Genomic DNA, 58,455 nt, shown 5'->3' with positions numbered 1-58,455 from the left:
TGAGCACATCTCTAGATTGTCTATAGAACTTGAAAGTATCGAGATAGTAAAATATACCATTAATGAGTGTAGTCATAGTGCTTCTATCAAAAATAGAAGACTGCTGTTCTGTAGTTGTTCACCACTTTTAGTTTACTAATTTACATTACGTCTACCATTGCCTTCCTTGCAACAAAGAGATGAGACAGGCAGACAGGCCTGGCTATTTCCACTTGCAGAGGCAACTGACCCAGAGAGATCACATGGCATGTAGGAGCTCCCAACTCCTAATCCTAGGTTCTTCCTGAAATAACAGGTGTTTCAGCAATACTTTATCCAATCCTGGCTTATGTTTTTAAGTGTTAAAAATCCACCCTTTGAACGAATAAAACTTCCCTCCACTCCTAGCTGTACAGTTAATTTTCACCAATAAAGACCAATGTAGCTTCTTCCCAGGGTCTCTTGCCGCTCTCTGCTCTCTGTCCCAGTCCCTAAGCTGGTCTCCACCAGAAGGGACATTACAGCCCAGAGCTTCTGAGGTTCCCCAAAACACCACTGTCCCAGGACTAGCTGTCACCTCTGGCCTTCAGGCCCCATCTTGGGTAAAATGACACCGATATGTTCATGTCATAGGTACTCAACTGATCTGGAAGCTGTCTAACGGAATTGCTCACCGCATACCCAAAGAAGGTGCAGCTGCCCTGATAGAAGGGGATTGGCCAGCTGCCCCAGGTTTTTGTGAATCAGACTTCAGTTCTGTGGTTTCTATCCCACAGAAGCCTCCTGGGATGTGAGGAAGAGTGATCCTTAAAGAGTCAGAGCCAAAGCCAGAAAGTTTGTGCTACTACTTACTGTTCACAGTAGCAGCTATTCAAATACGTGACATGTGAAAGGCAATTACAGTTCCATCCTGACCACCACTGAAGAATAAGCTTTGTATAATTTCACTCTCCCCTAATAAGAAGATAGCAGCGTTGATTCATAATTAGGAAATAAAGTTGCACAGTAGTCAACAGTTTAGAAGATTATATGATTGACCTTCTTAGGACAGCACAAATAGCTGGACTGAGTTCTTAGATTGCATTATTCATCTGTCAGGTTTGGAAACTATTATGGGTATCAGTCGAAGGCATAAAACATTAAATGCTGGGTTTTAACCAAGAAAAGTATTTTATCTCACTTGTCATTTTAACTGGCTGAATACAGAATATAATGTTTAAAAATAGAATATTCAGAAATACTGAAAATTATGTTATTTTATACATCAGTTTATGATCATAAGATATACAGAGAACTACTGGGGAGAACATTCCTTAACCATCCAGCCAGTCTTTACTGAGTCTTTACAAAACATAGTAATGTGTCCAGGACCAAACGTTAATACGGGGCTTTCAAAACTTATTTAACAAAACAAAATCAAAGGGAGACAGACTGAAAATGAGATGACAACTTATTCAGGCTGTAAGCAGTGCAGATGCCCAGAAAGGGTCCTTAACCTGCCCTAATGGGTGACGTGGCCATTTCCACGTGACACTGCAGCCAAAAATAATAAAATATAAGGGTGCCCTTTCTGCCACCTCTCCCTCTCCTTTTGTCCCCAAATCCCAACACACACGGCACAGTCACGTAAAGAAAAGAAAGCCCCTTTTATGACGTTTCCCTCAGTGTTACTTTGAAGCTTCAAAGCGTGAAGCATACAAAGTTTCAGGCCACCTGGCACTTCCCAGAAATGGGTTCGGCAACCACGGGGTCTCTGCTGGGGCCTTGGAACTGCAGTCCGTTCTGTGTAGCTCATTTTGGAGCTCTGGTCAGTGAGCCAGGAAAGGTCTCTCTCTCACGCACACACAGCCATACCTTGAAGATGAATTTGGCCTAAACACACACAAAGCTCTAGCAAAAAAGAAAGAAAAGTCTAAATCTGCTCTGAAAATAAACAGGCTGCTAAATCTCTGAAAGCCTGTCTTAAATACCAGGTAAACAGAAATAGTTATTACTGCTGTCCTATTTTATATCATGTTCTAAGCCTCTAAATAGGTTTCTAGTGTTTTATATCTCAAGTTATGGCTTCAAATGGATCCAAGCCCTGAATTACTGTGAATCTATGTATCGTAAACACCATGTTGTAGTCTTTTAAAAAATGTCTTGTGTGTTTCAAACTTCAATGTAGATGCATTTAATAAAAAATGCTAATTCATTAAAAAATATAACTGACTTCATTAAAAAATTAACAGTTTTAATAGCATGTTTGTCATTATTTGTTCTCTAAAAATGGATAATAAGTGTATTTTCCTTCTTCTGGGAGGAGGGTTCATGAAAATTGGACATTAAGCAGAGGTTTCTGAATCGGTAATACTGAGAATCCATGATTTAGACTAAAAATTTAAAACAGGGTCAAATGACACCCATTAATCTGTTTGACACCAGGCAAACAGAAATAAACTCAATTTAAATTTAATACTGTCACCAAAAGTAAAAGCTAGAAAATAACAGAAATATTGGGTTGGCCAAAAAGTCTGTTTAATTTTCTGTAAAATAAAAGACATTTTTAATTTTCATCAGTAAATTGATTTGATATTTTGAGTATGTCAACTATCTCCCACTATTGGCTTCTAGTGGGTAGAGGCCAGGGTGCTGCTAAACATCTTCCAGTGTATAGGACAGCCCCACAGCGAAGAATTAGTTGTCCAAAATGCCAACGGTACCAAGCAACTTCACAAACCACTTCTGACACATTTGATCAGTCATAGCACCTTCTCCATACACTTGTCTTTTTGCTTTTCTGTTGTGTTTTTGCCTTTCTTGAAATGATAAAGCATGATATGCTGAAAACATTGCATATTTCTTTCCATCTTCAATATTAAAATGGCTGCATAAAAATTCACCAATTTGGATAAGATTTTTAAAAATGCACACTGGTATGACAGCTGTCACAATACGGTCTAACAAAATTGTTTCAAATGGAGTTTTAAAGACAGTGCTACTAAAGCCATCATATGACAAGAAAATAAACAAAGTTTTTGGGCAACCCAATATGATTTTGGCTGAAGGTCACCTAGAACGCACTGCTGCACAGTGTTTGGAACCTGGGCAGGCAGCTGTCCCCCGCCAAGGCGCACAGGGGTGCGCAGCCGCCCGCCAATGGGGCAGCCTCAGGATGAATTCATGAGGTCACACATGGGCCCAGATTTTCTCAGTAAAGAGGCAGAGAAAATAACACTAAATGAAGGGACAATGCTAGAGAGTCTAATGAGCCTGAACAGCACTGTGTGGAATAAATCCATCTGTAAACCGGGAATCTGCCTCAGACGTGCATCATGAACGTGGACTGAGCTTTACGGTAACACGTCTGGAACTGCCTCAGGACGTGGAAGACCTTCAGTGTCACTTCCTGTCCTCGTGGGCTGTCCCCTACCAACGCCAACTCATTAGTTATTTTAAGTGCTTTAGTTATAATATTTTAAGATTATAACTAAGGAAAGGATTCTAATCTAAGAATTCTGACAGTCACTTAGACTCAGGTGATGGATCTACGCCAGGTGTCAATGCTTCTTTTCATTTACCAGACACCCAGGTAGAGAAGAGAAACAAGCAGGCATTTCCCTCAGCCCTTCTGGGCTTTACTCTGGGCCCATGTCTGGCTTCACCTGACCTCTCCTGTTTATGACAATGAGTATTGAACTTCACTCTGCAGCAATTCCTCCAGCACTGAAATATAAATTTTTGCAGGAAAACGAAGAGCAGCTTTTGACCAACTAGTTAGGAAAAAAACCAAAACAACTAGTTGAAGAAAACCTGATCTAAATCACCACCAATATTATGGAACGTTTAAACGTTATATTCTATACTCATTTCTTAGTCATGTCGCATCCTAGCTAAATGACACAATAGTACTCGTGACACATGAATTAGGCTCTGTGAAATTCCGCAGCCAGTTCCTTAAGCAACTGTTGTTAAATGGAGAATGGGGGCAGGGGGAGAGTGGGTGACAATGTCAGAATATTGTCTTTAGTTTGTTACAACTGGACTATTCTTTAGACCCTGTAGCTGAAGCTAGGAACCTGAGCTTGAATCAGAGCATGAAACCAAAACCAACGCAAAAATGAGCACTCGGTTGTCAACTCGCTGCAGTCTGAAGAGCATGATCCAGTCAACCCTCCTATGTGCTAAGACAATTACCTATTCCATAGGCTCCTACGTCATAAAAGGCTTTCTCTTTTAAAGTGGTTTCTTATAATTTCCCACCGATCTGTTCTCTTTAAAAGTTTACCTATTTCTTACGTGTCAATCTCAAGTACACTTCCTGTGTAAAGGCCTTCTAACTACGTAATGTCACTTTATCATTCCCTTGGCTGCCATGTTATCTCATCACTGTGCTTTTCCTGTTCTGCCTTGTGCACAAGTCTGTGCCCACACCGTACAGACTGGAAGGCAGAAACACGGTTATACCACTTCAATTCTTTCCAAAAAAAAAAGATGGGTAGTAAATAATTGTTATTCATCTTTGTAAACTCACTTCTGTGTACCTAGCACAATGAAGGGCCTAAGTACGTGTTAATTGATTTAAGTAACTTGTTCAGACCATGTGAAAGAAATTCCTTGTTTTTACCACGAGCAACGGAGTGCACGTGCACACCATGAGTTACAGGTGAGAACCAGGTGCGGCGTTTTCAGAGTAAATAATCTGTTTCTGTTGAGCACGTATCTCATCTCCATTCTCCCCTTGCCTCCTTCCCTGCTGTCTCACAGTTAGTTTACACAACAGAAGGAATTATGTTCCCTCACTTTACAACAGACATGGATGTACACCCGTGCACTTCAGCAGGTTAAATGTCAGGCCTGGGGAACGTGTGGCTGCGATGACACTGTGGGGGGACCCGCTGTGGAACCCACACCATTCAATGCTGGTTTCAGGGACCCTGCCACTCTATCACATTACCTCCCTTGCAGGTTTCATAACATAAGCTAATTAAAAAAAAAACTGCCTAATTATGGAACAATTGATTTTACAAACTCATTCTTAGAAAGGACTGTCTTAAAGGGGAGGGGCTGCAATGGCCACCCCCAAGCACAGGTGTTGGGGTGAAGGCTGGTTCGGCAGGAGCAAGTGAAAAGCCCGGACCAAACATCCCACTCTCAGACATCTACCCCAAAGGAGTGGTCAACAGAACACACAAATGCCTATATAGAGATTTTCACGAAAGTAAAAAAAAATTGGAAAATAAATGTCTGACAATAAGATTTATCATAATGTCTGTATCCTGGAATATTATGGAACTTTAATGACTACAATAGATGGCCTCTAAAATGGCCTCCATGGTCCCTGCCTCCTGGGGCTCCCATCCCTTGTGTAATCCTGTCTCCTAAGTGTGGGGCTAAGACGGAAGACAGCAAAAGTGGTGGGGGGCCACTTCCGAGGCTAGGTTTTAAAGAGATCGTGCCTTTGTCTTGCACCCCTCCTCTCACCTGGTCGACACCGACTGCTGTGCTGTGAGCAGCCTCTCGGAAGCGCCTGTGAAGGGAGGAGCCCAGGGGGTCTCTGCACAACCTCCTGTCACAGCCTCAAATGACAGGCACTCGGCTAAGCTGTACCGAGATTCTTCATTCACAGAACCTCTGAGATTAATGTGTTTGTTATGTTAATACCAAGTTTTAGGATAGCTCATACCACAAAAACAAATAACTTAAAATATATTTAGACCCTGGCTGGGTAGCTCAGCCGGTTAGAGCAGCATTGCCACACCGCAAGGCTGTGGGTTCCATCCCTGGTCGCAGTGAATGGATAAGGGAGTGCAGCAAGCAAATCAGTGTTTCCCTCTCCTCTCCCTCTCCTCTCTCCCTCCCTTCTTCTCTTGCTCTAAAATCAATTAAAAAATTTTAGTAACATGAGGAAATGCTCATATGTTAACTTTAAGTTACTGGTCAAATGGTTGATATACCCATACTAAAGAAAACAAAAACTCAAGCTTTTAGTAATGAAAATATACATTTTTAAAAGCCAAACTGGTCATTTGATGCAATACACAGCTGCCTCAAACCCAAGTTTAATGCTAATATGAGACTCAACCGTTTCGTGAGGAAGAGAGAACAGCACTGGACCCACACAGAAGTTTAGGTGACAAAGCTCAGTAAGTACGTGAGAGCAGTCAGCAAGACTCCAGTTCACCCGAACTGAAGACGAAGAGAAGCTGTCAGGCTGAGTAAGCTGCGAGGGTCACACCAATGCAGGATTCTGATGGTCAGAATCAGGATCGGGTCTGCAAGGGGACATGGACGGTGCCCTCCGCGTCACTGGCTCCAAAAGGCCAGGGCTTCCTAGTGAACTAGAACCCTAGAAAGCTGAGCCACCCCGCTCCCTCCCCTGAATCAGCATCTGCCGTCTGTGATTTACAGATCCACTGTGAGGACAGTGTTTCTGTAGCAGTGTAGGGTGCTTGACTGTAATCCTAATGCTGTACGTACAGGAAGAAGGGAAAAGTTGTTTTAGAGTTTAGGATTTGGTAAAGTGATTTTTCATCAAGCCCTTTGTCATTTTTCTGAGTGTGGACTTGTAGTTCATGCAAGATCCTGACCAAGGTTCTTATTTTAAAAATGATACCTTGAAATCATAAAGTACTGAAGCTTAAAAGGCTCCACTAAACAAAATGACTTTATAATAAAATACCACTGCACAAAATCTTTTTCTCACAGGATATTCTCTGAACTTCACTGAGTCTATGGAGAGAAATATGTGCAACAAACTTGTGTTATTTAGATCTCATGAAAGTTAGAAAAAAACAATAGATTCTATATAAAGAGCTCTTCAAATGGCTTTTGACTAAACAAGGGTAGGAAAAGGTAATTAGCAATGTGACCACAGGCCTTCCTCAAGCCAGAAAACTGTTGCAAGTAGTTTCAAACTCAAGGTTGGTTGGTCCAGAATACCTAAATCATAGTCATTTTCAGTGATCAAATTATCTTAAGTGGCATTTTTCTGAGTCGCTAAACTTCACCTTGAGTGTCATTAAGGAACTTGAAGGGGGTCAGAGTTTGCCACTCCGAAATATGCCTTCCCCTTTTTTGTCCAAAACCAGGGCATAAATTTCCCTTTGTAAAGATCTCTCCCTTTCCACACCAGGAGGAGAACTAGTCTGGAGATAACTCTCACTTCTTGAGACAAACCTTACTAACAACCCCATTGATTACACGTTTCCTAATCACCTTCCCATAACGAGCCCCCCAGGAGCCCCACCCTTTTTCTTAGCCTCTTCCACACTTAATCACCATTTGTTAAGATGGTATAAACGTCTCCAATTCTAACTGTCTCCTTGAATCACATTTCTTTGTGAACTCCCATACAGAAATAGGTCATTATTTTTTCCTGTTAATCTATTATTGAATCCAAAAGGATAGAAGGGTTTTTTCTATTCCCTGCAAATTCAAGGTAAGTCTTTATGTTATTTAGTACTTCTTCAAATACTTTAGCACAAGTAGGAGACATAAATAATAAATTACAAGAGTGTTCTGTGCTACGCACTGAATTAAATTCCAGGCAGTAGTACATAAAACTTTGAATACTTCAAAGAATCAGTTTTCTTATGTGGAGACATGAGAAAGCAGTGCCCAAATCCACTTAGACTCCAGGTCAAAGGAACAGGAATGCAGAAAATTTTGCTATTTAAAATTCAGTAATTATTTCATGATACATTCACGACACTCCTGAGGAGTCATGGAGTTCCTATTCCCGACGGCAGACGGTGTAGCCTTTCCTGGGGTGAGGGGAGCAGAGGTACACTTAATTTAAACATTTTTTAACAGCTGTGTTTTTTTACCTATTAGATTTCTCACTAATCCAAAGAAATTTCCTCTCCCATCAAGCTCCAATTCTTATCCTGCTCACCCAGGTCCGTTTTCTCCTCCCAGCCTCCCCTGATGTTGGAACAAGACCACCACCTCCCTCTTTCCTCCACAGGCAGCCTTTCCCCCCTTTCCTGCCGAAACCGCAGCTGCATCCTCCTCCTCCAGGCTGGGGGAAGCCCATCTCCTTCCTGCAGACTTCCTGGGACGCCTCCAAACCTTACTCCAAATCCTCTCCTTGAACGGATGTCCAGCCCACTTAATTTATAAATGCCGTCTCCCCAGACAGCATCCGAGGTTAACCAAATGAGGTTAAATATTCCTCAAGGGCAACAGTCATTTCTCCTTTTATTTTGCACAGAAGAGTTCTCTACACGGAGGCACTTAAAGAATGCTAATTAAGGTTGGGCTATTTATCAAATATCTGCACGCTTCACAGTGTTAGATGTTGGGAACGAAACTAAAACATACGGTTCTACCTCTCTCAGGGCACTTAAAGCAAAGGCCACACACTCGGAGCCATGTTCGGACCAGTGTTCTGTTTCACCAGTGCAGGGCTCAAACTGTTCTGAACTGGGCTGGCTCTGAGCTGGGCATCCACCCCGGTTGGCAGGGCTCTGTCACGCCCTTGTGTCCGGCACACTCATCTGGCTTCACTCACTCGTTACCCTCAGCCCCATGGGAAACATCTTTAATTTCACAACTCTTAATTCATAAGAGATAAACTAATTCTTAAAGTACAGGCTCTTCCCATATTAGATACTCACTGGAGTTCTTTATTACTCCCCAAACTTTCAATATCATCATGCCCTGGTTGGTTGTATTTCTTCACCACTAACTTGCTGTATGCTGTTCGTAGTACATCTTACTACGGAAAACAGACTCCAGTTTTTTTTAAAAATCCCCAAATGCTAGGGCAGATGGTATATTAATTAATCAGAGAATGAAAACAGAACTGCTCAGCGACTGTTTTGCTTTCCCAAGAACAAAGGATCTTTAAGCCAAAAGGACAGAAGCGACCTCATTCAGAGAGAACCAAGACAGAAACAGAAGAGGTCGCTTTAAAAGAATTCCTGTCGTTGAACTCTGGTGAATTATAGTCCAAAAAACCCCATAGATGTGAGCACAGAAATATTCTGACAACCTTCAGAAAAACACAGTACAGGAGGTGGTATCAAGAGGTTGGAAACTCGAACACACATTTTTCCCCAAAAATTTTACAACTGAAACCAACACAAAGCAACACAGGCCCTGGCCAGTGTGGCTCAGTTGGTTGGAGCGTCCTAGACCGACAGGTTGCAGGTTCAATGCCCAGTCAGGGTGCATGTGAGAAGGCCACCGATCTCTCTCTCTCTCTTCCCTTCCTCTTTCTCCGAAAACAAGGAAAACGTGTGAGGATCCTTGGGTGTGGATTACAAAAGTAATAATGAAGGTGAACTATAGTTGAAAACATAAAATAAAAATTTTAAGAAACTCTGGATCAATAAAAATTAGTTACCTTTCTTTGAAAAAAAATCAAAACTGAAGGACACAGTTGGAACTCCTAGGCGTTACAGGTCAATTAGTTTAATATGAATCTCTGGCAAAATTCAAGATTTAATCAGTAAACAGGGAACATTTGGGGGAAAAATATGGGAATTAGCAGTTCACTCGGAAATAATCGTACTGAGCTAATGTCATTTACTTTTGTGATGGATCAGAGAGTACTCAGGATATTTTAGCAAGGCATTTGATGAAAATTTTTCTCGTGATGTCCCTATGAAGAAGACTGATTTATGGGCTAGAATCATCTGATAAATAAGCATAGTGCTGAGTTCAGCTGATTCATTAATTTGCCTCAGTGGGGGGTGGGGGTGGGCTGGGGTAAAAGACAGAAAACTGTACTTGAACAACAATTAAATAAATTATTTTTAAAAAATTTACCTCAGTGTTATCTACTGAGCTAAGTGGATTCCCAACCAATACTGCACTTGGCACTTTCAGCACTGACTTCTGACAAGCACCCTGAAAGGTACATGATACTATATCCTCATTTCATTAACATGGTTGAGAGGGTTTTCAAGGTCATGAAGCTAGTAGGTAGGGCCAGGGCCAGGCTCCGAAAGTCCAGGACCATTTCTACTGTGCCTCAGGCTTCCATATGTGCCTCCATAGCAAAGGGACCTGCCCCACATATTATCAATGACTGGAATGTCTGGTCAACAAATGCACGAAATGTGCAGGTGGCACAAGACCAAAGGGCAGAAGTAACGTGATGAATGCCACATGATGAATGCTATAATCAAGATTAAAGCGTATTTAACAAACTGGAAATTGGAGGCTTAGAGTAATACAAGAGGGAAAAAATGTTCGCATTCAAGAAATTTTAATTGTCTAAGTATTAGAATGATTGCATTTGAGGACAGAAACTCATTGCATTCTGCACCGTTCAGGTTAGAATGAATTACTGAATTCAATTTGGGACTAAGGATCTTTAGCACAGAGAGAGAGATCTTCAGTAACGAAGGAAACAAAACTGATTACTATTTAGTGAAGATAACCAACATTTTCTGACTTCTAGGTAACTATACTAAGTACCTTATGAAGATAACCCATTTCGTCCTCACAACAACCGGATGGGTAGACAGTATAGTATCGTTCCTACCGCACAGATGAGAAGCTGAGAAGCTGAGGCTCGGGGATCTGAAAGGCTGTCAAGTAAAGGAGGCAAAACTTGTTTTGTACCACTTTAGACCTTTGGTTTCTTAACTGTTTTTTGTTTTGTTTTGGTCATGGGCTCCTTTTAGATGACAGCGTTGGAACTCTGCTGAAAAAAAAATCTGCATATACTTTCACAGGTGGGGACAAAGAGGAGACTGGCAAACACGGAACTATTGAGAATCAGGGCCAAGGAAGTAACGGTCAGTTCTGAGTAAACAAGGATTTCTGAACAATAACAGAAAGGAGGGGCACCTCAAAATGCAGTGAGCTCCCTGGTGCTGGAGTTTCCATCAAAATGTGGTTAGTCTGTCAGGAGTTCTATAGAGGATATATTAAAACGGACTGGAGATTGGTCTATCATTTTAAAATATGTTTTTGCTATAAGATTGTGGGCTTTAATAAGTAATTTTTGTTGGACGGCAAAACAAGGAAGTTAAAACTGAAGTTATTCTTGTTCCAGACTGTTCTGCTGAATACGTCAAGCAGAATACCGAAACAATGTTATTCCTCAGCTGTATCAAGTACTTGGAAACAACCTCATCTAAAAAAAAAGGGTACACTCAAATATTGATCTTGTTGAAACTTATACTTTATCATAATAAAAAGATTACTTATTCCTCTGAGTTCTTAATTTAAAATTTCCCTAAGATGAATAACCTACGCACCAGATCCTAAAGAGAAAGACAGAGTTTCTGATGAGAACATTTCCTAGTTTGTAATTTATGTTAACTTACATCCATGAAGGATGGGGAGGGGTAACAGAAGGGAACTCCAATTGTTCTGCTTTGCTTCAGATCCCTTTGCCAACGGCTGAGGGATTTTACCTGTCTATTCCGATACATTTCCCATTTGCATCATAATTCCCCTCCAGATTCAGCCTCCCACAGCTCTAAAGAGTGCAAGAATTAATACTTTGCTCATCATATGCTATTCGGGGCACAAGCCTGACAGTTTGGCATACAAATTAAATGTTCATAAGCAAGTCTTTACCTGAAAAATCTTCCTTCAGTCCTCAGGTACACGGGAGGAAAGATGGTGAGAATTCAACTCACAACGCCTTTCACCTGGGAGCTCGGACGGACGTGGGAGGGCGGGGGCTAACTCTTCCCAATTCAGGGAGGGAGGCGCGAGGCGAGATCTCGGGCGGCCGGCGGCCAGGGTCTGGTCGGTTCCAGCCGGCAGTGACTCACAGGTGTCTGACATTGAAAAACCCACCACACAGCTGACCAGCTGAGACCGACCACACGCGCACCGGCGGCGCCCCTTCCAGATGTTCACTTACCCACACGTGACCCGGGCAGCCGCGCGCCGGCCGCACGGCGGGACAGCTGGACAGCTGCGGGGCGGAGAGGGCGCCTCGGGGTCTCCCCGCCCCAGGCGGACCCCGAGCCCCCGGCGCCCGCGCGGCCCCGGGCAGCGCTGCGTCAGGGCGGGTGGGAACCCGGGGCAGTCCCGCAGCCAGGGCAGCGGCGCCGCCTCCTCGCCGCGCCCCGCTCAGCCAGGGGGCAGCAGTTGGAGGACGGGGCGTCCTTCGGCCGCGCTCCCGGCCCCTCCTCCAGCCGTCGTCGCCGCCACCGCGCCCGCCGCGCGCGCGGCCCGCACCCGGCCAGCTGGGTCCCGCAGGGGGCACTCGGGGGCGGGCGGGGGACGCGCCGAGCTCCCGGGCGAGCCCAGTGCGGGCCACGTGCAGTCGCTTCCGCCTGCGGCGGGCGGGAGACGAGCGGGGCGGGGCGGCGAGACTGGGCGGTGCGCCCCCGCCCTGACGCCCACCCCCAAACACTCTCCAGGGCGCTGCCGCCACCCAGCAGAAATTGCTCCCCCATAAAGTTGAAATAAGACATAAGCGAGCTAGTTACTTCACTGCCCCGGCCTCAAGCCTCTCGTCTGAGCCGCCTGCGCCTCCACCTCTCCCGGGCGCTGCCCAGTGGAAAGGAGGGGCCGCGCCCGAGGCCCTGCGCCGGCCAGAGCGGGAAACAGGTGAGCACAGCGCACCGCGCAAGTGCACTCGCGGCAGCTCAGGAACCTGGCGCTTGGGTCCGGACTTATCAGCCAAACCTGCTTTGACATCAAACCCCACATTTTGCTGGGCTAGGCCAGGGACTCTGCCAGTCCGAACTAGCTCGCGGCGTGAGTATGCAATACAAAAGTGCTTCAAGTACTTAAACACTTAGGGGGACACATCCATTTTGTACTTCTATATCCAGAAATAGTCAACATTTTCAGGATTGTTTCTCCTTAAAACAAACCACCTCTAAATGCCGTTTTCTCACTCCCTGAGGTCACTACCTCAAAACATAAGCATTACTCAGTTGTACTTTTCTGCACTTCCCAGGTGATGTCTGCACCTGCCAGCGTGATTCCTCGTAAAAGCAAGCAAGCAAGCAAACAAAAAACTCCTCCAAAACCACCATTGTATGTTAGTTTGTTCTACAATGGATTAGTCTTGAAAAATCATGCGTGAAGGGGCCTTAGTGATAGACAACTTCACCTGACTCCTTCACAGATGGGGACCCTGTGGCCCACGGTCCAGTAGCAAAACTAACTGTGAAGAAGAAAGACTGGAATCTACGAAGCTCACAATCTGTAGGCTAACATGAGACTCACCTCTCTAAAGGTATAACATAGTGAAGAATATACCTAGATTACAGAGGAGTCAAAACACATAACTGACACAAAATTTAGCCCAGGATCTTAGCTTTTAAATGCACTAGAGATTTTTCTTCACTACAATGAATTTATTAACTAAGGTAACTCATACAAGCATGACAGGCCAGAAATGAGATATTATTCTTCATGGAAATATGATTAAATTGGGGTGGGTACATTCTGACCATCATAGAATGTGACTATACCTACACTGATTTCTCTGGTAATTATCATTTTAATGTACACAAATTGGTTGTGCTGAGGTAAAACACATTTAGGCATATCATGCTAAATAATTATGACAAATGCAAGGTTCCACCTTTTCCCCTAATTCTTACTTACAGTAAGTCCTTTGCTCCTCCCTCTCCCTTCTGAAGCTCGATGGTTTTTAGATTTTATTTATTTATCTTTAGAGGGGAAGGGAAGGAGAGAGGGAGAGAAACATCAATGTATGGTTGCCTTTCATGCATCCCCTGCTGGGAACTGGCCTGCAGGGAACCGGCCTGCAACCCCATTATGTGCCCTGACTGGGAATTGAACCGCGATTGAATCTCGATGGTTTCACCAACCTAGTACCAGAATAATCCCCAAAAGACCTCTGGGTTCCACCCTGAGTGATCAGTGTCAGTCCCTGATGTACTCAGGACAAGAAAGGAGAAACGTAGAAATGAGCCCTTTTTATTTCCCAGTTACCAGAGCAGAAGTGGATGAGGAGTCTCTGCCTCCACCAGGAAAGAAATAACTTACGTACGTATACATTCCAGTATTGTTTCACTCAAAGATACTATATCATCTTTATCGAATGGTAGTCCTCCTCCAGCCCTTTAGCTTCAGTTCGTTTAGGAGCTGATGGGGGAGGGAAGCCTAAACATAGTGTCAAGTTGTTCTGCTGGGACCCTTTACTGGGGACACTGCTTCCATCAGATCCAGGCCAGGCCCTCCCTCCATCATTCCGGGGCTGGCCAAGATGGAGAGAACCCTGGAGCAGTCTTCTCTCCTGTCTGAGGGGCCTCTGCCTGGCCCTGGCCTTACGATCAGCATCCGGACTGAGTCTGAGGTGGTCCTTGTGGCCCGGCTGCAGGTCAGGCCAGGCCTCCCTATGTCTCCTGGGCAGCCCTAGGACTTGGCTCTCTTGGGCCTTATACCTGCTTTGGCCTCAGAAGAATTTGATCCTTCAAGAGCCTTTGAGAGGACACCTGCCTCCAGCCTTAGGACTTTGAGAGGTGAGCTAGGCCTTAAACTCTGTGAGGACTGCAGGCCAGAGGGGAGATGGCAGCCTCTGCTGGTGGGCTCAGGATGGTTGGCTTTCTTCATGGCCACCCAGACTGGGACTGGGAGCCCGGGTCCAACCTTTCTGCTCTCCTGTTGTCCTCTTGCCCTGGCTGGGACGGGATGGGAAGGAAGCTGAAACCCACAGCTTCTCCAACTGGTGGTGGCAGAGAACAACTGTAAGATTTTTAAAGTGTGCTGAATACAACTTTTAAACCAGAATGCGGTGAGGGTGAGGGTGAGTGTGAAGGTGAGTGTGTCTGGGCTATAGTAAGTGTTCAGTGGGTTTTCTTTTTTTTTTAAGATGGAAAATAGTGAAAAAATGTAAGAAACTTAGGGGGAAACATTAATATGTTTATCCTGTGTGAAATTAGAGGTCCAGAAACAGGAGAGAACAGGGCATAAGCTATATTTTAGTAGGTAATGGTGAAGAAATTTCCAAGTGATGAAAAACATCAAGCCACAGATTCCAGTTCTTCTGTGAGTACCAAGCAAGACAAATTCTAATAAAATAACATCTAAGTACCTTATAGTAAAACTACTGAAAACCAAAGACAATTAGAAAGTCTCAGAGCAACAGAGGAGAAAGAGACCCATCATCTTCAAAATACAGCAATCGATTGCTAGCTGACTTTCCACAGGATTGATGAAACCTCAAAGACGATAGGATGACAACTTTGAGGCACTGAAGTATATAACCCGTCAACATGTCAGCATTTTTTCATGAGCCTGGGTAGGCAAATGTTTCTTAAACATGACACAAATGCATATCCACAAGAAAAATATTGATGAATGATATTATATGAAAATAACTTTTTTCATTAAATGATAGTGTTAAGAATTAAAATGCATAACTTATCACAGGTAAAGTTATTTGCAACAAAATTATCTTATACATGACTTATGTATAAAATAAAAAGAACTCCTGCAAGAAAAGGACAAATAACCCAGTTTTTAAAAATGGGCTAAAAACTTCACAAAGGAATATAGGGAACAGTTCTTTGTGGTGTGGGAATGTAGTCCAGCTCCCACTCAGGAAGGCCAGTGGGGAGCAAGGTCTGCCACACAGGAGCTACCTCCATGGATAGGTTCTCTAGTGGGGAATCAGGCCTGCATTGTACCTAGGCTGCTATGAGACTTTCTTTTGCTAAAACTCCCTCACCATGAATTGAGGCAGAGAGTGCTTACTGTAACTTCCTAAAGTCTGTGCTAAGCCTCCCCAGTACCGAGTGTAACCAGTTCAACTACTTTTCTTCTTGATCTGTAACATCCTTCTCTTTGAAGTAATTAGCAACATTCTTTGTTATCTGTAAAAGGTAATCTCCTACATTGAACATATGCATAGTAAATGAGGACCATTCTGGATGTAATGTATCCAGAAAAACAATAAAAGCATGTTCAGGCAGCATCCAGGGCCCTCTCTCTCTCTTAGAAAATGGCCATGCTGTCCCTTTTTCTCCACAGGACTTCTGTTGTCTGTATGTATTTGTTCACTGTGGCCATAACACATGGGTCCTACTGGCCAGGATCCACATCAAAGGAGGATATCTAAATGGCTAATAAATATATGAAAAGGTACTCAACTTTATTAGTCACTGCAGAAGTACAAAATAAGACCACAATAAGATGCCACTGCATACCCAATAGAAACACTGAAACACCAAATGTTGGTTAGGATGATGAACTGGAACTCTTATATACTGCAAATGAGAGAGAAAATTGGTATACAACCACTTTGGAAAATGCTTGGCATTATAACCTAAAGCTAAATATATGCACCAAGAGACAAGAATATTCATAGCATCATTATTTATGCTAGCTCCCAAACTGCAAATGTTCATGAGGATTAGAGCCAAATCTGGCAATTAGAGTGTACTAAATGAATATCAGTTCTATTATTATGATTTTTTTTAGCCTATGAAAGTCTTTCCATATTTTGTAGATTAAAAACCTGCCCAGCTGAGTATCAGTAACATTAATTCAGAAATATCTAATTAAATAGAATAACTGAAAATACCTAAGCAAGATAATGCTTTTTTCTTTCTTACCTCAAGGATTGTTAAAAGCTTATGGTGAAGAGTGTGGTGGTGGCCAGAGGGAAGGAGGGGCAAGAGCGGGGGTTGGGGGCAGGTGGGCAGGTGGGCAAAGGGGAAGGGAATGAGGACATCTGTAATAGTGTGAACAATAATGTAAAAAAAAAAGTATGGTAGATTTAATCACTGTCTTTTAAAAAAAAATCTCTCAAATACCAGATTCTAACAATAGACATTCATTAGATTCACCTTTATCTTTAAGAGGTGTACACTCAATTCCACTGAAATAAAGCATCTGCTTCCTTCTGAATTGCAGAGCTAAGGTTTTCAAATAAAATCTTGCCAGGACACAAAGCAAGGTTTTGATTTATTATTTTGCTACAAATCACCAATTAACCTATTTTGTCTCACAGATAAAAGCTGAAAAAATAATCTGAAGTTACCAGGTTCACTCCAGTGCCAGCACAGCTCTCATTCAGACATTGTGAACACAGCTCTGAGCTTCTGCGTGGGTCTTAGGGTCTTGCTTTTCCAAAGCCTCTCATGCCCCCTTTCTAAGTTATGGCTGAAAAAATTTAATGAATACAATCCTAATCCCTAAAAGCATTGATTCAAAAATTGGGAGTGCAAAATGCAAACTGGAATTTAGTATAATGTTATGGTTAAAATTTTTATTTTTTCTTAAAATGGGAAAACAAGAATCCGTTCAGAAAGAACCTAGTTATAATCTCATGCATTGATTTAGGAACTCTTCCCCTATCTCCCCATTACTATATATATATATATGCATAACCATAAATATGGTTTGTATTTATGTATCATCACCGAAGTGGTGGAAATAATTGGGGACACTTCATTGAAGTGTCCGCAATTCCCAGCTGAGTGCTTGGCACTTAGTAGGAACTGAAGACATGTCAGATGGATGAGCACTAAAGGAAGTTGTAAATATATTACGGAGAACTGGATTCCAGGCCAGGATTATAGGGCAAGACTCAATTTTTGCACAACTTTATAGCTCCTGGATGACTTACTAAAAATCACATTTCTAAAACTGTGAAATCAAAAAACATACCAGCAGGATGATGTTTACCTCCAGATGACCCAGTAGTCTGTTTCAACCCTGAAATGGTCTTACTTGTGTTTATTAAAATGCATTATTCTGCTTATTTTAAAAAGGTTTTCACTGTATAAGAACTTTTATTTTTTTTCTTTCTAGGGGATAAAATATAAATTTATTCTCAACTATCTAGACAAATATATAACAACTCAAAATTATAAATTTATAATCATTGTTTTCCAGATGAGAAATATCTTCATTAAAATGTCTCTTAAAAATTGCTCCCATGTGCCCAATATCTCAAGTAACCATACTCCAAAAGAATTCTCTGATAAATCTATCAGAATTTACATTTGGATTGTTTTTGTTATCAATAAACCTTAAACAAGGGTATTGAATAGTCAGCTTTGTTTTGTCCTGGACTTTTGTAAAATGGAGATATTATCATTCTAATTTTACTGATGGAGGAAACAAAATGCGTACATGAAGCCTTACCTCAATCCTCATAAACGTCCTGGTAGAGATTGCAGTAGAAATTGTTTCTTTAAGATGCTGCCTTTGTGGCTCTATAAGCAATTCTACTTTCTTTTCCAAAGCTTCTTTTCACAGAGTTTTAACCACAACTTTCTCTTCTGTATAAGTTCCAGATTTAGGCCTTGTTTTTTTTTTCAAAAAATTTTCACTCCATTTTTCTTTCCCTAGGGTGGTTGAGGAAAAGAATATTCTGCTTAAACAAAAAGTTATCATAAAACCAATATAAGCATAACCAATTCACCAGATTTTAAAAATTTATTATATTAGAATAATATACTCATATTTACTTATTTACTCATATCACTACTTAAATTAAAAAAAAAAAAAACTTCTCCGTCTTCTACAGCCTATCCTAATTGATCTCCACTCCACTGGGGGGCAGGCACAAGCAAGTGAGGGTGGGAGTGGGGGAAGTAAACAGGTGTGCTCCGTTAGCCATCTCAGTCCAGAGGATTCTCTGGGTTTAGCTCTCATGTCTTCTGCACCAGAACGGAGCATCCTAGGTAGTAGTGAGTTTTAGGAAACTGCATTCATATGGCTGTCAACCACAAGCCAGGTGAGATATCTATGCAATAAAGACCTTGGTTTTGGAATAATTGATCTGAAATAATTTTTTTTTCTAGCAGTGATTGCAAAGTAGAAACAATTGTCTTCTAATGTCACTCCTGGTTCCTGGTAATAAATTCATCATCTAATTATAGGTCTTTTATTTTTGGTAGCTGAGAGGAAAAATAAAGTAAGTTGTTTATTCAAAAGTCAGTCCAGAGCACATCCCTATTTTAATGTACTGGCAAATACTTTCTTATGCAGAAAAAGAATACATACACTGCTCAGTCCCTACTTCTGCATGAATATTTATAATGGTGCTGGGGGCTCCAGATGGAGCTGTTGACTTTCATCTTATTAGCTGATTCCTGGCCCAGGAGTCAAAGGCCCATGAAAGAGCGACAAAAAAACAACCAATAATCTGTTTCATAGTGAGTCTAACAGATCTCTCCACAAGATAACATGACAGTAGTAAAAGAAGAAAAAATGGAATGGCTACGTCTATGGTCCACTTGCTAGTTCTTTAGAGGGTGGGCCTGAGAAGCCCAGATGTGTCGTTCATGGAAAGTAAGTCTAATATAATTTTAGATGGAATGTCTATTAAGTAAAAAGTTTGTCACTTGGACAGAGTAAGGAAATTGCTTGTAAAGACTGGTACACACTACAGTCTGGGTTGGATCCTATTGAACATCCATGCAGGGCTGACAAAGGTAAACAAAATGATTAGTTGATATGTCACCATAGGAAATGTTATTGATTATTCCCGGTGTAAAGTCTTCCTTCCTGCACAGTAGTAAATTCCACTAAATTTAGTGGAAGCCTCTTCTCTGGAGCAGCTGAAATTCAGCTTCCCCTCCACAGCTGGTTCCCTGCTGCTGCAGCAGCCGACAGCACTGGCTGCTGTGGGCGTCTGGCTCTTCCCTCAACGACATTAGCAAGAATGAATGAAGCAAGGCTTGAGTCCTAATTTAGAATTATCCTGAACTACAAGGAGCAGCATCAGAAAATTAGCCTTCCTATAAATAAAAAGTGATCTGAGAACTCTGAGTTGACCATTGCCGATCCATTAAATTGTTTTCTCTCCTTGTATTTACCTTCACTTTTCACCACATATGTATATACATATACACACACACTTTAAAAAAAGTCTTCCCTCAAGGATATGTTTATTGCTTTCAGAGAGATGGGGCAAGATGTGGGGAGAAAGACAGAGAGACAGAGAGAAACATCGATGTCACAAACACCAATCGGTTGCCTCCCATAAGAGCTCCAACCAGGGATCAGACCTGCAAACTTTCTGGTGTATGGGATGATGCCCCAACCAGCTGAGCCACCTGGCAAGGGCTTTACCATGTATATTTTTAAGAAAAAAGTTTAATTTAACTATAATAATCAAGATAAATGAATTAAAGCCCTGGATTTGTCCCTAAATAGTTGGGAAGCTTTAATAAATTTTAAGTCTCTTAGAATATTTTTAAGTCTCTTTAAAAATTTTAGTCTCTTAAGTCTTTGCTCATCTATAAATCAAAGGTTTTTCCAATGAATCATCTAAGAGCAACTAAAAGTTACATGGAAGCATAAAATATGTCAGTATTTTACTAACTTAGTTTCACTTAAGACTATAAGTGATTGACTAGAAGTTAAATTAATTCTATGAGTTCTTTTAAGATTAAGCAGAATAAAAAAGTTACTATGTCTTTCAAAAATAAAACCTTTTAATATTTTGATATATTTCCTTTCAATCTTTCATATACTTTATAGTAAATGTCTATCCTCATGTTTCATATATGGTGGTTACTATACATTTACTGTTCCATATCATAATTCTTATTTTATGTAGCAGTAAATAGAATTGACTTTTTGAATAATTATTGACTATATAATTACAGAATTTAACTGAATGAAACCATGGCTTCATTTAAGTAAACCATGTGGACAATGATATATTTCTTTCTGACTTAAAGCAAGTGTGACTAGACTTTTATGTAATGCAAATGGACATGTGGCATTATTAGGAAAATTTTACTGTTATATTTAAAATGAAAAGTTACTAATCCATGGGATTAATACTTTATTTGTCTTGGAATCTCTCAAATATTTGTCATTCCTCATGCTGAAATCCTTTTGTGACTAGTATTTACTATTTATCTTTAATTTTGCAAAGTCCATTCCTCTTTTTAAAAATAGCAAATAAAGAGAACTAATTACAGAAAACATTTGTCTTAATGTCACCTAGTCAGTGTGGATCAAACACAAAAGTCTAGCCATACTTGCATTAAATGAGAAAGAAAGATATCCTAAATTTCCAATTTGTTTCCCATTCCATAAGTCAGACAGGTTCATATTTTGTAAACATCGCGGGAGAAAACAAATTTCAAAGTGTACTCATTCGGTGCAGGATATGGTAAAGTGTGCAACTTCCATAAGGACTGAAAATAAAAGGCCAAGAAATGAATCCTTTGGGCTTGGCATTCGGATGTGGGGGATCCCCAAAGAAGAACATGAACTAATACACCTACAGCAATGACTTTAAAAAACAAAACACCTTCTTCTAGAACTAGTGCTATCAGGCAAGCAGAGAAAACCGGACAGGAGTAAGAGTGTGGGGATAACGACACTGTGCAAAGGCAGTTCATCAACCCACCCCGAGGCCTCTGAATATGCCGCTGTTTGCAGAGCACCTTAATTTAAGAGACAGAAACCAAAACAATCAAGGGAACCTCAGATTGAAAGTCATGTCAAAACTAAATCCATGAAAAGGTCAACTGGCTCCTGATTGTCTGTCTTAAAAAGTCCACATCTGTATCTCAAAAATGCACCTCCACTCTCAGTGGAAATGCCTGGATCTCAACTCTAAACTCACGCATGACTTTTAGCCTGGCACTGGCAAATTCTAACAAATACCTTAATGTTCTCAGATAAAGACAGCGGTTTGAAAAGTTAAAAAGAACAGGAATTTTGAAGGGGCCAACAATGGCTCTCAAGAATGGATGATTGCAGCTGGAACCTCTTCTTCGCATTTTTCACTTCACTAGCGTCCTTGAGATTTTTCTCTCCCCGAATGCCAAACATCTAGTTTTGTGAGTCATTGAATTCAGCCTTTTTTCTTAAAGGATCTGTCTGTCCGGGGTATTGAATGTTATTGGCAAGCTCTACTACTTTGTGTCAATTGGATAGAAGAATGTGGTTACAAAGCAGTCATCAGGCAAGGACCTTAGGGACAAGAGAACTTGGAACACCAAGCTTCACAAAACAAAGGGAGTTGAAAGAATGAGTCCCCCTCACTGCCGGATAATGACAGGACTGCAACACTCTAGCAGCTCTGCTTCACAAATTGAAATAGGTCATGTTCTGAATTCCATGGAAAAAAAAACAATAACAAAGATCTCCAGAAACTGAGTTCAAATAGGTTAGATTGTGACTAAAGAGGAAATATTTTATGCACAAGATAATACCATTGCTGTTAGTTACTTACATAGAAAGTGAGAATGCCAGTGCACAACAGTGCTCAGCACCTACAACACCCGGGAACCTCCTAGGAGATCTTGCCTTTCAGCCCCACCACCATCACCAGGCCCCTGTACACAAACACGGACCCGAGACGGGTCAGACAGACTGGGACCCTCTGGCAGTCGCAGCACCACCAGAGTTTGTACCAAATTGGGTGGAGGTCAACCACAAAGCATAACTCTCACATCCAGGGAAAAAGGCAAGTGCTTAATCCCAGCTGAGACCGCCTGCCTGCACTAGCTTCCTCTGCCCTGCCTTCTCTGTGTTCTCAGCCCTGGTGAATCCCACTATTATCTCAACCCCTTTCACGGCAGCCTTTGGAATCTTAATCCCTTCAGGCCCTAAGGGGGACCTGGCCCTCCCCTGAGGCTAGCCCTTCTCCTGCAGCCCTGTCTTCAAAATGGGTATGATTCTCCCTCCCATTCCTGCCTCCAAACATTGTGGCATTTCCCCTGTTTCTTTAGGCTCCTGCCTTATGATCACAGTTGCTATTGGAGCAGATAAGCACAGTTAAGAATATCAAGGTTAAACACTGTAAGATACTACTAAAATTATGTTGGAATTAAGGGAAATCCTAAAGATGTGATTGCAAACTAATTGAATTGCTCATATATATTGCAAATACCTACTTCACCCCCCAAAGGACCATTATCTAGTCTCATAGAGGGATCTTTAAAGAGTATGTAATTTTCATGCTATTTAAACTGTCCCAGATTTTAGAAAAGTGAAAGTTCCAGATTATTTTATAAATTATAGCACTGATATTAAAATCTAATAGATTAAAAAGATGATCTATTTTACTTATTAATATCAATTCCAAAGGACAATAAAATGTTAATAAACAGCACATTCATAGAATAATGTGTCATAATCAAGTGGGCTCCTTCCCCCACTTGTGTAAGAATATATGTAGTTCGATAGCACAAAATTTACTCATATGTTAGCGTATTAATAAAAATTGTGTTTACAAAGTCATTGAAAAGGAAGTTGATAAAAAATCAACTCTACTTTGTTGATTATTTGCTGATGAGAGTTGATGAGAACTTCCTTTGTATGACTATATACCCTTTATCTCAGTCCTAAGCCTGGCATATTTCCTGTGGGAGAAATACCAGAGATGTCCTGCCTGGAACCAGGGACTGCAGAGGTGACAGTCACCACCACATCTTCATACTGTCTAGCTGACTGCCCAATATCACCAAAACCAGAAAAAGTAAAGGCATAAAAACTGAACAAAATAAAGTATCTCTGTACGTGCAAATGGTAAGATCGTATACCTGGAAAATCTAAAAGACAGGAAAGGGAAAAAATTCAGGTTTCTCATTTAGTGTGGGGAGGGAGCGTGAGCACAGTACGGTGGAGCCTCAGGTCAGACCCAGCTGGAGGTGGGCCTGGCTGTGCAGGAGCTCGGGGCGTGGCAGGCTAAGGAACAGCTGGCGCAGACTGCAGCTGGGCATGAGGAGGACGTGCACTCAGTCAACTACAAGTCCTGGCCCAGAAGAGCATCAGGAGATCCAGGAGCTGGACAAAGGATGACCAGAGTCTGCGCGAGTACCAGGAGGCATGTACTTGCCTGCCGTGGGGCCCAGGCTGCCAACATGAACGTCCGCAACATCAGTGTTACCTGCCTGACTCTGGTGTGTAGCAGGGCCCCGGGCCCCCTGGAGCTGGACCTGACAGGTGACCTTCAAGGTAGGCCTTCAAGAAGCAGTTCTTTGTGCTGAAGAAGGGTGTAGACTATGGATAAAGATCTCTTTCTCAGTGACCCAAGAGACTGTATCTAGCCAGAAGTACATCAAACACATACTAGAAATGCATCAAAATTGACAAGACTGACTAGCTGGTAGGGAGCTACCATCCCAGGCCAAGGAGTTCGAGTTCCTCACCCCCACGGAGGAGGCACCCATGGGTATGCTGGCTTGTGGCAGCCACAAGTTCACAGACCACAAAACTGACCTGTTCTGGGAGTGGAACCTCACCATCAAAAAGGATGGGAAGAGCTGAGCCTGGTCCAGGAGGCTGACAGGACTGACACATGGAGAGATGTGCGTGCCCGACTCTAACTCACCCCCACCCTGTGCCCCCCCCCCCATACCAAAGTGCTGCCAGGGCCCCTGCCCATGCTGCCATCATTCCCCTGCCTGCCCCCTGCCTGCCTCCTGCCAGCCTACAGGCCCCAGCCTCCTGGATAGTCCAGTGCCGTTGCTGCTTCCGCCTAGGCTGTCGGGGTGGAGGCAGGCTTCCCTGACCCCGGATCCCTCCAGGGTCCCCCACTTGTCCTCACCCAACCGGATTCACCGGAGGCTCTGGCATTCCCAAGGGAGGGGGGCATTCAGGCACCCCTGGGCCTTTTCTGTTGTTCTGCCTGCCCCTCCAGGGTGCAGGGTGGGGGTGCGGTGTATGATGCAGGGCCTTGTGGGGGCAGGTGATCCTCCAGCTTTCACTCCTCCCTGATCAGTTTATCCATTGCTGCCTGTGATTGTCTAACCATGATGCCTTAACATGTGGAATAGATGCTGTGGGTGTCCTCACTAACCTCTGACTTGTGTCTGTGAGAGCATGTGGTCTCCCCCAGTCCCCGCTTCCCCACCCACAGTCACTGTGGCTGGGGAGGTGTGGGACATGCCTGCAAGGGCCTGCCCCTTTCCCCATCCTCCTCCAGCCAGGGCTGTGGGGGCAGCTCCACGGGCTTGGGGAAAGCCAAACTGCCAAAACTCAAGTCGCTTCCAGTCCCATCTGAGAGGCTTGGTGTCCTTAGGCCTTTGCTTTCTCTGTCCCAGTGGGCAGCACACAAACCAGAGCCCATGGTCCCAAAAGAGAGCCCTTGGCAGACAAAGCCGGAGGCTGAGCTTTACTTGTCCTACTTGGGTCCGCTGGCCTGGAGTGGCCTGCCTGGCCTGTCAGTATTTATTGCCTCTATGTGTGCCGTCCTCTGGGCCCACTGGCCTGCCGCCTCTGCCCCCAGGATCTGAGCCACCATCCCTGGCAGGCCCTCCCTGGGTCCAGCCAGGACAATTGTGGGATAAAGCATGTGCAGTTGGAGCTGTCCCCTGTGCCTCCCCTCCAGGGTCCGGCCCTGGCTGGGACACACAGGAACCTGTCCCTGCTTCTCCTCTTCTGACCTGGAAGTAAACTCCCCCAGAGGAGAACAAAAGAATTCAGCGAGGTTGTAGGATATGAAATCATCAATATACAAAAATTAATTATTATACAGACATATACAAACAGTGATAGAAACAATAGGACAAGTAGACCACATTTAATAACCAAAGCAAAATACTTAAGACAAAAAGAAATATCCAGATTCTAAAAGGAGAATCTTTCTAATATTCACAAAGGCTCTAAAAGTTAACTTGGGAGGACATGGAGAAAAGGAAACCCTTGTGCACTGCTGATAGGACTGGTACAGCCACTATGGAAAACAGTACTGAGCTTCCCCAAAAACTTAAAAATAAAACTGCCATATGATCTAACAATTCCACTCTTGGGTATATATCTGAAGAAAATAAAAACACTAACTGGAAAAGGTATCTGCACCCCTATGTTCACTGCAGCATTATTTATAATAGTCAAGACACAGGAAACAACCTAAGTGTCACTGAAGGATGAAAGGACAAAGAAGTTGTGGTTTACACAGACACACACACAGTGGAAGACTATTCAGCCATAAAAATGGAAACCATGCCATTTGCAACAACATGGATGGACCTTGAGGGCACTGTGCTGAGGAAAGGAAGTCAGGCAGAGAAAGACAGATATCATATAATGTCACCTACATGTGAAGTCTAAAACAAACAGAACTGGAAGCAGAGATAGACAGAGGGGATTGGTAGTTGCCAGAGGCAAGAGGTGGAGGATGAGCAAAACAGATGAAGGGGGTCAAATGATACAGACTTCCAGGGACAGAAAAAGTAAGTCCAGAGGATCTTACACATAGCATGGTGACTGTAGTGAATGGTTTGCAGGTTGCTAAGAGAGTAGATCTTAAATGTTCTCATCACGGGAAATAAAAAGTGTGTTGAAATAACTACGAAATATATAAATAACTATGTGTGGTGATTAACTGTTAACTAGACTTATTATTTTGATTATTTTGCAACATATAGCTGACCCTGGAACAACACAGGCATTAGGGTTTTCGTGGAGACCAGGACCAATAAAATGGCATTGGCTCAATCAAGATGGCATAAAGGAAAACAAAGTGGAGTCACTCATGCCAGTCAGCCATGACACTTTAGTTCAAGAGGGAAACTACTTATATCATGCCAGACACATCCAGCAAGGGGATATATCTTCCCACGTGGTCATAACAGATATGTCTGACAAGGAGACACACCCAAGATGTCTGCACATGTGATCAGAACAGCCTCATCTGCAGAGCAGCACCACCTATAAATTGGCTCCTGGGGAAAGTCCCTATTGCCATCAGGGGTGCCAAGACCTTTATCAAAAGGGTGGAAGACATCACTTTCAAGGTATAACTGAGGCAGGCTCCAGACCACTGCTGACACACCCCACCCCACACACCACAGTGATGCTCCACACCACGTGCTCCATGCTGATCTCCCTTGGCATTGGCTGCTGGAGACTTAGCCCTGCTGGACTGAGGACTTCATCTGCCCTGCTGCCCTCCTGACTCCAGAGACCCTTCCTTGCAAGATGCTGACAACTCCCTTGCCCACCGTGCTGTCTCCTGGACCTGCAGACCTAGACTCTGGGACTCGGGTTTGTTTATCCTCACTGATTGCTGTGTGTGTGTTATATTTCTCTTATATTGTTAGAGTGTGAGTGGAATATTAATGTATGTTGACGTTCTACTCTGAGTGAACCTGCATTTCAATAAAAGCTGAGTGTATAGCATAGTTACCGTGTGTGACTCTTGTCTATTCCTTGGTGCTGGGCTACTCAGCAGCTAGCTGAGCAGTTGCCCAGCTGACTTACAGGAAGGACTATGTCACAAACACACTTGTGACAGTGCCCACCACTCATGCAGTAGAAAATCTGAGTATAACTGTGGTAGGTCCTCCACATACACATATTTCCAATTATGGATAAAAAATATAGTATGCATTGAAGCTAATATAATACTGAATATCAACTGTAATTTAAAATTTTTTAATAATTTTTAAAGCACATCAGTTGCTGCCCCCCCCCACAGTAGACTTTACATATGTCAAATCATTATGCTATATACCTGGAACTAATATAATTTCATATGTCAAGTGTTTCTCAATAAAAGTAAGTATGTTTTAAAAGTTAGCTTGGATAAATATATAGGTACATTGTGTTCTTTGCTAGGAAGACTAAATATCATCAAGCAGTATGTTATATTTATAAATTATCAAGGAACAACCATAATAAGAATACAGATTGGAATTAGGTAAGCCAATTGTAAAGTTCACATGAAAATAATAAGTATAAAGGAACAGTCTGGAAAATTCTGATGAAGAGCAATAAGTTACTATCCTTCTCAGATATTTAAATGTGCTATAAATGCATCAATAATTAAAAGTATAGAATTGGCTCATGAAAAGATAGGCTAATGAAACACAATAGAAAGTCCAGAGATAAACCTGAATGAAGACATAGGGGAACTTTGTGTACAATGAAGATTGCATTTCAAATCAAATGGTTAAGAGAGAGTTTTTAATAAATAGTGCTTGGAAAACTGGGTAGCAAGTTAGAAAAAAAATGAAGCAGATTCTGTACTCAGGCTATATATCAGAAAAAGCAAACAGGTCCAACTGGACCAACTCTCTGACATCTAAGTTATACCTCCAACTGAACCTTTGTCACAGCACCCTGTATCTTCCTCCTCGTCAGATTTTGTAATTATGTGCACATATTCACTTGTTTAAAGACCTTCTTCCCTCATGAGACTGCAAGCTTTATGATGGAAGAAATTGGTTGTTCAGTACTTAGAAAAATACCTGGCACTTAAAATCAGTAAAGATTTTTTAAAAGAATGAATATATTTACTCTTCATAACCCTGCAAAATGATATTCTTACCCTCTTCATTCAGATATGGGAAACAAGGCTCAGAAAGGTTAGGTGATCTGTCCAGTCTCCTAAAATACAGGTCCAAATCCAAATCCTATGACCTTATATGCTCTAACGTCTCCAAACGAAGAAGGGGCTTCTCATGAAAGATCTGGAAGTGGCATAGGCAGCTGAAGTGGATGACTATCCATCCCTGGGCTCTGGTTTATGAGGTCATGGTTATGAACAAAGAGCAGGCTCTGTCTGAGGGGCTGAAGATGAAGCACAGTATTTGGGTTTTAACTAAAATGAAGATGTGGTGGAATGTTAAGGGAATAGGTGAAGGGAAGTGGGTTTGCAAAAGAAGAGGATCCCCTGCAACTGAGCTAAGGGACTGAACAGCAGTAGGAACATGAGTAAGGCAAGGGGGTGGGACTTCCAGGCAGCCAAGAGGATAAAAGAACGAATGAATGGATGGCTTAGTGAATGCAAGTGAATACTTTTAGCAGTATTTGAGGACTCTGGAAGCAAGCAGCTTGGACAGAATTAGAGGGGCTGAACTAGTCAGAAGTATCAGGAAATACTCAACCAGTATGAGGCTGTGGTATTTACTACATTCCTTTAAGTTTTCTGAGCATTTTTTGTCTCCCTGGAAAGACTTCTATTCTACGATATGGCCTGTCTGCCCTTGATCAAGTTGTGGTATAACCCCTTCCACTCCCCCTCACCCCTACCCTCCCAGTTTCTCTGGAAACTCCTGCTTCACTGCTATAAGCTAAATTATATCCTGCTGCAAGGGTCAGAGGCAAGAAAGTAAACTATGGTCAGTGGTGGAGGTAGAGGTAGTGACCACACAGAAAGGCCAGGGGTGGATTTCTCAGAGAGTTAAAGTTCAAAGTTTAAAGGGTTATGTTTAGTACTACATCTTATGTTTTCCTAAGATGTGGGTGTAAATCTGGGCACAATCCTAGATGGGGCCTAAAAAGAATGGGCGTGAATGGTTTTTAAAAATATTAAAGCTCTTGACCTCACACATATTCTCTTAGAGTTAAAAATCTGTATACTTATATTCAGAGATGGATAGAAAAGTAATAATGTTAGGTTTATTGTGTCAATTACTAAAAAGCAAAATGTTTAGCATTAGGAGTTGCTAAGAAAAAGTATACCTTAAAACTGGAATCCAAATAATCCCAAAACAGATATCCTAGGACGTGTGTAGAGAGAGGCCGATGGCTCCTGAGAGGCACCCCCAGCTGGCTCCCAGCCACCCTTCGCCTGGAAACAGTTGCTAGGCAGTCCTAGATTTGCTCACAAATGCACTTTCCCCCAGTGATCAGTATTATGATAACACACATGCCAGCTCCCAATCAAGTTTTCTGCTCCTGTTTCATTAAGGGCAGGAGACTCTGGTAAACGTCGCTGATGGTCGTGAATAGTCTTATGGACACTGAACTGTGCAAGGCCATTTCTGGAACAAAATGATGAGGATCTTTGCCGCCTAGGTCTAGAAGTATTTAGAGAAGTCTGAAAGCTACATATTTCATGTGTTCTTTAAAAAAATCTTTACTGTAGTTTTCCCATTACCATTTAGCCCTTTCATACCTCCTCCTACCAGCCATTACCACACTGTTTGAAGCCAGTGTGGAGTCCAGGGACCAGAATAATGAAATGATGGATCTGAGCCACACTGTCAAGTTTTGTTGATTCCCCCCAAAAAACAATACTGCAATTTATTTCACTTAAATTCACCTTTAAAATACTTAGTAGACAGATTCTGAGAATTTGAAATATATAAAGAAAACAAAAACATCATTCTAGAATTATAAGGTTTTACTTTGGTTTTGCATGGATGCTGGTAATGTGCTCAGGAACACAAGAATAAAAGGTGAAAGTGCCCTGGCTGGTGTGGCTCAATGGATTGAGCACCAGCCTGCGAGCCAAAGGGTTGCTGGTTTGATTCCCAGTCAGGGCACACACCTGGGTCCAGTCAGGCCCCCAGTAGGGGGCATGTGAGAGGCAATCAAACACTGATGTTTCTCTCCCTCTCTTTCTCCCTCCTTTCAGCCTCTGCTAAAATAAATAAAAAATCTTAAAAAAAAGGTAAAAGTATGACTGGCCCTCTTCTGAATGAAGCTCTTTCTACTGCATCTGCCAAATCATTTACTTGATGTATTGCCATTATTTGCACTCGGCATTTTCAAAAGCAAACACATCTTCTCCTCAAAGCAGCCATGCCTCCAATATTCCCATTTTTTTGCTAAAAGCACCATTGCATTTCTAGTCCATCAGTCTTAAAATCTGGAGCCATAACTGTCTCTTTCACATATATGGTCCATGTCTAATAAGCAAATATTGCCACTCATTCCTTTTGCTCTCTGCTACTGATGCTTCTGTCTATATTAATGTTTTTATCATTGTATCTTCATTACTGCATCAGTTTATTCTATTTGCCAGATGCTAAATTTATTTTTTTAGTTTGGAATTGGAGGATCTAATTTTAGCCCCTCTTAGTTCCTTAGCTACCTCTACCTTATGCTCTACCATTCCCCTGCCTTCCTCAAAATACTTGGCACTGACTAGACATGACTCCTTGCTGTCCTCTGTCCCTCTCCAAATATTTACTCCTGCCTATGTGTCTGTGTCACCTGGAGTGCCCTTAATGCTTTTGTCTCTAATTTCCAAATTCCATTATCCCTGAAAAATAGTCTAAGTTCCCACTTTCTCCATGGAACTTACCTCAATTCTTCAAACTCACATTAATGGAATGCCCTTGTTAGTATCTTTCAAAAGTCAGTCAGTTGGGCCCTGGTTGGGTAGCTCAGCTGGTTAGAGTGTCACCCAAATATGCTGAGATTGCAGGTTCAATCCCTGGTTACGGTACATACAAGAATCAGCCAATGAATGCATAAATAAATGGGACAGCAGGTCGATAGTTCTCTCTCTGTCTCAAAATCAATTAAAAAGTCAGTTGGCATTTCCATATGTTCTAGAATGTTAATCAAGAATCTTAGCTCATAATGAGTTAATGCTTGTCTCTGTACCAAACACTAATCTAAATTCATGATTAAATTCAAGTTTTTACAACTTCATGAAATAGATTGCAATCCCTATTTTCAGATGAGGAAATTGGGGCATGGAGAAGCTATAATCTGTCCAGGGTCACAGAAGTGGCAAAATGGAAATTAAACTCAGACACACTGGTTCCAGAAGCCATGCCCTAAGTTACTAACCCTTATTATGGAATCACTCTAGTTTTAAAATTCCTACTCATTACCTAGGTCAACCTCAGCATTGGACTGAAGAGAAACCAAAAAGGAGAGAGACCCAGTAACCTGCCCAAAGTTACCTAAAGTGGTGCTTCCCAAAATTTACAGGGGTCTTTTACAATGCAGATTCTAGTTTAGCAGGTAAAGGTATTTGATGACTGAGAGTTTACATTCTAAGTAAGTTCACACATGATACTGATTTACTGGTTCATGTGACTACCCCACGTTGAGTAGCAAGAACAAAGAGACATGATAGGTGAAACTAGGACTCAGTTCTGACTTATTTCATCCTGTTGTTGTACCAATAACAACATATTTCATCATAATGTTATACCAAACATTATGATAACAGGTAAAGCAGGAGAACGTGTGACAGAGAATTTGCTGAGAAAAAAAATTTACCTCATTTTGAATCACCTTTCTGAAGAGCATGAGTGGCAAATAAACATTATAGTGCTTTTCTCCCACATGTATTCTTAATTTGTAGTAGTATATAAGCTACATTCAGACAGCTCTAAGACTTACCACTCTTCTTAGATCTGAACAAATATTGAGCTTGCCCAAGACTTACCTATAAATTCATTATACACTTGTCTACATCCCACTGATTTATTGCTTTAGGCAGTGATTTGGGGACGTGGGGTTGAAGGAGGAACCAACTTCCCGAGACCCCAGAAAGTGGGAGTCAGGACTCTACTCACGGTGTCTGAGTGCTCATTCCACTTTTTCCTCCAAGTGAGCCTGTTGCTGAGTTAGGCTACAGAACCAGAGTCCAGATGTCCATTTTTTCCCCCAGTAAGTGCATATACTCTTAAGTTCTTTCCACCTAGTAATGTGTGCCCCTGATATAAAAACCTACATGACACAATTAAGCATTCCAGATCTGGAAAGGCCTACCTTGGGTGGCTAGTGTTAAAAGTTATACTCTTATATTCCTCTTTTAAGGGCTCTGGTGGCCGAGAGAAGCACCCAGAGATATGTGGCCAGCTGGCTTTCACTAAGTCTGTATGTCATTGGACAAACACATCAGAAACCTGAGGAAAGTGAGCGTGTATATTCTCTTTCTAGCCATCTACTTAAACCTATGCATATTTTTTTAAAGGAGCATGATAGTCTTTTAATGTTATTTACTTATGTCTATCATTTTAGTAAAAACCATGCGCTTTCCTGCCTTTTCTTACCAGTCCTATCCTCCCCAGGTCTGCGATTTTGTAGTCCTAAATATGTTTATTTTTTCTGCCCTGACCTAAAGCCCTAATTCTGTAACTTACTCTAGTGTGACCTTAAACAATTCTGCATCCAGGAATGTTTATTATGAATTTTAACTAATATTAATCACCAAATGAAGATTTTTCTTCTGTTAGAGAAGCATATAAACTACAATACATTGCTTATATTTCTTTTAGATATATTTAGAATGCCAGATAAAATACTTATTTGAGACCCCCAAAATAAACCTTGTGGGTTTCTCTCATATACGAAAATTAAGGCTTTACTTAAGGATTAAGCTTTTTAAGGATAGTGTAAAAATGCTTTCAGATCACTACAGTATTTTATACATATTTGTATAACATGATTTTCTTAAAAAAAATTAACTATATAATTATACTTTCCAGTATACAATATACCCTCATTTTCAACACATTACTTTTGGAGTAATGAATAAACTTTAATTACTAAAGATACTATTGTTTTCAAAAAATTTTTGAGGATCTTCAAAAATGTTTAATGTTATAAATTTCTCATAGCTTTGTGTAAGCAATCTGTTGAAAATCTGTGGCTCTCAGACCTGCCATGCTGTTTCATTAATTTGCCTCTTCCTTCCAAAATATAATTTAGCAAATGGGGAGAAGGGATTTATTTTGTTTCTCACAGTATTATACTCCTTAATTTATGAAATGGTATTTCGCCCATGAACTTCTATTTTAGTAGAAATTGCCTTAAAAGTGCCACGTCAGCCACCATGATCTTTGTGACAGATTTCCCAACATGCATCCCAGACAAGTGACAGGAGAAGAGAAAGCTCTCAGACAACTCACCATCCCAGCACCGATTTCTGCACTGATGACAGACTGACTGATTTCTTGGCCCAGACCATTTCAATCAAGTCTAAATTGTACTTTGTAGAAAACTGTTTTAGAGAGCGCAAGAAAATCCAAAACAATTTCATTAGGGTGACACTGAAGATAAAAAATCGTCTGAATTATGTAGACGCTAACATTTTACGGACAGAAATGGGCTTCCTATAGTCAACTTCCTGCTGTGAGTCTTGCAATGAGGAGCTATCTGCATTTGACTATGGATTCACTGAATCCAAAATTTGGGAGCATGTAAATTGGAAAGACTTAAGACATTTTCTGAAAATGGACTTGAATTAAATGGTGAATGAATATAAAGGCCAGTGGTATTATCTTTTGATAATCCTAATGAAAGTACAAGACCGATTCTACTTCTTATAGGATAACCAGAGTTCGTACCCAAATACCAAGCTTTGCCAGAGAAAAAAGATTTGAGAGGAGCAAAAAAAAGTCACAGGTAAAGTTTTGTAGGTAAAATAAAACTATATAAAAGAAAAGTTAATAAAGTGAATTAAAAACTAGAGTGGGAAGGAGCAAGGATGATTTGACAACTAAATCAAGAAGCAATGATTAGCCCTGGCCGGGTAGCTCAGTTGGTACCCCCCACACAGTACACCAAGGTTGCAGGTTTGACCCCTGGTCAGGGCACGTACAAGAGTCAACCAATGAGTGCATAAATAAGAGGAACAATGAGTCAGTGTTTCTTTCCCAATCTCTCTCTCCCTTCCTCTTTCTCTTTCTCAAAAGAAAAAAAAAACAATTAAATTTTTAAGTATATGCTTAAAAAGAATTATTGAGAAATGAGAATAATTGATATGACACAAATAGACTTTAAAATGATATTAGGATATACAATAATTAAAAGATTCAAGTTCTTATACAGAAATATTTCTTGGATAGTCTATATTTTATGTAAGGTAAGTGATCTTCTTAATGAGGACAAAGCCTGATTATTACTGTTCAGTAAATTTTTCCATATTAATACAATGTTATATGAAAGAGTAATCAATGCAATGAGCAAAGTTCTAAGAAATAAAAGATATACCAAACTTCAAAAAGCTGAACACTATTTTTGAGTCAGAGTAATGAGTATGATATTTAGAATCATGTTACATGAAAAATTTACTTGAATTAAAGAACAGTATGATTTGAATCACTTCAGTCAAAGAAATAAAAGCAAGTAAAAGTCCACCATAAGGTGGAACTGGTTAAACAAGTAAATCAAAGAAATTAGCCAACCAGTGTGAAAAATAGAAGCTACAGTGGTCTTGTCAAGGTCTTATCATCTTTAAAGAGACAAACTAAGAGAAATGAGCATAATACAAACAGCTTCATGGATTCGATTACAGTCACTGCACTTTTAGTCCACCTACAATATGACTGGAAGACCGGTCTTCACAAGAAGGGGACAAGCACACAGCTAATGTGTATTCACTCCCACTTTGAATTAAAATGCAGTATTACCAATGGCCTAGAATCAATGCAGCCACTTTTTTTCAGTAACAAACTCGCCACTAGGTTGCAGTCTTAGCTCAATTGCTTCTTTAAGAACACTTGTTCACAAGCAATTAATCAGTTTAATAGTTAAAAACATATTATGGTATTTCTCCCTTGTGACAAAAGTTGACACAAACTACATTCAGTTTATCAATCAGTTAGGTCGCTGCCTAAATTTCACAGCAGATATATTGTTTTTTAATAGTAATAAAAGTCACAAGCTGTTAAAAAGTTCTTACTCATCAGCAGGCAATGTCTTGAGAGCTTTCTTCTAGTACAAAGCACATGATCACACAGACAAAAAAATCAAATCAATCAACCAATCAATCATTCCTTGGGTATTTTAAGCTTCCAGTTTCAATACAGGACCAGCCATTAAATAACAAGCTCACACCTGTTTCTTTGTTTCCAGTGCCTTTCTTGCGTCCTAACCCCACACAGGAAGCGGTTTCACTGTGCTGACTTTTTCTTTTTGAAGTTCAGTTTTCTGTAATCATTGTAGACATTTTTCACTAGTAGTTTCCCAAATGAGCTCCATATGATATTCATTCTGTAATCCTTAAGGACACATTTTTGAAGGAACTTGACACTTTTTAAAGGGAAAAACCTAGAGATAAACAAAAATAAAATAAGGAAATGAACCAACAGGGTCTTATTTGTAATGCATTTGAACCCTTTTCTAATGGAAGTGCCAACAAATGTATCTCCCTTATGTGAATGGCTGCTAAGTTTTATGGATGTCTGGGAGGCAGAGAGAGAACTATTACAAAATTTTCTAGCGGAAATGCTGAGATATTTCATTTGGAATATATTTAAAAAATAACTTCCAACAATAATAAAACACCTACTTATGATTTTAAAATATGACATACATAAAACCATAGCAACTCCCCCAAATTCCTAACAGATAAGGCAACTGGTAGTAAGCACACAGACAACGTTCACTTGGGGCCTCACGCATGTCGCACCTTGCAGTCGGTGCTTGTCAGCCACTGTTTCATTCAATTCACTAGAAAACTCCATAGAGTGAACTCGTTTTCATTACACAGGCAGTCCTCTGCAATGACAGCGTGGGCCACAGACATGATGGTGCAAGCCCAAACTGTGCGAAGAGATATTAATAATCAATGGGAGAAGCTATAATTATCCCATGACCTTTAAAAAGTTTTCTCACCTGGCGGGTGTAGCTCAGTGGACTGAGTGCAGGTCTGCGAATCATAGGATCGCAGTTCGATTCCCAGTCAGGGCACATGCCTGGGTTGCAGGCCAGTTAGTTTCCAGCAGGGGACGCACTAGAGGCACCCATACATTGATGTTTCTCTCCCTCTCTCCTTCCCCTCTAAAGATAAATAAAATAAAAAAAAAGTTTTCTTAAAACTTTAAAATTTCTCCTGTTGATTTTAAATGTATAAAGAAATTTATAAGTCTACAAAACTATAAAATTAGGACACTGTAATTTAAAACAAGAGACACATACAAAACCAAAATGTTTTATTTATTTGTAGAAAACACTTACCAAGAGGTTTCAATAGTTCCAGGTTCCCTCTTCCTGTCACATAACTCGCAATATAGATCAAGCATCTTTTCTATTCTTTGGCAAATTATCATACTATTCTCAGTCCGAATGGGCTTATATTTTATCCTTTATGCTTTGAATGTCATGAAATATCTTTGAGACTTCCTTTAGTAAGAAATGCTTTGCCAGCATCACTTTCTCTGGGTCATCTTCCTTCTTTTCGACACAACTACTTCCCTCTTTGGTGTCGATAAGGAGCTGTCACTGAGCCAAGAGACTTTGTCCAGGCCAAAAAGGACCAGTAGCCTCCTTCAGCTCCTAGGCAGATAGGGAAAAGTGCCCAGCAGGCAAAGAGGCAGCGAAGGCAGAGCACTGAGGACCCACGCCTGCCTTGCCTCCACGCCTTCAGATCATATAAGCCACATAACTCTCTCCTCAGACAGCTGGCCTTCTGGGAGGAGGGAAGAGAATTAGATACGAGGTTTGGTTTTTATGCAAAAGAACCTGAGCATGACCTAAGAGTACTATTCAAAATTTTGGATAAAACTTGAAACTGAATTGGACATTGTTTTTTTTCCCTCCAGACTTTTGTTTTGTTTTTCTAAGCAGTAGATGGTAAACACAGGAAGTCCAGATCAGCTACAAAGTGAAGAAGGATTTTGAAATAAAGATAACGAGTTTAGAAAAATACAACAAAATTTAACAATATCAAAGGCGAGAAAATTCTAAACACTTCCATAGGCCAACAAAAAATAATAAAGAAAATTTAAATAATAAAAGGAAATTAAAAAAATTAAAAATATTATCTTAACAACAAGAATCAGGCATTAGATTTTTCAATAGCAACACTGGTTAGAAGACTTTGGAATTACATTTTCAAAGTTTGGAAGGAAAATGTGTTTAAGCCTAGAGTCTTATTTCAGCTAAACTATAATTTAAATGTTAGGAGAAATAAATATTACATAAAGCTTATCTATCATACACCCTCTTTGAAATAACTATTATAGGCTATACTCTAGGAAAAAGAGTGAGAAATGCAGGAGCAGGCAGTGAGTGACACATATGTGAATGAGTAAACAATTGTCTACTTATTATTTTTTAAATGAACAATTAGTACAAACGAGCCCACTTGATCAATATGAATCTGGAACAAAAATGCTAACTTGGGGGTCTATAGATGTAAGTCAAAGTTTGCTAAGAAGCAGTTAAGAATATTAGTTTGTTCTGGGAAAAAGAATGAGATACTGATACGTTTAGATGGTGCTTCCGGTTCAGTAACACAGGGGTGACCTTCACAATAAAAGTAAAGGAGTAAGTTTAAAAACATCAGCAGCAAATTTGATTAGCCAATAAATGGTAGGAAAGAAGGAAAAACCCAAAACTTGGGAAGAAAGTATGGTGTCTTGCTAGCTTTCCTCAAAGAACAGAGCCTGAATCAAGGTCATGTATACATATGGCACTTTACTTTAGAAAAGGATTCCAAGGAACAGGAGTAGGAGACTGCCAAGAGTAAAAGCGAGAAGGAGTGAAAGCCAATTTCAGAGTGCATTATCAAGTTGATCAGCATGGGGGGCGACTGGGGCTCAATCCACTGGGGTCTTCTGAGGTGCCATGTAGAATGCACTTCAGAATTAACTACTCCAGGGACAGAAGAGAGGAATATTCTCTAGCTCCCATACTTCACTGTTCAAGGGTCACCCAGGGTTGTTAATTTGTCTTCACTTTTTAGTTTGTCCATATGTCGCAATGGTGAGAGGATCTCGCAGGTGTCCCTGGCAGTGGTGGTAGAGAAGCTTGGAGTAGAGAGCAAGAGATCCACAGTACATAGTACAGTTGACACAATGTGGCTGTCAGGTTATACCTGTGTGCAGGTGGTGGATTCAGCAACAGCTGGAATGAAAAGATGAACCAAAAGATGGCAGCAATAATTGTAGTAATAATCATTGCAAGTGGCTTCTATCATTAACTCTAAGAAATGCAATACTGCCCTGGCCAGATAGTTCAGTTGCTTAGAGCATTGTCTGATATGCCAAAGTTGCAGGTTCCAGCCCCAGTCAGGGCACATACAAGCAACCACTGAATGTATAACTAAGTGGGACAACAAATCAATGTCTCTCTCTTTTTCTCTCTCTCAAAAATCAATAAATTCAAAAAAGATTTGCAGTACTATGTTATGTAAGCTTCAAAGTATGCGTATAAAAATTCTGATGTACTGTGCCTCCCAAAACTTGGCACACAATCTATATTCTCTGACTCTAATGCAATAAAATTAGAAAAGAAAAACAAGGTTCTTGGGAACTTCTTCCTTTTTCTCTTGTCCCTCCTCCTCCTCCTCTTCCTCCTTCTCCTTTTTTCTTTCCTTTTTTCTTTTCTTTTCTTTCTTTCTTTCATTCATTCATTTGTTATAGCAAACTACATTATCCAAATAGTCCTTATGTTGAAAATAACTCCATATATAATGGATAAATACTTTTTATAATCTTAAAATTTTTTTATCTTCATCCTAGAACATTTTTTCGATTGCTTTTAGAGAGAGAGGGAAGAAGAGAGGAAAGGACAGAGAGAAAGAAATACTGGTGTGAGAGAGAAACATTGATTGGTTGCCTCCTGCATGTGCTGGACGGGGCGGGGTGGGGGGGCGTCATGTGCACTTGGACCAGGAATTGAAACTGCAACCCTTTTGTTACAGGGCAGTGATCCAACCAGTTGAGCCACACCAGCCAGGGCTAAACATCTTCTTAAAATTAATGAAGAGCTACCAAGATGCAAGCAATTACCTGGTGAAGCCCTGGCTGCTATGGCTTAGTGGATTGAGCTCAGTGGATCGGCCTGCAATCCAGAAGGTTGCCGGTTTGATTCCCAGTCAGGGCACATGCTTGGGTTATGGGCCAGGTCCCTGGTTAGGGGAATGTGAGGCAACTGATCAATGTATCTCTCATACGCTGATGTGTCTCTCCTTCTCTTTCTCCCTTTCTTCCCCTCTCTCTACAAAGTAAAATAAATAAATCCGAAAAAAAAAAATAGAAATCACCAGGTGAAGCCTGTGGAGAACAGAGCAGCCTGAAGGGTAAGCCAATATCGTATTCTTTTGGCTTCTAAGTGTTTACTAATCCCAGTCAATTGAGCTTTCATTTCAATAACTTTGTTTGAGTGAGGATATCAGAAAACAAAACAAAAAATCCAGGGTCACACTAGGTGAGGAATCTAATATTAGATACTTCCTACAATAAGCTGGGATCTCGGAGAGTTACACTTTGAGACTAAGGGTTAACTAGAAATAAACCAGCACTTATGTGGTATTCCAGCATACATTTTCATCACTGAAGTAAACCCAGAGACCTTAAGTCCTGAACTTCGATTACACTGGTCCTATTATGATAATATAATTAAGGTAATGTACCTACATATCTAGAAAAAGTTAATTCAAAACTTCTCTGGAAAAAGGTGACTTTATCTTGGATCTCTGAGTATCTCTGTAATAATTCTTTAGGTAGAACGGTTACCAGGCAGCCAAGTTAATGAACAAAACATACAAGAACTGGGAAAAGCAATAGACAAGAGAAAAAACAATAGATAAGAGAAAAACAATCTGCAAATCCTTGGATAGTAGAATTATCAGCCATAGATTATAAAACAACCATGCTTAAATAAATAAAAGACAAATTTTGGGAAAAAAGTCTTAAGGGAGAAAGAACCTATAAAAACTCACAGATGATATTCAAAAGAAAACAAAACCTTCTAGGGACAGAGAACATAATGTTCCAAATTAAGAATTCAGTGGATGTATTAAATAATAGGTTACATACAGCTGAAGAGAGAATTGGTATACTGGAAGATGAGTAAGGAGAGAATATCTGGAATATAAGATAGAAGATAAAAGTCAGAATATAGAAGAAAAGGTAATATGTTTAGTGTAGACAATAAGAAGTTCTAACATAATTAATTGAAGTCTCGGAAGAAAAGAAGACAGACCAATACTTAAAAGATAATAGTTGAGAATTTTAGAGAATTTATGAAAAGAACCATGATATAAATTCAAGAAACCCAAATAAACAACAGACAAACTTATAGCTGATTACTGTACAGTAACAATGAAAGATATTGGTTTGGCCAAAAAGTTGATTTTGTTTTTTCTGTACAGTGGCTCTAGTAGTGCTTTGTTGTCTTTAACTCCATTCAGAACAACTTGGTTAGATTGTATTATGATAGCTGTCATATAAGCATGCATTTAAAAATTATCAAAATTGGTGGATTTTTATACAGCCACTTTAATATTGAAGATTGGAGAAGATAAGCAACATTTTTGGTGTATTATGCTTTATTATTTCAAGAAAGGTAAAAATGAAACAAATGCCAAAAAAGATTTGTGCAGTATATGGAGAAGGTGCTGGAAATGATCAAACATGTCAAAAGTGGTTTGTGAAGTTTCTTGGTATTATTGACATTTCGGCCAAGTAATTCTTCACTGTGGGGCTGTCTTATGCATTGGAAAATGTTTAGCAGCACCTCTGGCCTCTGCTCACTAGAAGCCAATAGCAGGAGATAGCTGACATACTCAAAATATCCAATTCAATAAAGTTATTGCTGAAAATGAAAAATATGTCTTTTATTTTATGGAAAAAACTGAAGAGACATTTTGGTCAACCCAGTAAAAGTAAGTAGAATAGTATCTCTTTTGTGCTGAGAAATAATACTTAAACTAGACTCAGCAAAAATATATTTTAAGCATGAAGGCAGAAGAGATTTTGTTATAAAAAATAAAAGCATTTGTCACCAATATACTCACAGTTAAAAAATTCTAAAGCATCTATGAAAGAAATTAAAAATGAAGAAAATGATAAATATGTAGTTAAACCTATATAAACAATGAGCTATAAAAAATAGTAATATGTCTTTCAAGGTTTAGAAACATATATATCTTGTGATGGTGAACCTGGTTCTAATCAATACACTTGCCGAGAACAATTAGAAAAGCTGGCATTGGAGAGCTTATGAAGAATTACAGGGAGGACTTCCACCAAGATGGAGGCATAGGTGGAAGCACTCCACCTTCTTGCACAACCAAGTTTAAAAACAACAAAGTTTTAGCAACAAAAATGCAGCCAAACCACAGAAAATTGAACTACATGGAAGTCTCACAACAATGAACCCTTCAGCCAAACTGGTAAGAGGGGCAGAGCCAGCAGCAGAGCAGGGTCAGGCAGGAAAGATCCACTGGACCAACCCGGGCGTGCAACCCAGGCATGCAACCCAGGTGCGCCAAGCCATGGGCAGATCACAGGTGTGGAGCAGTGGGCAGACCCACTGAGAGCTGACCACAGTCATACATTCTCGTGCAGATAAACCAGTAAAGTAATGAGCAGTGAGACGGACCTCGCAGGCCCCAGTGGCAGGAAGAGGCAGAGGGAACCCCCATTTCCCTGCTCTGACCCCACCCCCACATACAGCGTCACAAACCAGCCACCTGGGTGGTCCTACCCTGGTGAACAACTAAGGTTCCGCTCCTCATACTTAACGGGCATAAACAGACCAAAAATGTCTCAAGAACAACTCAGAGCCCCAGAGCCCATAAATCTAAGCAATGAAGAAATAGCCAAACTTTCAGATGCACAGTTCAAAACACTGGTGATCAGGATGCTCACAGAACTGGTTGATTTTAGTCACAAATTAGAGGAACATATGAAGGCTAAACTAATTGAAATGAAGGGAAATGCACAGGAAACCAATAGTAATGGAAAGGAAACTGGGACTCAAATCAAGGGAACAGACCAGAAGGAAGGAAAAAATGACCAAACAGAAAAGGATGAGGAAACAAGAATTCAAAAAAATGAGGAGAGGCTTAGGAACCTCCAGGACATCTTTAAACGTTCCAACATCCGAATTATAGGGGTACCAGAAGGGGAAGAGGAACAGCCACCAGTGGAAAACTTATTTGAACAAATAATAAAGGAGAACTTCCCCAATCTGGCAAAGGCAATAGACTTCCAGGAAATCCAGGAAGCTCAGAGAGTCCCAAAGAAGTTGGACCCAAGAAGGAACACACCAAGGCACATCATTAGTTACATTAGCCAAGATTAAAATGAAGGAGAGAATCCTAGAAGCAGCAAGAGATAAGGCGACAGTCACCTACAAAGGAGTTCCCATCAGACTGTCACTGGATTTCTCAAAAGAGACCTTATAGGCAAGAAGGGGCTGGAAAGAAGTATGCCAAGTCATGAAATCCAAAGACCTACATCCAAGATTGCTCTATCCAGCAAAGCTTTCATTTAGAATGGAAGGGCAGATAAAGTGCTTCTCAGATAAGATCAAACTCAAGGAGTTCATCATCACCCAGCCCTTATTATATGAAATGTTAAAGGAACTTACCTAAGAAAAAGAAGATAAAGAAGATCAAAAATACGAACAGTGAAAGGACAGCTAACTCACAGTTATTAAGAGCCACAGCTAAAACAAAAGCAAACTTAGAGGACAGCTAGATCAGGAGCAGAACCATAGAAATGAAGATCACATGGAGTGTTAGCAACAGGGGAGTGGGAGAAGGAGAAGGGGGGAGAAGGTACAGAAAATAAGTAGCATAGACGGTAGGTAGAAAATAGGGGAGAGGGCAAGAATAGTATGGGAAATGTAGAATCTAAAGAACTTGAGACACGTGGTCATAAACTAAAGGGGGGAATGGTGGGGGAGGGGGTGTGCATGGTGGAGGGGAATGAAGGGGGGAAAATAGAACAACTGTAATGGCATAATAAAATATATTTTAAAAAAAAGAATTACAGGGCCAAGGCCCAGCAGAAGAGAGGAACACAGATAGGAAGCCTACTATTTGGGACATGTATCAACTCTTGGTGTTCAGGCCCAATTAAGTGGTAATGTGGGTCTGGTAATCCCCAAATACTACATTCTAGGAGTAAGGATAAACTATAAAGTAGAACAGTGAAGCTTCAAATCACCTCAACTGGAGTACGCTTATGTCCATTGCAGTGTTATTTACAATCACAAGGATATGGAAGTAGCCCAAGTGACCATCAGTAGATGAATGGATAAAACAACTATGGAACATTTACATGATGGAATACTACTTGGCCATAAAGAAGAACAAAAGTTTCCCCTTTGTGACAGTATGGATGGACCTGGAGAACATTATGCTAAATGATATAAGCCAGTCAGAGAAAGACAAACACCATATGATTTCACCCATATGTGGAATCTATAGAACAAACTGAACTAACAAGTAAAGTAGAGACAGATTCATTGATAGAGAGCAGGATGACAGCTAGTTGGGAGAGGGGGAGGGGGTGAAAGGATTGAGAAAAAAGGAAAAGGACTCATGGACATTGACAACAGTGTGGTGATTCTGGGGGATATAAGGGGACTAAATGGTAATAGATAAAATATAATAAAAATACATAAAAATAAATTGAACTCTGAAGAAAAAATCTGGGATTTCAAGTGCTCCTAGACATATGCCTACAAGAATAAATCCTCTCTGGAAGAAATATAGCATCCTCCTGGTCCTCAAAATATTTCTACAGTTTTTTGTGTGCGATTCCAGTGCTCAATCTAAAAACATCATGCATACTAGGAAACATGCTAAATAGTAAAAGAAGCAATAGGTAACAGAAAGAGGTACATAGGGATAAAAGTAACTTTAATAGTTGTCTAAGACCTACAGCAAGAATCAATAATGAGAACACTTTGGAAGCATTCCTTTTCACACAGGAACAACGTAAAAATCCTCCTTATTACTGACACACGACGCTTTCCAGGGGCATCAAACTCATTTTCACCAGGGGCCACATCAGCCTCATGGTTGTCTTCAAAGGGCCGAATGTAATTTTAGGACAGTATCCATGTAACTACTCCTTAACTAGGGGCAAGGAGCTCGGCACTGCCCTCGGTAGAAACAAAGTGCCGGCTGGATAAAAGAAGGTAGAGGGCCGGATTCGGCCCCCAGGGCCTTGTGTTTTGGTCAATAAAAGACAAATCACAATAAATAAGTAAACAAATAAACAAACAAATAAATAGAAATAAGAAATAGATGATGGTAATGGCATATATAGATTTGTAGTGTTCCTCTTTCCAACAATTAGAAAATAAGATACCACAATAGATAACAAAAATGATAGTAAGTCTCCCTACATATATCAGCAATGAACGCAGAAGAAAAATGTATGCTTTAAAGGTTGTAAACAACGTTACAAAATTCTACTAAAGGTTACAAATAAGGGCTAAATAAATGAAGGGATCTACCATGTTCATGCAGAAGTATGAAGGAAATAAGTTATTCTAGATATAGGAACATAAAATCTAAAAATATAATGTTGAGTGAAAAAACAAACAGAACCAAATTTATACAATTTATATAAGATTTATAAACAAATTATACTATCTATTTTTAAGGATTTGTACACGTGTGCATCTACACACACGCATACACATTTCTGGTACACAATCTATTTCCTAATCATGATGTGTTTTTATAGATATCCATCAATTCTATTTTAAGGACAAGCATTAAAGACCCAGAGAGGCTTATTACTGCCGGCACAACTGCCTTAAATGGTAACCTGGGCTGGTCCTGAAAGACTTAATCTCTCTAAGTACCTAGCTTAGTTTACCTAGGGTTGAAAGAGATGATGCTGGCACACTCATCAAGTTAGAATGATAATAAAACCCTTCCGAAAGCATACGGTGTAATATTATACCTCTGCTTGGGTTTATTAATGCAACATCACTTGATGGCTAATGGACACTGGGCACTCTGAGGCTCAGGGTTCTCTTCGAGATGATGTACTACTCAGTAATTCGATTACCGGCAATGGGACACAGGCATGAGAAGGAATCTGATTTCATTTCTGCAGTAGAAGGAAGCAAAGCAACAGATTCCAACTCAGGTTGTGTTTTATTTTGCTTTCACTGTAGCCATTTTGAAGAGATATCCAGGTCACCTGGCAGCTCCCATTTGTCCCTCAATTTGTAATCTCCTGGCTCTACCCACACGTAGATCAGTCTTTTTTTCTGTGCTCCGAGGGGTTCTCTGCTCTCCTAGGCACCCCAAATCACCTGTTCTTAGCACAGAATTAGAATCACTGCTTTTCAACTCTTGACCAGCTATCTTTAGAAAGATTAGGAATCATAAAGAAATTGTTCTGATCGTACACCATGTCTTGAGCTTCTAAGGGCTCTGAGAGTTTGCACCTGGGGTGCAGTGACGCCCTCTGCCTCAGTCAATGCCCCACACACTCAATCCTCACATTAGGTGTGCATGAAAGACAGCTCTCAGAGAAGCTGTGCACAGCAAGGAAGGTGCCAACATTCATGAACAGCTATAAGACACAGCCAGAAGCACTTCCTTCCCCAACTTTATCTTTCTAAATACCACTGCTTACAACTTATAGATCATATGTGAGACCAGGTGAATCTATGATAACAAATAGTGATGCCATTTAAGTTATACTGTCATTTTATGTAAGAGAAGGAAATAAATTGCCATTTTTTCTTATTTTGCTATTACATTGTCCACTACTGTATTTGTTCACTTTACTTGATGTCACTATTATCAGTTCTCTTTATTGTAACTGTGATTTAACTTATATGTGACCAGCATCTAGGATAAATCTAGTATTTAAAGAAATTAAAGGGCCTTTAAAGAAAAAAGAACACTGTAGTCATTCCCCGATGCCAAGGGGACATCATGGAGTTGCAGCAGGATGCAAAGACTACGGTTTCACATGGATCTGAGCAGGAGCGCTCTTCATTCTCTGTGAGAGTTTGAACACAGTGATGCCCTGGGGGTGCTTGGCAGTTTTCTAGGCAATTTGCCATCCCACAGTGTGGTATTTTCTCTGAATGCTGTCAATTTTTAAGACAAAGGTAATTTTCACTTAGTTAAAAAAATAGCTTAACATGTGCTGTGTTGGCCAAATACAGCCTCGTTATGTGACTCTTTGGGGAGCAGCATGTATGAATGCGTGACCAGACCTCCTGACGTCGGACTACTGCATTGTGTCGTGGTTTTCTCTAGATCTCATACTCTGACACAGTAGTTCCCAAAATGCGGTCCCTGGGCAGTGTCAGTACAACATGAGAACTTACAAACAAGGCTCTAAACCAGACCTGCTGGATCAGAAACTCTGGATTTGGGGGTTCACCGATCTCTGTTTTAAGAGAAATTTCAGATAATTGAAGTATACTGAAGTCTGAAAGCCACTGCCCTAAGTCACTTATACCCTCACTATGTGGCACCCTGAAGTTCTAAATGAATCACGTTTTCTGATGCTGGACAGTTGCCCTTTGTTATAACATTCCCTGGGGCTCACAGGGCCAGTCCACATCTCCAGTTTCTTTAAAAGAAAATGAACAGTCCTGTTTTGAGAACTTGAAAGAAGCAGATCCTGGGATAGGTGATGGGGACTTAGGAAAACACCTTGGCTTGAGGGTGTGTGGGATTTTGTTCTCAATGGCCTGGTGATTATTTAGGCCTCAGAGAGTAGGGGCCAAGCAGAGAAGAGGGCCTCTCCCAGTGGCTGGGATGGGGTAGAGCAGAGACTCTGTTGGTGTTCTGGGAATGAGACAGTCTGCTCCATGCAGAGGGATCTCATGTGACCACTGTCAGCAGAGGTGGTGGCATAGAGGCCTGATAAGAAAGAGGCCTGTGTGACAGTTCCTGGGACACTATCAGTAAAAAAACAAGAAAATAGTGTAGAGGCTAAAGGCAGACTGGGTGCTGCAGGCATTATAACATTGGCAATAAAAATGAATGTTATGCCCATAGCCTGGTGAAACCTAGACATATGTTCACACCTGCTGTACCACCTGGTTGCCACAAATTCTTTCAGCCCTGGTTTGGATTTATGTAATCCTTACTCTGACTGCCCGGTATCTGATATTCCTATATCTCATGATACATCTACCTTTTCCCTTGGTATTGACATTATAATATATGCAAGGCAATCAGATATGAGATGCAGGAAATACAATTTCACACCTAAGTCAAAGATATTGTAAAAATATTATAATCTCCTGCAATTTATATGCCAGTACCTATGAAGTAATCAGAAAATAAAGGAATCAGAAATCCCACATGAGACTTTTGAGAGGGATAGCTAGGCATTACCCTTCTCCAGTAAGCACTTGAAAAGGTGAGGCCAACTTTAGTTAGAGTTCCAGTCTATCTGTTAGGCTTCTTTGACTTTTCTTGGAGAGTCTTTTTTTAGAAAAAAATTATTTTCTTCTCCTTTATCTTCAGGTAGGACCTTCATGAAATGTTATTAAGAACCCTGAGATGTCTGGAAGAACACAAACTCAGCTGGGCAACACAGCGAACCCTCCCTTTGTTTCCAGCCTCCTTGACCTCTGTATCTCCCATTGTCTTTCCATCCCCACAGACCACCCCCAGATGTTTGTTACAGGTTTCCCGTCCAGGCTGGCAAGATGAACATGTTGTCAGAGACCTTCCCTGACTCGCTCCCGATTGCAGTTCCTTCAGTTGCTTCTGCTCTCCCTCAGGGGACATCCATACTCTACAGGGGGGCGCTGTTATTTGGGCACCAAGAACAATTGCCAACTAAATTATAAGGGATAGCGTGTTGTCTTTCCAAACATTTTTATGGAAAGTTTTTTATAATAACAAATTTAGCTCTCTTTATATGGATATGATTATATCAGTTAATATACCTTTTTGACTTGTCCCATGTAAAATCGGGGCAGCTTCTCCTTAAATTTCTACATGGAACAGAAACTACATCACCAGAAAAGTTTAGTGGCAAATGCTGTGTTAACGTGCGCAAGTTACTAAACTTCTCCAAGCCCCTGTTTCTTCAACTATAAAATGAAGGAACTGGGCTCTGATATTTAATAACACTTATTACTTTTTAAGGTCTAAGCCAGACATAAATATTTTTGATGACGTAAGGTTCAATTTGATCTGTGCTTCTGTATCACTTCACGTCATCTAATTGAGTTTCTTTGCCCAGAATACTAATAAATGTTACTGGATGACTATTAGACCATGTTTCCAAAACTGTGTCCTGGCATTGCCTTCCTGAGACTCCACTCTTTCAGCAGTGCACTTCTGGAACAAGCAGTACTCAGGCTGGTGAAGGATGAGGCTGGACATCATCCTGAAATCAAGTAGAGTCATCTAAATAGCCTGCTTCCATTGGCAAACCAGCCCAATTCCATATTTCTCAAAGTAAAATAAAAATCCATTTCCTCTCCTTCTCCACCTTGAAGTACTGAGACCAAGTACATGTGGATGAATGAGAAGACAAAAAAAAAAGCAAAAAGAAATAACAGAATAACTTTAAAGAAAATGTCTCTAACCTGCCTCTTTTATGATAGATGTTCTGTCAGATACTTTAAATATGTTTTTAATTTATTATCTTAACAACTCATTGAAGTCGGTATTATTCTTCCCATTTTACAGATGAAGGCACGATCTCAGAGAAATTTGGTGACTTGTCAAAGGTCACACAACTAGTACACGACAGACTCAGTTAGAACCCAGCTTACTTTGAATGCTCTTCCCATCAAATCACTCTATATCTCAAATTTTAAGTATTGACCAGTACCATGTTATATGAGGGCATATAAGCATAATGGCATAGGCATTTGAGTAAAAGAAACATTATTCCATATAAGCACAGCTCTTCTTTTCAGTACACCTACAAGCTGCCAAAGATTACTAAGCAGTCTCTAATTTCAACTCTTCCCTCTCCAGCTTATGTTTCTTGCTGGCAGCATAGTAACATCTAGGAATAGAATCTCTTCAGTTGGGTGAATTTAAGCTCTTCCTCAGTGATGGTCACCACTTAACATTGCCACAACAGAAAATATACCTCTTGAGTTGTTAGACAATTGTTTACCCTAAATCCTAACAAGAAAACAGGTTTTAACAAGCTATTAGTACTTTTTGTGACAAAGAAAAAGAATACAGTTACTTAAAAGCATTTTGTTGAACTGACAGCAGTTCTTGAGTGTTTAGGATGATGATGTTGACTGCTATTAGGTACTTCAGTTGGACTATAACTAGGATTTGCTCAGACAAGAATTAGTTTGGATCTAAGAGATAATGACCTCATGGCTGCCATATTCAAAATCATCTAGGACAGGGGTGTCGAACTCATTTTCATCAGGGACCACATCAGCCTTGTGGTTGCCTTCAAAGGGCCGACTGTAATTTTAGGACTGTATCAATGTAACTACTCCTTAAGTAGGGGCAAGGAACTCGGCACTGCCACCGGGTAGAAACAAGGTGCCAGGCTGGATAAAACAAGGTGTAGGGCTGGATTCAGCCCGCCTGGGCCTTGTGTTGGCCACCTGTGATCTAGGAGTACAGAAAATACGTGATAAGAAGAGCGCCTAGAAAATTTTAGCACTACCAATGTTCAAGAGCTAGAAGATAATTAAGAACAGAGAAGTCAGCAGAGGTAGATTAGGGCAAATAGATATTGGACAATCAGAGTTAGGATTAGGATGAGTGCTTCTAGATAATGGCACAGGTGGCTGGAATGTAGGAAGGAGTTTTTCTTAGGGTAGGAAGGAACTAAAATAATCCAATACAACTGAATATATTTTATAAGGCTGAGAACATATTTGGAATATATAAACTGGAAACCTCCAGTGACGATATTTCCAGATCTCCTTGGATCTCGGTTCATTTTGGCTCCTCAGAACAGATACCATAGAGGGATATGAGGCCAGTGAGATAAAAGCATAAAAATACAATTAAATCCTACTATTACATATCTACAGTTTTCATTATTATGATGTCTTATATGCCTTATAAACAAGAAACATAACATACACTTGACTCTATTGCCATAGTTTCAAAACATAAATTAGGTGCTAATCCTGTTACACAGGAATATTACAATTAAGTTCCATCATTCCCACTTATGTTTCTTGCATTAGTTCTTTGTCATTCATTTCAGTTGTCATTCATTCACTGGCCAAGCACTTATTTCTGGCACTTACTCTGTGCCACGAAATCTGCTAGATCCTAGAGGAAGATACATGAGTAAGAGAAGGGTCCCCTCCCCAGGGAATTCTGTTCAGGAGGATGAACAGATTAAAAAACCTCAGTACAGTGCAACAATGCCAGGGAGAGGCAAGCTGAGGTGTGCCAGGGCTGTAGAGACAGGGGCAGCATGGAAACTGTACTAGGAAGGCCTGAGGGTCCAGCTGAGCATGCGAACGATGAATCTGCAGTGGCATCAACCCACTCTGCTAATAGAGAAAATCCATTAAATATATCGATCCTGATAAAGAAGCAAAGAATTCAAAGGATTTGCTTGAGATCTAGAAATTTGCAAGGTGGTAGGGCAGGAAAAAAAAGGAATTGATTTAGGTTACTTTTCAAAAAAGAGCTCAGTCTAAAGTATCTAGGCAAAAACGAGAGTTATAAGAGGTCAGGGGAGCATTTGTAGATTAGAAGATAAGGATCAAAGGCACCCGAGGACTCAATGAAATTTTAGGGGCAGTAATAGAGGGGACAATGAGTTAGGCATTTTGGTTCAATAAATCAATTGACCAATAACTAGGGTATTCATATAATTTAGTACTCAAACTGGATGAAGGAGTGACAGATTATTAATAATCATTCCAGGCAGCAGGTGTAAAGTAGGGTGACTCTAGGATGTCCAGTTGCCCTGTCAGTAATCCAAGGGCTAGACTCTATGGTATATGGTAGCGTGGGGGTAAGGCAGAAGACAAGGCAGAGATGATACCTGTCATCACAGAGCTTATAGTCATACAGGGATGACAAACACTGAATGAGAAATTAAACTGGGATGAGTGTTGTTAAGAGAGGTGAAGGAGCCTCAAGAGTTTATTATAGAGGACACCAATATGTTCTCAGAGGTCAGCAAAGGGTCCCTTTAAGAAATGACATTTAAGCTGAAACTGCCAAGATGAGTGGGAGTGTAAAGGTAAAGAAGTGAGGTATGAGTGCCCAGGCAGCCAGAGGAGAATTTATTAAATTAAGGCTGCAGGATGAAAAAGAACATTACATTTGATTTCTAAATTCTAATACATTAAGAAGATCCTTATGGTCATTTTTCTTGTTATTTTTTTCATATGGTTTATGTTTCTTCATTCCTCTGAACATTTTAAACATACTTTGTAAGCATTTTTTTCAGGTTGTTTGACACTTTCAAGCTTTGGCTGCTATTTGTTTAATCTGTTCTCGTGAATAGTTGTTTGTTTTATGGTATGATTTATAACTTTGGACTATGAGCTGGTCATTAAAGACAGTTCCTGGTGGGAAAGTAGGCTACAGGAAGCTATTCTTTTCTCTCAATTTTAGTAAAAGAATCAGATTCCTTAAAGAGTTTGATTTCCTAGCTTCTGGTCTCTTTACACAATAATGTGATTTTAGACTCTCCATTTGTGTACATTACAGACCTGGGTTTTTTACTTCCTGCAGGTGACATTTTTCTCATTTGTGATCCAGGTATACAATAAAACTTCTTGTTTTTGTTTTTGTTTTAAATCTGGCTGATTGGATGAGTTCCCTTAGCCTTCATTTCAAGGTCAACATGACCCTTTGTGATTCCCAGATTCACCAAAATATCTCAGTTCAAGCTTTCCTCCAACAGCCTAGAAACCAGGCTGTCCTTCCACACCAGTTGTTAGAACCTATTCCAGCTTTTAAGGACCATATCTGATTGCAACAATCCCATGCATTGTTTGGGCACTGGAGTCTGCTTACCACCCTGACTTGGAGTCCCCTCTTTAATTCTAACACTCTGGGGTTCTCTCTTGGTTTCAAGCTTAGCTACAAAACTTAGAGAAGTTTTAGCCATATGTCATTCTGTGTTTAGAGAAGAGTGAAGAGTTCTTTTCTATCAGCTCATGTTAAACATGCCAAGTTTGAGAAACTTTTAAAAATGCATTCATTCATCCAAAAATATTTATAAAGCACCTGTAATATTCTAAGTATTACACGACTGAAGAGTAAAAGTAAGGGGAGATAAGGTTGAAGAGTGAGATGAAGTTGTGCAAATCATGTGAAGAACCTGGATTTTTCTTTAGACCAAATGGACAACTACTGAGAGATTTTAAGATAAGTTAGCATTTTTGCAATGGAGAGTGAAGGATGGATTGGAGTACAGAAAGAATAGATGTGGGGGGACTTCTGCCAAGATGGAGGCGTAGGTGGAAGCACTACGCCTTCCCACACAACCAAGTTTAAAAACAACAAAGTTTTAGCAACAAAAATGCAGCCAAAACATAGAAAATTGAACTACATGGAAGTCTGACAACAACAAATCCTTCAGCCAAACCGGTAAGAGGGGCAGAGCCAGCAGCAGAGCGGGGTCGGCAGGAAAGATCCACCGGACTGACCCGGGCACACGACCCAGGTGTGCCAGCAGCCGTGGGCAGATCCCAGGTGTGGAGTAGGGGGCAGACCCGCTGAGGGCAGACCATGGTCACACATTCACGTGCAGATAAACCAGTGAAGGAGCTAGCGGTGGTGAGACGGACTGCACAGGCCCCAGTGGCAGGAAGAGGCAGAGGGAACTGCCATTGTCCCTCTCTGACCACGCCCCCACATACAGCATCACAAATCAGGGACCTGGGTGGCCTCGCCCTGGTGAACAACTAAGGCTCCCCTCCTCATACGTAACAGGCACAAACAGATCAAAACATGGCTCAAGAACAACTCAGAGCCCCAGCACCAATAAATCTAAGCAATGAAGAAATAGCCAAACTTTCAGATGCACAGTTCAAAACACTGGTGATCAGGATGCTCACAGAACTGGTTGATTTTAGTCACAAATTAGAGGAACATATGAAGGCTAAACTAATTGAAGTGAAGGGAAATACACAGAAAACCAATAGTAATGGAAAGGAAACTGGGACTCAAATGAAAGGAGTGGACCAGAAGGAGGAAAAAAAATGACCAATCAAAAAAGGATGAAGAAACAAGAATTCAAAAAAATGAGGAGAGACTTAGGAACCTTCAGGACATCTTTAAACGTTCCAACATCTGAATTATAGGGGTACCAGAAGGGGGAGAGGAACAGCCACCAGTGGAAAACTTATTTGAACAAATAATAAAGGAGAACTTCCTCAATGTGGCAAAGGAAATAGACTTCCAGGAAATCCAGGAAGCTCAAAGAGTCCCAAAGAAGTGGGACCCAAGAAGGAACACACCAAGGCACATTGTAATTACATTAGCCAAGATTAAAATGAAGGAGAGAATCCTAGAAGCAGCAAGAGATAAAGGGACAGTCACCTACAAAGGAGTTCCCATCAGACTGTCAGCAGATTTCTCAAAAGAGACCTTATAGGCAAGAAGGGGCTGGAAAGAAGTATGCCAAGTCATGAAATCCAAAGACCTACATCCAAGATTGCTCTATCCAGCAAAGCTTTCATTTAGAATGGAAGGGCAGATAAAGTGCTTCTCAGATAAGATCAAACTCAAGGAGTTCATCATCACCAAGCCCTTATTATATGAAATGTTAAAGGAACTTACCTAAGAAAAAGAAGATAAAAAAGATGAACAGTGAAAGGACAGCAAACTCACAGTTATTAAGAACCACACCTAAAACAAAAGCAAACTAAGAGGACAGCCAGATCAGGAGCAGAACCATAGAAATGAAGATCACATGGAGGGTTAGCAACAGGGGAGTGGGAGAAGGAGAATGGGGGAGAAGGTACAGAAAATAAATAGCATAGATGGTAGGTAGAAAATAGATAGGGGGAGGGCAAGAATAGTATAGGAAATATAGAATCTAAAGAACTTGAGACACGTGGTCATAAACTAAAGGGGGGATTGTGGGGGAGGGGTGTGCATGGTGGAGGGGAATGAAGGGGGGAATAGAACAACTGTAATGGCATAATTGATAAAATATATTTTAAAAAAAGGAAAAAAAAGAATAGATGTGGGGAAAAATGTACAGTAGTCCAGTAGGTGAGGATGGCAGCTTGAATCATCAGTGAGAATAGATAGAAGTGAATGCACCTAAGAGATATTCAGGTAATTAATTTAGTAATACTTGCTTATGGACTTAACAATGGAAGGGATAGAGATGAGTCAAATATCACTCCCAGGTGCTTGGCTTAAGTTGTTAAGCCAACTGTTGTTAACAGCATTTAATGAGATAGAAAGCAGAAGGAGAATGAGCAGATTTGATGGAAAATGTGTCAGGTTCAGTTTGGAGCATGTGGAGTTTAAGGCATCAACACAACCCAGCAGAGCTATCAAGTAAACAGCAGGCTATTTGGGTTGGGGACTCAGAGCATAAATCTGAGCTAGAAATAAAAAGAAAATGGAATTTTTCAGAGTCGATGAGATTTCCTGAAGACAGATAGTAGAGTGGAAAGAGAAGAGGGTTTGTGATGCACCCTGAAAAAATTCATCACTTAATAAGTTTGACGGAGATGATAAAGTGCCAAGAAGAGAACAGCTAGAGAATAGCTGGAGGAAAGTGTTATACTGAGTGACCTTTTTTTCCCTTAAGAAGTGGTGGCTTGGGGCTATTTATTTACTAATGGGAAGGACACAAAAGAGGAAGACTGAAGTTACTGCAGAGGGGAAGGACAAATGCTGACATGAAGTTTCTGAGAAGTTGGAAGAGGATGCAGATTAAGGGCAGAGGTGGAACTGGCCTTTGGTGGCAGGAGGTGGCAACTTTGTAACAAGTGGGAAGGAAGGTGGGTACATATGCAGAAAGGTTTGTAAAGTTGATTTTTAGAAGGTTGTGCTAGTTCTTCTCTGACAGTGTATTACTTTTTTTCTCTGTAAAGTAGAAGGTGAGTTCATCTCCTCCATGCAGTGGGGTTGGCAGGAGGACAGAGGCTGGAGAAGATGAGACTTTAAGATCAAACTGACTCTAAAGACACAACGGGCTTTCCAGACAATGGTAATGGCTCAGAAACCTGCCAGTTCATACGATTTTTCTCTACTTGAGTTCTTCAGCCTGTGTACAAACACAGAGAAAGTAGGGACCTGCATGGGCTTTGCCAGGCTTGGGCTTTGACAGACAGGTGCTACAAAAAGACAATGAAACAACTTAAGTTAGAATATTGACAGGAAAGTGGCTAAGAAGATGTCTTATGGAATATAAACTGGGTAAGGGAGGAAAGAAAATACAGGAAGGAGATGATGCAAAGAAGATAGTAGAATGTTGTTAGAGTCTGAACGTTTGTATCCCACCAAAATCCCTATGTTGAAATCCTAACCTCCCAAAATGATGGTATTAGAAAGTATGGCCTTTGGGGAGTTCTTAAATCATGAGGTTGAAATCCTTATGAATAGAATTAGTGCCCTCATAATGAGGCCCCAGCCCTGACTGGTGTGGCTCAGTTGGTTGGTCACTGTTCTGCAACATGAAAGGTTGCCAGGGCAATTCCTGGTCAGGGCACATGCCTGGGTTGCCAATCAGGTCCCTGGTCAGGGTGAATACAAGAGGCAGCTGGTGGATGTTTCTTTTTCACATTGATGTTTCTCTCCTTTTCTCCTTCCTCTACCCTCTCTCTAAAAACAAATAGATAAAATCCTAAAAAAAAAGAGGCCTAGAGAGATTCCTAGCCCCTTTCACTATGTGAGGATAGAGAGAGAAGGTACTGGATGGATATGAACCCAGAAGAGGGCTCTTACCCAACTATGTCAGGACACTGATCTCGAACTTCTGGCCTCCAGAACTGTGGGAAATAAACTTCTGTTGTTTATAACTACCCAGTCAGTGGTGTTTTGTTACAGCAACCCTAACAGACTAAGACAGATGGTCAATGAACTGAAAGTTACAAGTGAAGTTGTCATAGATCCAAATAAATAAACCAAAAAGATCAGAGTCTGTATAAACTAAGAATGTGAAGTTTGTAGAAGTGGTTTTGAAGGTGGAACACTTCCCAGTGATGAGTTCCAGAGTTTGACCCTGGAAATGGTAGCTGTATTAATCAGGTTAATATAAGTTATTCTGCCTTGACTCTAATCTCAGATTTATTACTCATGCTGTTTTATTTTGAAATGCTGACATTTCATCACATAGCTTCCAGGTTTCTACAGCAGGGGATAAGAAGGTTATAACAAGTTCTTAAATTCTTTGGTCTGGAGGCAAAATATGCCACTTCAACGCACAATCCTTTGGCTAGAAGTAGTCGTATTTGACCACAGTTTGAAGGAACATGATATTCAGTGAGCAATAAATGTCTCTCCACTGCAACTGAGATGGATGAAGGAGACGATTAAAAATAAAGTGATTGTGGAATGTCATTCTTGATGACGGCCAGAACTGTGGTGGAGAGGAAAACTGAATGAGGTGCTACAGCCTTCAGTGAGGAGGTGGACAGTCGGAAGTTGTCAGATGAGAGCAATGAAAGGAGAGTTGGGTGTGAGTTGTAAAGAAGAGCAGGATTTTGCCCTGGGTGGAGAAGCAAGTTCCCAGGAAAATCTATAATTTGGGCGAGAAGAATCCAGCCATTGCACTAGACTTTATGGCAATCAGAACTATTGTTCTATAAGGGTTTATGGGGACTTAAGAATGACCATACAGCTGGTCTTCATAAACATAGAGCACTGTTTGTATAATATTAATTGACTATTAATTGGTACTTTTCCTAGTAATTCTTTCCTTCTTTTGTGTTTTCCCCTAAAAAGATCTAGTTTGTGCTCATTGGCTCAGGATAAGGATTGTGGCAAAGTTGAAAGCAACAGGCCTAAAACACTACTCCTAAATTCTAGTCTACAAACAGCCTAGGCTACAAAAGGGAATGGGAAGGTGTGTAGGCAGAACAGTGGTACACCAAAGATGTCCATGTCCTAACCCCAGTAACTGGTGAATATGTTAGGCTATAAGGCAAGGGGAAATAAAGACTGCAGAAGGATGGCAGCCTTACAGAGACTGCTTAAGCAGCTCCCACAATTCCCTGAGATCCAATCCCTGTAATACGATAAATGCCTTTGAATATGATATAATACAAGATAATTTATATAAACCCCGTTCCTCTGAACCCTGTGGTTTCCATCATATTTGTTTATATTACCAAAAATTCTTTTCAGTTTCTGTGATTTGTAAAATTATATGTAGTGCCTCTCATGAATTATTACCCTGGTTATTTATGCATTTAACTTATCCCTCACTTTCTTTGAATATTATTTATTTTTGGGCCAGCAGAATCTGAATAACTCCTATTCAGATAAAGTCATCATTTGTTTGCTACTTAAAGCTATCTGTAAAATGCTTTTCCCCAACTCTCCTTTAATACTCTTGCAAAAGTCTTGAAAGGAAAAAAGAAGAAAATGTCCTTTGTGACAGCGTAGATAAACCTGGAGAACATTATGCTAAGTGCAATAAGCCAGTCAGAGAAAAAAAATACTATATGACTTCACTTATACACAGAATCTAATGAACAAACTAAACTAACAAGCAAAATAGAGACAGACTCATGGAGAGCAGGATGACAGCTATGGTGGGGGTGGGCAGGGGAGTGGGTGGAGGGATGGAGCAAAAAGGGAAAAGAACTCATGAACATGGACAACAGTGTGGTGACTGCAGGGGAGGGAGGTATAAGAGGGTTAAATGGTAACGGAAAAAATAGAATACAAAATTAAAAAAACAAAATACATTACTCAGATATAATGCTAATAAGAAACCAGTGATCTATGAATAAATTATGAATAGTGACAGAAGGCGAGGCAGTATTTGTGATTCAGCTCAATAGACTTTGCTGGCAAGAAAACATCCTGTAATCAATCCTTGATTGCTGGAAAGATGGTACAAAATTAAAAATAAAGTAATCCTGCACATACAGCCAGAAACATAAGAACAAACACTTGCAGGCTTGGAAATTCATTCCCCTTTCAAGTTTAAACAAAACTTAAGCTACAGGGAAAGAGAAAGGATTTGATAGCCTGGCTAGCCTGCGTTTAAATCATGGTTCTGACATTCCAAGGCTCTGTGACTTTGAGCCAATGATTTCACTTTTCAGAAATGTCAGTAATAGGACCAACCTCACAAGATTGCTGAAAAAATTAGAAATAATATGTAAAAGTTCTGGCACATG

The 58,455-nt window shown here is 40.7% G+C and overlaps 1 pseudogene; it reads left to right on the top strand.

Annotated features, from left to right (window-relative positions):
- Positions 1–14,125: 14,125 nt before the first annotated feature.
- Positions 14,126–24,111, top strand: LOC119062129 (rho GDP-dissociation inhibitor 1-like; annotated as a pseudogene).
- The last annotated feature ends 34,344 nt before the right edge of the window (positions 24,112–58,455 follow it).

Source organism: Artibeus jamaicensis, unplaced genomic scaffold, assembly GCF_021234435.1.
Source record: "Artibeus jamaicensis isolate MK-2021 breed Jamaican fruit bat unplaced genomic scaffold, CSHL_Jam_final contig_391, whole genome shotgun sequence".
In the NCBI taxonomy this organism is placed as follows: Eukaryota; Metazoa; Chordata; class Mammalia; order Chiroptera; family Phyllostomidae; genus Artibeus; species Artibeus jamaicensis.
This window is presented reverse-complemented; position numbering and strand designations above follow the sequence as displayed.